Genomic DNA, 70,314 nt, shown 5'->3' on the forward strand with positions numbered 1-70,314 from the left:
ACACCTGGGTACTGGTACTTTGTTCTACTCTGCAGTCAAGGTGGAAAGCAACTGTTTCAGTACCATCCTTATTCCGATATCCCAATGAACACAGGGACAGGACCCAGTGCCTGGTCCAGAGTGGGTGATGAGTAGATTCGATTTTGTACGATAACTGTTAGCCCGGATTGAATGAAGCAACGCAGTGACTTAAGGAGCTTGGAATGCCATCACTGAGCAGCTGAAACCTTTGTGAGGTTTGGGTTTGAGTCACTGTAAATGACTGTACGCTGTGGCAGGGAATATCCCACAACAGTGGCTGTACCCTGTGTGTGACTGACTGGGTGGCTGGGATCCTGCCCAAGTCGCTCGATTCAGCCATCTCCGGGGAAGAGCTTGAGGAAGAAGCAGGAGATAGTTCGCCAAGATGGCAGCTGTGGGGAAGGCAGCTTGTCCTTGGGCTGTACCTCTAGTAACCAAGGAGGGGGAGCAGCGGTGGGGAGGGGCTGGGGGCGGGATGCCGCTTGCCAGTCGCTGGGGTTTGCTTTGCGCCGACACCCGACACAGCTCACCAGACGTCCTGGCACCGCCTTTCACTACGCCCACCGCGGCACTGGCGGGAACCCGGTCGGCTCCGGGGGCGGGCCCTGCAAGGCCAGCCAATGGCGCTCAAGGGGCGTGGCCAGGCAACCAGCCCGGCGGAAGAGTCAAGATTGAGCTGCCGAAGCCCACCCGGAGCCTGGGAGTTGGAACCCCTTACCAAGATGCTCATTTCCTCCCTGAGCCCCCAGAACGGCACCTGGACAGAGACATTCTCTCTGCTCCTGGCTCTTGGCGTTGCCCTCTACTTGGGCTACTACTGGGCATGTGTGCCCCAGGTGGGTGCGAGTCCAGCTCTGGACAGCGGGTTTGGGGTGTCCGGGTGTAGGGGAGCAGCCTCCAGCAGTTGGGTCTTACGCTCGGAGATAAGTTTGCTCTTACCACGTAATGAATAGAGAGCCTGTTCTTTGCCTCCTTAGATTTTCTGGATCTCCCCATGCCTGCTGAAGCCATTCGTGCACCGGAAGGGTGCTGCCCCCTATAATGGGGACGGACATTTGGGAAAAGGCAGCGTGGAAGGCATCCTCAAGTGTCAGAGGCATGCACTCTCTGCTTGTCTTTCTGGCGCTCTAGCTGAGTTTCTCAATAGCTGCACTGGATGGTGGAAGCAGAGGCCTCCACCAGCTTAGCGGGGCCTGCTTCCCTTGAGGGCCGGCGGAGGTTCCCCCCAGCTCAAGCCGAGGGACAACCCTGCCTGCCTTTGCGCAGTCAGCCCTGTTTTAAGGTTTAGAGTCTCCACATGTAGTGTGATGAGAAAGTGTCAAGAGGCTGGGTTTAATGGATTTGGAGACGTTCTCACTGAAATGTAAACTAAAATCATAATATCCAGGAAAAGCTAAATCTTTTGATCTTAAAGTCTGTACCAGATAGGTGAGTCTAATAAGAAGCCTACTGATTCAAATCCTTAAAGACCTATAAGGACCTGTGACACTTGAGCCTGCAGCTCCAGCCTCTGGCGGACTTAGGACTTGAGCTCCAGGATTCCTGGCCAGCCTGGGAATACAGCAAGACTCTGTAGTCTCCCCCTCCTCCTCCTCCTCCTCCTCCTCCTCCTCCTCCTCCTCCTCCTCCTCTTCCCCCTCCTCCCCCTCCTCCCCCTCCTCCTCCTCCCTTCTTCTTTTGCAGTACTGGGGATGGAACCCAAGGGCATTCTACCATAAGTTCCCAGCCCTATTTTTTTAATTTTTTATTTTGAAACAGGGTGTCACTGAGTTGCAAAGGGCCTAAGTAGCTAAGGCTCTCTGTGAACTGCCATCCTCCTATCTCAGCCTCCCAAATGTTGGGATTGCAAGTGTGTGCCACCACGCCCAGTTTAAGACTCTCTCTTTAAAAAAAAAAAAAAAAAGGTTTGGGCTGGGGGTGTAGCTTTGGGTGGTAGAATGTGTGCTTACCATGCATGAAGCCTTGGGTTCATCCTCACCACCAAAAAAAAAAAAGTCTTCCTTAATAAAAAAAAAATTAAAAAAAAACCCTCTAAACCTAACAATGCTCTTTCAACTACATCAGATTTGGAAACTCAGCCATTTCAGCCCAGACCGGTCCTCAACTAAATGTATTCTTTGCTTCAACCAGCCACACAGAGGTCAGAGCCCCTGCCTCTTCATACTCAGCCTTTTCTTGACTTCCAAATACTGGCTAAAATGAGGGGAAAGTACCATCTGGAGGCCCTGAGGATGTGGCACTTGGGCTGTCCAGCATGGTGATGGATTAATATTTATGCACAGCAGCTCATGGCATATTACTAATTCTCAGGAGTAAGTCAAGAACCACTTTTTTTTTTTTTAGTTAAGTGAAGCTAACTCACATAAGTTAAACCTGTGAACTAATTTATTAGCCTTGTTCTGCACTGAGCTTTCTGATCAAGGGCTTAATAAATGTATAGCAAATAAAGCCTTGGCGATCAAGAGGCAATATAGTGCAGCAGCAAAGGGCACAGCTCCGGGGTCAGACACACCTAGATTTGAATCTATGGCTGACACAAACTAGCTGTGGCTTCTTGACCTCTGACAAGTTACTTAGTACTCTAACCTATTCATAAACTGGGTCTAACCTATTATCATAAACTGGGTGTGGTGGTACATGCCTGTAATCCTAGAACCTGGGAAGGCTAAAACAGGAGGATTGGAGGTTTGAGGGCAGATTTAGCAATTTAAATAGCGGGGCGTGGTGGTGCCCGCTTGTAATCCTGGTACTTGGAAGCTGAGACAGGAGGATTGCAGGCTTGAGGACAGCCTCAGCAAGTAGTCAGACTTTTAGCTGGCAAAACCCTGTTTCAAAGTAAAAATAAAATAGGGCCGGGCGTGGTGGCGCACGCTTGTAATCCCTGTGCTTGGGAGGCAGAGGCAGGAGGATCGAGGCCAGCCATGCTGGCTTAAGAGACCCTGTTTCAAAAATACAGAAAATAGGTCTGGGAGTGTAGCCCAGAGGTAGAAGGGCTTCCAGGAACCCCAGTACCACCAAAAAAAAAAAAAAAAAAACAGTAAAAATAAAATAGGGTTGGGGTGTGGCTTGGAGGAGGATATTGTCCCTGGGCTCAACCCCTAATACCACTAAATAAATAAATTGATGGATAGATAGATAGGGCTGGAGATAGCTTAGAGGTTCAATCCCCAGTAACGAAAAGAAAAAATAATAACCTTTGTTTACACAGAGGAATCACAAGACCTATCTCCTAGAACTGTTTTGACCACCAGAAGATAAAATCTTGAAAAGTACTTAGCACAATGCCTGGAATATAATGAACACTCAACACATTTTACCTACAAGTATTAGTGGTGATGTCATAATTATGAATTCTCTCTTGCCTCTTACTGAGACTTTGGGTAGACTGACTAACCTGAGAATCGTAACTTCTTCACGTATATCTTATCTCGAAAGGTCTTGCTTAGCCTAGTGCCTACCTATACCACACGGTTCATTGCTCTCATTCTAGAGAGTAAGGGGCAGGGTCCAAGTCACATCTCCCAACAGTCACATTATCAACGAGGCCTTTCAGGTTTATTGCGTGCCCATCCCCTTTTGAGTATCAGGGTAATAAGGTAGGAATCTGACCAAGTTCTTCAGAAATGCAATTTTCCTTCTTGAGCCCGAGTCGTCTTGCCTCGCCCTGCATGTTCTGTGAGCTAGGGCCACTCATTCAACTGAGGTCTATCCAGAACCAAGCAGAGAAATTCAGTCGGGGCTCTAAGCCCACTGACTTCATCTGTGACTCCATCACTGTGCCTTAGTCCCTGGATGACATGAAAGAAAAAGAAAGAAGAATCTTTTCACATTAGGACTGTTCCTTCCTGTGAAGCATGGTTGAAAGAGAAGGGGCCCAAGTACCAGAAAATGAGGTGGCCTGGTAGAAGGCCCTTCAGCAGTGAGCGCAGACACTAGGGAGAAGTGGGAACACGCAGGCGAGGGGGTAGTAACAGCAGGAGCCAGAGCCGGCCTCAGGAAGATGGTGGGGTGGGCAACTGACAGCAAGGCAGGGGCTGCAGGTTGAATGGTGCTATCTTCAGCCCCTGCCCAGCCCCCGACCCTTCCTGCAGGGGATCAGCTGGGCGCTGTTCATTGTATGTTACCCACGTCTCCTAGATGGGCGGGGGGCAGGTATAGGCTGGGCGAGTGAATCGGCACTCAGTCAGCTACAGCAGCTCTCAGCGCAGGGCAGGTGATACTTCAGAACTGGCGTTTGGAGGGGTTGGGTGGGAGCAGTTCTGGGCATTCTACCTCTGTGCTATACCCCCAATTCTTTTTAATTAATTACTGATCTATTTTTCTGGTGCTGGGGATTAAACCCAGGGGCATTCTACCTCTGAGCTATATCCTCGGCCTTATTTTCTTTGGAAATAGCATCTTGCTATGTTGCTGGGAGCCTCATTAAGCGGATGAGGCAGGCCTTGAACCTGTGACCCTCTTGTCTCAGCCTCCCGAGTACTGAGATTACAGGTGTGCACCCTCTCGCCTGGCTGGAGTCCTTAGGGGCTCCAGCTGACTATTATCAGAGATGACTTGGCCATTCCTGACTTAGCTGTGTTGGGTATCTCCTCCTGACAAAGCAATGTCTTCCAGACTGGTCTCTGGGGATAGAGGTCACTCACCTGGTGTTGGGTGCCTCACTGGTTTGTGACAAAAACCAGGGGAGTGAGGCAGATTGTGCTGTGGTTACAGCGGCCTCGCCTGGTGTCTGGGTCCCAGTTTCTGGCCTTCCTGGAGCAACACTGTCCAGTTACTGTGGAGACTTTCTACCCCACACTGTGGTGTTTTGAGGGACGGCTACAAACCATCCTTCGAGTCCTCCTGCAGTCTCAGCCCCTAGTCCCTTACCGGAGGTAAGAAGGGACAGAATGGGGTGAACATGAAGTGGCTTTGCTAGGGGAAACTGATCTCTTTTGAAGTGAAGGTAGTATTTGCCTCATCTACCTCAGTGTGTTGAGGTTACAATGAGATGGGGTATATGGAAGAGCTAACTGCCTAGCCACAGGTAATATTCAATCTTGTGTCCCCATTCCACCTCGGTCAGCCTTGTTTTACATAAAGCATGCCTTCAATACCGATGGGAACTTGTGGGATTTGTGGGCAAGACGGGATGAATCTTTAATGTATGTCAAATTCCCAACAGTATCTTTGTGTGCCATCTCTCCCAAACCAGTGAAGTCCTCCAAACCCCAGACGGAGGCCAGATCCTGCTGGACTGGGCTGAGCAGCCCCAGAGCGGTCACTACGATGACCCCGCCACTCAGCCTATTGTGTTGCTACTTCCTGGCATCAGTGGCAACAGCAAGGTGTCCTATATCCTGCACCTGGTTGGCCAAGCCTTGAGGGATGGCTACAGGTAAGGATGGGCACCGCCCAGAGAGTAGGGGTGCTTGAGAACTTGGACAGGAGAAATCAACTCTACCCTTACATGGGACCCTGGGAAGAGTCTTTGGGCAGGGGTCTTTCTTAAGACAAGCAAAAGGGGAAGAGCCTCTGGGGAGGCTCCTGTTAACTTACCTGTGTGTGCCCAGGGCTGTCGTGTTTAATAACCGGGGCTGCCGTGGGGAAGAACTGCTGGTGAGTACCCTCCTTCCTCAGTAGCTCTGCACCTGCTCCCTTTAAAGCTCCTTGGCCCTGGGGCTCTACCTGTGTACCTCCCCTGCCCCACCTTCTCACCCCTTCCGGTTTGCTCTCTGCTGGCAAGGGCCTCTCTCCCTGTCCAATGAACTGTTTGCCCTCAGACCCACAGGGCTTATTGTGCCAGCAATACTGAAGACCTAGAGACAGTCGTGAACCACATAAAGCGCCGCTATGCCCAAGCTCCACTGCTGGCCGTGGGCATCTCTTTTGGAGGGTAAGGTTGCCTGGGTGTAACCTAGAGGCCTAGTCTTCCTTTCTTTCTCTACCCCAGTTCACTTGTGTAAGCCTCCTTTCATGGCCCGTCATCCTATCCCGTAGGATATTGGTGCTGAACTATTTGGCAAGGACCGGGAAGGCCGCAGGGCTGGTGGCAGGACTGACGTTCTCCGTATGCTGGGATGCCTTTGAGACCTCCTACTCCCTGGAGACCCCCCTCAACTCCCTGCTCTTCAACCAGCCCCTCACTGCTGAGCTCTGCCGGTTTGTGAACAGGTAGGGAAAGTCTTCACAAGCTGGAGGGGCAGAAGACAGGGTAGGATGGCTACGTGCCAGGCCCTCCCAGTGCTCAGCCATTAATCTGGGCTTTCTCATGCATGAAATAATATGATCGGCTATGGGCTTTGGGTCAGAGGGAGGAGTCAAGAAAAATCCTGATGTACTCTTTTCCAGAAATAGAAGAGTGATTGAAAAGGTGGTGGATGTAGACTTTGTGCTGAAGGTATAATCTTTTCACCATCCCCTGCCCCAACCATCCGTCTTCCACTACCTTCCTATTCTGTTATCACCTCAGTCCATCCTACCTCCACCACACAGGCCCGCACGATCCGCCAGCTTGACGAGCGCTACACGTCGGTGGCCTTTGGGTACCGAGACTGTGCTGCCTACTACCAAGCATCAAGCCCAAGAACCAAGGTAGATGCCATCCAGACCCCTGTGCTCTGCCTCAATGCGGCAGACGACCCCTTCTCCCCAGACCATGGTGAGTAGCCTGAACCAGGAAGCCTTGGTCCCTGGAACTGGACCATGAGGTTCAAGTGGAGAGAGCCCGGGTTCTCGCTGGAGGCCAGGTCCTGACCACCTCTCTCACTCCCTCCCAGCCTTTCCCCTGCAGGCAGCCCAACACTCTTCCCATGTTGCGCTGCTCATCACAACCCGGGGGGGCCACATTGGCTTCCTGGAGGGGCTGCTGCCTTGGCAGCACTGCTACATGAGCCGCCTCTTCCATCAGTACGCCAGAGCCATCTTCCAGCACCCGGCGGAGCTGACTGACCTCGGGACGCTTTCACCTTCCGGGGATGGAAAGAGCTAACAAAGTACCATTGCGGGTCTCAGTTCAGTCTTCTCTTGTTTATTAAATATCAACTCTTACTGCCTAGTGGTTTGAGGTTCATTTCCCTTTGCTCAAGACTGGGGTGGACCGCCCAGGAGCTTACTGCATGTCCAGCAGGCTTGGTGCTACCCACCTGAACCCACAGATTACTACCTGAGTCTTCTTTTTGTCCCTTCCTGCCCTAACAGCAAGTGCCAGGCCAGTCCTTATCCCAGCAAAAGACCAAGGGCTTCATCTGAAGGCTGTGAGGGGAGGAAGAGAAACTGATCGTTTCTGCAGGAAGGACGGCCGTTCCTCCAGGCTCTGGGCGTCTTCACGTTTCTGGAGAAGGACAAGCTCAACTCCGGAGCCTCTGGGAGGCAGAAGGAAGGAGGCAGGTAGTGTGGCCTGGGTGTCAGACACCACTGTCCCAGGTGGTACCAGAGGTGATGACGCAGGGCTCCCAGGACCCAGAGTCACACAGGGCCACAGCCGAGCTTTAACTGAGGACAAGCAGTGCCGTCCATCTCAGAGGAGGCAGCATGCGCTGCGGACCCGAGTGGAGTGCGTATTGGGAGTCCAAGCCTCCACTCAGCTCTGGAAGGTCGCAGTGTCCTGGCCCCTTGTTCCCAGGGGGCAACGGAGGCTAAAGAAAACCTGGGAAGGCACTCTGGAGCAGCAGGATGGTCACAACAATAAGTCCGACACAGAGCAGGAGCAGCAGCCACACAGGAACGCTCCCTGCAGGTGGGGTAAGGGAGAATGAGTGTGCCATGGGGCTCCGCAGCCTGGAGACCAGGACCCTCAACCTATCCCTTTCAAGGAGGGGCAGATGGAAGGCCACAAATAGCAGCCCATTATCCAGGGGAGTTTTTGCTACAACTGAAATTAGGGTGGTACCCCCACCCCAATGACTCACGCCGTGAGGGCAGCAGGTGCAGCTGGCAACGACTGTCCACAGCCACAGAGAACAGGGCAGTTTCGTGGGATCCGAGGAGCTCCGGACCACGGCCCTTCTCAGGTAGAAAGGCCACGTCTGTCACCACAATGCCATGGGCCTCTTTTACGTAATAGAGGCACTGAGGGCAGGAAGAAAACTAGTGAGGAAAGACCTAGTTGAAAACCTTCCCTCTGGGAAACACGCTCCCCACCCCACAGGCCTTCCCCAACGTGCTGGGCCAGATTCCCTCCTGCACACGCAGGGTGGGGCGGGGACCTCCACAATTACCTGGAGAGAGAAAGCTATGTAGATGGCAACAGAGCCAGTGACCGTGCCCAGGCCCAGGAAGGTGCCCGATTCACTGCAACAGACAACAAAGTGCTCGCCGTCCTTGAGGCCTATGCGGCAGCCTTCATTCCCAGCAGTGGTCCTCAGGGACTGGGGCAGGACTCCTGCCCCGCTCCCCCAGGCACCCGCTACCCAACCAAACCAGGGCTGTCGCACACCTGACACTGAGGCAGGAGATGACTTCGTGGCCACAGGGCCGGGTCCGAAGGGGCAAGAAGGTAGAGCCATCCCAGGCTGTGAGGTAGCAGGGTGGAGGCTGGCGCAGGCGCTTGTGGGGGATCTGCACTGTGAAGAGTCGCAGCCCAGCAGGCTGGTCTGGAACCTGCCCAAACCTGGGGGCCAAGAGAGGCACTGCTTAGCTCCTGGGGCCTGCCCACCCCTCCCTCGAGGTTTGTTCCCTCCTGCACCCCAGGCAGGCCCAGGGTAATTCCTGACAAAGCCACGGTCCTCCCCAGCCCCCCACCCCACCCCCTTTTCCAATTTTCCCCACCACAGCTGGGCTGTGACTCTTTAGCCACCCTTCAGGGGCTTCACACCTGCAGGCTTGATAGCGGTAAGGTGTGCTAGAAAAGGTGGGTCCATTCTCTTGCCAGTGCAGCTGTATCACTAGCTGATCCTTCTGCCACACGGACGCCTTAAGGTCCCAGCCCACAGTTACCAACTAGTCAGGAATAAAGATTCCAAAGATGGACAGTTAGGGAATCTACTTACTGTGCAAGCAGCCTAAGCGCCTCTGTTCTCCTTCCTGCAACCCCTTCCTACACTCCACCTCACCTTGCCATCGGGTGCTATCGCCAGGTCTTCAATCTCCCCTTCATGGGCTTTGAACTCCAGGACTTTCTCCAAGCTGGGTACCTGCAGCCAAGCCGCCACCATGATTAGGCCAAGCACGCAGCAAGAGCACCAGGATCCCCACCCCTCCTCTCTAAAAGCCACTCACACGTTCCCCAGAACTCATGTTCAGAGTCTCACTTTTTTTTTTTTTTTGCAGTACTGGGGATGGAACCCAGGGCATTCTACCTCTGAGCTACACCCCCAGCCCTATCTTTTAGTCTTTATTTTGAAACAGGGTCTCAGTGAGTTGCAAAGGGCCTCACTAAGTAGCTGAGGCTGTCTGCGAACTACGATTCTCCCGTCTCAGCTTCCCGAATGCTGGGATTACAAGTGTGCGCCACCACGTCCAGCCCGATCATCACAATTTGGTCTTATTGTAACTGACATTCATATCCTATGATCCCACAAATCCACACCTTCCAGACACGAACGAAGCCATCCGTCCCTCCAGTGGCAAGCAGGGTCTTATCGTGGTTGAAACACACAACTTTCTGCAGAGGATCAGGGCCAAAGTCTGTCTGCACCGCCTGCAAATTCTCTACCTTGAGCTCTACCCCCTCACGCTGAGTTTCAGCTCCTGTTTTCTTCTCTGCGGGTGCTGCTCCCTTCCTCTGTCGAGGCCCCTGCTCCTTGGAACCTGTAACACCAACAGCTTGCTAGGATCCAGACTTCTACAGTAGGTGGCACTGGTCCCTCTCCATGTGGCAGGGGTACATACAGGTTCTAGCTGATACCATGACCCCACTTCTGGTCCCACTTGGTTAGAGACCAAGAAGAGTGCAACTAAACTCATTTGACCCTTTTCCCAAAGCTCCTCACCTGCCTTCTCTGCCTTGCTGCCTTTCCGCTGATGGGCCTGGAAGTGCAGGAGCTGACAGTGGGCATCCTGCCCTGCAGCAAGGATGTCACCAGCCAGTGCCAAGTTCATGGTAGCCCGTGTCTCTGTGTCATGGGAGTGCAGCAGGGAGGCGCTCAGGCGCCCGTTAATTTGTTCTAGCTGCAGAAAGTGCTGTGGGAGAGGGAACCAGGACGAGCAAAGTTCAGGGGCGCCCGGAAAGCAGGTGAAGGCAAACTTAATCACCTCCTAAATCCAATGCCTTATACCTTTGCTTACTGCACCTCCTAGTTCCCGGAGCTTTGCCAAGCCGTTTATCTCTTATTTAGGCCTCCCCAATCTGTACAGCAAGCAGGGTTGGGGTTATTACCAGTTTACAGATTAACGGGATGAAGCTCAGAAAACTAGGCTCAAGTACTAAGGCAGCGCCCGCTGCTGCTGGGCCACAGGCAGACAAGACTATACGCAGCCCCGGGTGAGACCCGTGCAGCTGAAGGCAGATCCAGCTCGTTCCTGCCTTCGCTGCGAGCGTGCAGATTTCTTCCTACCTTGGGAGTCTCTCAACCGCCTGGTGAGTAATTCTCTGAAATCCGCACGGGACGCCCGGTGTACCGGGTTTTCCCACCGGAAATGTGCAAGGCCCGAAACTGGGGTCCGGTCCACCCCGGCGACCCCAGGCCACCCCGCAATCGCCCCCGTGGCCTCGCGTACTCACCACGCCATTCTTTATGCCGGTCTTGGCGGCGCCTCCTCCGCCGGCAGCGATGAGCAGCCCCGAGCTGGCGTCGACCTGAAGCGCGTACAACGGGAACGGGGCCCGGTACAGCTCGGGGACCCGGCGCCGGCCCATCCCGCCCGGCTCGCGTTCACGGCCAGCCCCGCGGCGCCCAGGACATGCCGCGCCCCGGCCTCGGCCCCTGCCCCGGCCGCTGCAGAACTCGCCCGCCGCCGCCCCGAGGCCCGCCGACCCCTTCCCCTTTCGCCCCGCGGCGCAGACACAACTCCAAGCACCCGCGGTATCCGCGCTCGCGTCCGGCTCGCAGTGCGCAGGCGCGCCCGCCCGCGGCTCCCTCTGCGCAGGCGCGGGACGCCGGCCGCGTCAGCACAAGCGGGCCTTGGGACCCCGGAACCGGCGGCGCGGCGGGGCATCCGGGTCTCCGGAACCCGGGGCCGCCATCATTGTGCGGGGCGGGGCGGGGCGGGGCGGGCGAGGGAGTGGGCCTGGACGAGGTTACTGAAGGCCAATAAGCCTTTAATAAAGAAATCCTCCACCTCCCCAACTCAGACCCTGCTTCCATAATAAAGAGGGCTGAGGGTGTAGCTCAGATGTAGAATGCCCCTGGGTTCAATCCCCTGAGCCAGGGAGAAAGAAGTCCTTGAATTAGGGCCGCTCTCACTTCAGGAGTAATACAGTTTGTTCGCTCACACAAGTGGTTCATTTAACAGTCTCTACATTTTACACCAGAAAGGAAGAGATTTGTCCAAGGTCACACTCCAGAAACCACCTGTGGCTCTTGCCTCTTGTGTGTGTGTGTGTGTGTGTGTGCGGCTGGGTATTGAAGCCAGGGGCATTTTACCTCTGAGCTACACCCCCAGCCCTATTTTATTTTTTTTATTTTGAAACAGTGTCTCACTAAGTTGCGAGGGACCTAGTTGCTGAGGCTCCTCCTGTCTCAGCCTCCCAAATACTGGGATTACAGGTGTGCGCCTCCACCCCAGTAGGCTCCGCCTCTTAACAGAGGCAGCATAGCATAGACTTCAACAGGAACCTGGCTTCAAAACCCAGCAGATTCACTGACTCCTGGTGTAGGAAACCACTCTCCACGTAATAACACAACACCTCTCCTCTGGTTTGGCAGTCAGCTGTGATTTTTGGTAGCTTCACACTCCCACTTCTGCAAACCCAGCTTCATGGGTGGCAGCTCTTCCCCTCTGAGACTCAGGAGGCAACTTGGCTCTTGGACTGCCTGTGAATGACCTGCTGGGAACACTCTTCCCTGCAGGGAGACAAAGGCTGCCCCATTGTCTCAATCTAAGGTGCCTCCAGAGGAATGGGTCTGGTGGCTTAATTTTTAGGGATTCCAGTATTTCTTCCACAGAGCTGAATTAAATGTGCAAAGGGCCTGACTGAGGCCTTGTTCATCTCAGGTTCTGGGACCTTGTGGGTCCTTTGCCCTCCTGGAACACAGAGCACCTATTTCCTTGGCACTTCTATTTCCTTTGTTTATGGAGGGACTCAGGTACTGAGGATTGAACCTAGGTGTATTCTACCTCTGAGCACACCCCTGCCCTATTTTCTTTTGAACTAGGGTGTCACTGTGGTACACCTCTGTAATCCCAGTACTTGGGAGGATGAGACAGGAAGATCACAGGTTTGAAACCAGCCTCATCAACTTAGTGAGACTCTGTTTCTAAACAAAACAAAATAAGGCCGGGGGTGTAGCTCAGAGGTAGAATGCTCCTGAGTTCAATCGTCAGTGTTACGGTTTGAGATTATATGGTTTTGGGGAAACTGTCCCTGAGGACCCGTGTTAGGGTTCCGGACACAATTTCCCTCAAAATACACACACAAAAAAAACCAAAAACAGAAAAACCATGGGTTCTTGTCCTGAGCTAAGGGTAAATACACATTAGCCCGGACTCTTGCTGAAGTTTTAAAGAAGTTTATTAAAAGAAAGAAATACAGAAGACAGGTAAAGCCCCATGCCATTCAGAAATGGCATGGGAGAGGGGCAATTCGAGTGAATTCACCAAAGATACAATATGTGGACCCGGCTTTTTTATACACATGACCTCCATCTTGTTCACGTAATTCTGATGTAGTAAAAATCCTGTAAGGTTCCTCCCCTTATTTTCCTGCTAAGGTGGAGCCCAGGTGTCCTTTCTGCCTAGGTCACTTTTCACAAAGATCATGATCAAAGGTCAGGTCGACCCCCTCCTCCCATTCTAGCTAGCTTATCTAATTATTATGTAGATCTGTCTTTAGGCAGAGAAAGTCCTAGTTCCCCTCTCCTATGGACTTGCTAATTACTTTTAGTTAAGTCAATCTAAGTTTCAATAGCTGTTTGCTTCCTGACGGAAGCCAAGTCTTTCTCTCTCCAGGTCTGCCATTTTGACACAATTATTTTTGAACTATATTAATAATCAAAGCTTTCTCAAATCTTCCTAAACCATTTCCAATACTAGTACAGTCAGTACCACACACAAAAGAGAAAAAAAAAAAGAAAAAAAGAAGGAAAGAAAGAAAGAAAGAAAGGGAAAAGAAATAGGGTCTCACTAACAACTTGCAAAGGACCTCACCAAGTTGCTGAGGCTGACTACTAATCTGTGATCCTCCTGTCTCAGCCTCCCAAGTACTGAGATTACAGGGTAATGCACTCTCCCCGGCATTTCTGTTTCCTTTGCTGGGGACTGGCACCCCTGTAGCTACAGCTATTCATTCTGTGGGCGCAGGACACAAAGGCAAGCTTCTCAGGGTCAGTCACACTTTATTAAGTACACTGAAGGCTGAATGGGGCCTTTGGTCCTCTTCAGCCAGGAGAGAGCAGACTCCACAAGGGGTTCCCTGGGTTCAGGGTCGGAGAACACACCTGACCTCCGGCCAGCCAGCCTTTCAGGGTATCTCGGGGGCTCCCTGAAGTCTGAGGCCTGGCAGGGAGGGTGGGGTTTGGAGAGGGCGCTCCAGGGAGTCTCCTTGGCTCTGGAACTAGGCTGGTGACTTTTGGAGAAAAGGCTCTGGAGTAGCAGGCCTCTTTGGAGAAGGCCTGGGCTTCCGGAAGGCAGTGGCCTGTTTTGGTGCCGGTGGAGACCTTGAACCTTGAATGAAGCTTGGTGACCTGAGGCTCCCAGCCGGGGTGGCTGTGCCTCGTGCTGGATTTCCTAGCCCCCGAGCTGCTGGGGTCTGGGCTGCCTGCGCTTGACACCCACAACCCCGAGCCCGAGAGTCCCCGCCTGGAGGCCTTGCTTCCTTCCCCCTTCTTTCTGGCAACAGATGCAACGCCCTCGCCTGGCCCCGAGGCAGGCGGAGCCCGAAACCGATGCCTATGCGGAGAGGCCCAGAATCCTGGCCCTGCACGCAAGGCAGGAGTTGGGGGAAAGCAAGCAGCTGGGGTCCAGTCTTGTACCTGGGGGTGGGACAAGAGGGACCGCGGAGCCGGAGGCACACCAGGCATATGGGATACTCCACGACCGGAGCCTGGCCGGTGGTGCCTAGCCACAGGCGCTGCAGAAGCAGGAGCCGCAGGTCGTGGGCAATACGGCGGTGCCCCAGATGCAGCACCAGGGCCTGGGCCAGGGCCCCCGGGTCCCTGAACTCTGCAGGGTCCTTGTCGCTTGCCACGCATCCCCCCACGGCCCCCGAGGACCCAGAGTCCTTGCACTGAGGCCAGTGCCTTGTCTGCCTCTTAGAGCGGGCCCCTCGAGAAGGGAGGCTGGGGCTGGGCGAGGTGAGGGTGGAGCTGGGCAGGTCTTCCAGGCGGGAAGGAGACTGGCAGCCTGAGCGGGAAGACTTCCGCGGCAGGGACGGAGAGGACGAGAATGTCAGAGGAGAAGAGGGGCACTGCTGGGGGATGGAGGGAGAGGAAGACCGTGGAAGGGAGATGGAGGGGTAGATCTGGCGAAAGAATGTGGGGGAGCTTTGGGAGGAGAGCGAGTAAGGATACAGGGCAAAGTCAGAATTTGAGTCAGAAGAAAACAAAGGATCAGGGGAGTGGGGATACGGAAAAGGGGAGAAGGGGAGGTAGGGCTGCCTGGAAGAGAAGAAAGGTGGGTGGGGGGAGAGCGGATGCAGGCTGGGGGGAGAGGGGTCCACCAGCTGTGAGAGGCCCTGAGGGGGGCGCCCAGGGGGCACTGTCTTTTGTAGCAGCACCTGGTCCTTGTTTTGAGGCAACATTGCCTTGAATCCGGAAGGGAATGGGGAGCCGAGACCAAGGATGGAGACCTAGCAGAGTCAGGACCAGGATCTCCGGAGCTAGCTGTGGCTGAGAATCAAGGCTGCCTCCGTGCGCAGTGTGGCTCCAGCCTGGTGTTGCCGTGGGCCTTGGCTGCAGGCCAAGGACACGCCGCCTTCCGCACTGGGGTCTGGAGTCGCTCAGGTGGGTCCCGGGTCTAAGCTTGGCTTCTCACTTCTGTGGATTCAGCCATTGATGAGGGATAAGTGGGGATGGCAAATCATAGCTGCCTCTTGGGAGCCGAGGGGCAGCAATGACTATCTGGATGGGGTAGGGAGGAAGACAGAGCCCAGCAGACCTGCAGATAGAGACAGAGCCCAAGATATGGGGAGGACTCGACCATTTCTGGCTTTGCCTCAGGTGCCCAGGTCTAGGCTGAACTCACCAAGACCCTTAATGCCTGTCACATTTAGAGTCAGAAGAGCTGGCAAAAATGCTCTAGGAAGGTGAGAAGCTGAGAGGAGAGGAGGGGGTGGGAGGGTGGTGTCAGAGGAGGGGGCTTTGGGAATGGGGTCTGAGATGGGAACAGGAATGAGGAGTGTCCTGGTGCTCCGAGTTCTTACCAATGAGGACTCCTCTGGGATGTTTCACAAGGTACTTCAGCAAAGAAGGAACCTGGGAAAGAGAGGAGCAGTCACCAAAGGGTGAGTCCTCCTCCTCTGCCCCTTAGCATCTGTCACCCTGAACTCACTGGGACCCAGACTTCTGTGTGCGGGTTGCCCTCAGTCCTCCTGCAGCCAGGCAGAGGTCTTCTGTTTTACAGGTTTTTGTCCTCCGACTCCTGACTCAAAGACGCTGCAAGCATTCTGGTTTCCTACCAGTGTGATTCTCCTGGTCCTGTCGCCCCTGATGCTGATGTCCTTGAGGTCAGCCTGGCCCTGGCCAAGATGGCTTATCCCGCCCAGCAGCAGTGGGGCCAGCTGGTAAAAGCCTCTGGTACACTGGGACTCTAAGGGGCGGCACGGCCGCCCCCTGCGGGAGCTGGGGGCCCCATTCCTTGGAAGCGCTTCTCCCTGGGTCAGCTGCCGCTGTCACAGAGGCCAGATGCTGACGTCATAGAACCTTCTCCCCAGGGCTCTGGGCTCTGTGCGATCACACCAAGGCTGGTCCTAAACAAAACCAAAGCAAGCAAAATTGTCCTGTGTGCTCTGTCCCCCCAAACACTATAGACAATAGCATATAATGAGACAATTATATAATATTAACTTCACTCAGACTACCCAGAGAAGAGGATACAATGTACTTGACAATTCCCATAGATCTTCAATGTCTATATTTAGAATTCTAGATGACTTTTTCTAGTATCACCTTTTCCATTGGACCTCATGCTCTAAGGACTAGGATACAGCGGGGCTCAAACGCTTTCCGTCACTCCCCACTTCGCCATCCGTTCGTTGTTCAGAGAGCTCTCCTTTCAACCTCCCTTTGCCAGCCCCACCGCCTTCAGATATACTTATGTTTTTTTTATTTTTTTATTCTTATTTTTTTGTGATGCTGGGGCTTGAACTTAGGAACTTCTACCTCCAAACTACATCCCCAGCCCAATTTTTTTTTGTTTTTGTTTTTTGTTTTTTGGTTTTTTTGGTGGTGGTACTGGGGTTCCTGGAAACCCTTCTACCTCCGGGCTACACTCCCAGACCCATTTTTATATTTTTATTTGGAAACAGGGTCTCTTAAGCCAGCAAGACTGACTTCGAACCTGCGTGATCCTCCTGTCTCAGCCTCCCAAGCATGGGATTACAAGTGTGTGCCACCACGCCCGGCTATTCTTTATTTTAAAACAGGGTCTCTAAGTTGCAGAGGGCCTCACTGAGTAGCTTAGGCTGGTCGTGAATCCAGATCCTCCTGTTTCAGCCTCCTAAATACTGTAATAAAGTAGTATTTGTTTCAGCCTCCTAAGTACTGTAATAAAATAGTATTTATCTATTTGTGGTACTGGGGATGGAACCCAGGGGCATTCTACCTCCAAGCTATACCCCCAGCCCTATTTTTTATTTTTTATTTTGAAACAGGTTCTCACTGAGTTGCAAAGGGCCTCACTAAGTAGCTGAGGCTGTCCACGAACCGTGATCCTCCGGTCTCAGCCTCCCAAATGCTGGGATTACAATTGTGCACACCCGACTTATGTTTTAATAACTATTTTCTTAACACCTTTATTAAGATGTAATTCGCATGCCATACAATCCACCCATTTAACACATCCAATTCAATGTATTGTATATTAACAGGGTTGTACAACCATCTCCATGATCTAATTTAGAACATTTTTAGTTTTTCCCCAAAAGAAAAAAATTCCATATTTATTAGCAGTCACACCATTCTTTACTCCCCACAGGCCCTGGAAATCACACATCTACTTTCTGTCTCTCTATGAATGTATGTATTCTAGACATTTAATATAAGTGGCCATTACTTTTATTATTATTTATTTATTTATTTATTTAGGTTCTAGGGATGGAATCCAGGGGCATTCTTCCTCCAAGTTACACCCTGGTCCTATTTTTTAGTCTCTTTTATTTATTTTGTATTTATTTTTTTGGTGGTACTGGGGTGGAACCCAGACTTTCTACCTCTGGGCTACACTCCCAGACCTATTTTATACTTTATTTGGAAACAGGGTCTCACTAAGTTGCTGAGAGCCTCACTAAGTAGCTGAGGCTGACTTCGAACCCGTGTGATCCTCCTGTCTCAGTCTCCCAAGCGCGGGGATTACAAGTGTGTGCCACCACGCTTGGCAGTCTTTTTTATTTTTTGGAACAGGCACTCACGGAGTTGCAAAGGGCTCACTAAGTAGCTGAGGCTGTCCGTGACCCACGATCCTCCGACTGCTGGGATTACAAGCGTGCGCCGCCACGCCCAGCTATTTTTATTTTTTTTTAGCACTAGGGATTGAACCCAGAATGTTCTACTTTTGAGCTACACCTCCAGCCCTTTTTATTTTTTATTTTGAAACAGGGTCTAAGTTGCTGAAGTTGGCCTCAAACCTGCGACCCTCCTGTCTCCGTCTCCTGGGATTCAGGAGTGGACCACCACATCCAGCTTAAAAATGCTCTTTCCAGCCGGCTGTGGTGGCGCACGCTTGTAATCCCCGCGCTTGGGAGGCGGAGACAGGAGGATCGCGCAGGTTCGAAGCCAGCCGCGCTGGCGTAAGAGACCCTGTTTCAAAAATATAAAATATGTCTGGGAGTGTAGCCCGGAGGTAGAAGGGCTTCCAGGAACCCCAGTACCACCAAAAAAAAAAAAAAAAAAAAATGCCCTTTCCAGGCAACAGGAAGAGGTCGAGCTATAGAAAGGGCCCTATAGTGAAGCAATTAAGGTGACCAATCAGAGGGTATGGAATAGGGGAGGATGGAGCCTCTTTAAAAAGCAGGAGGTAGCCGGGCGTGGTGGCGCACACTTGTAATCCTCGCGCTTGGGAGGCGGAGACAGGAGGATCGCGCAGATTCGAAGCCAGCCGCGCTGGCGTAAGAGACCCTGTTTCAAAAATATAAAATATGTCTGGGAGTGTAGCCCGGAGGTAGAAGGGCTTCCAGGAACCCCAGTACCACCAAAAAAAAAAAAAAAAATCAGGAGGTACATAAACATATGTATCAAAGTTAATCACCAAATAAGCATGGGAGGGAGGGGGCGGGAATGGGATGGGGGCTGGAGGAGGGCTAATTGGATGATGTGTGCTTGTATATCCTCTCAAGTCTTGTACTCCAATGTGATGTATGATTACAATGCACCAATAAAAATAAATTGTTATAACCCAACTTAAGCGAGGCATGAGAGACCCGAGAGCCTGGGGAAATTTCCAATAAGAAGCCTTTATTAACGCCAACAGCAGTACCCTCAGTCCAAAATCTGCCGGGAAGAGAGGCTTTTAAAGGGAAAAAAACCACATGCAGGTAGATCGGGATGAGCCAGAGCAAGCAAGCCATCTTACAGAAGCAGAACTGGTGGTTATCTATCTTATTTGGCAAGAGCTTAATGTCTCAACCTTGAGCAACACAATTTACTTTTGTACAGTGGGGAAGAAAGGGAGGAGGTGAGCCCGGTATGGTGGCACATGCTTGTAATCCCAGCACTCGGGAGGCTGAGACCAGAGGATCGCGGTTCGCGGACAGCCTCAGCTACTTAGGCCCTTCGCAACTCAGTGAGACCTTGTTTCAAAATAAAGAATAAAAAAAAAATAGGGCAGGGGGTGTAGCTTGGAGGTCAAATGCCCCTGGATTCCATCCCCAGACCCACAAAAAAAAAGGGGGGGGGAGGCAGTAAGTGAACCAGTGCAAGGTGTCTGACAGAAACAAAATGGTGTTCCTTTGGTTCTTACGTTCCCCACTGGTTTTACTGACTCTAAAGCAAATCTTTGGTTTCTGTGGTGTTCTCGTCCTCTTTTAAGACGGCCAAACTAGTGTATTGGGTGTGTGTGTGTGTGTGTGTGTGTGTGTGTGTGTGTGTGGTACTGGGGGTGGAACCCAGAGGCATTCTACCTCCGGGCTATACTCCCAGACCCATTTTATATTTAATTGGAAACAGGGTCTCACTAAGTTGCTGAGAGCCTCACTAAGTAGCTGAGGCTGGCTTCGAACCTGTGCGATCCTCCTGCCTCAGCCTCCCAAGTGTGGGGATTACAAGCATGCGCCACCACGCCCGGCTAGTGTATTGGGTTTTTTAACATCATCATTTTTACTGTCTGTATTCGTTGTACATATCTACTGAACCAATTCATTAAGCAGGGGGCTGTGAGTAAGGCCAGGAGCAGAAGAACTAATGGGCCACTCATGGCACTAATTCAGGTGGTGACCCAAGGTGACCCCGGAATGACTGCTATAAAAGCAACAGGTTTCTCCGAGAGCCCCTTGTTTGAGGAACAGGAGGTCTAGTCCCCTCCTGTTCTGAAGAACCATCTCAGCCAAGGAGTTTAGGCAGTCCTCTAGTTGGCGCATGCTGGACTCTATGTCTGCCAGTTTTTGTTTGTTTTTGTCAATCTGTTTACTAAGAGTTTTGAAATTTATATCCTTTAGTTTTTAGTAGTGAGACCGAGATGCAAGGAGTTAGTCCTGATACACAAGCAAACCATATTCCCTGGGGTCAATGAGAAGGGTGTTTTCTGGGCCCCCAGGCTGAATTACCTTCAGACAAGACTCATGGAAGGGGAAGTCCTATAGCTTAGAAGACTCTGACTTAAAACATAGTCCCTGTCCCTGTAAATCACCCAGAGTGAGTTCTGGGTTGTTACCCTGGTGACAACGGTTACTATGAGTCAGTTTTCTGGCTGAGTGGTTACTGCAGCCTCTGAGAGGCTGGCTCCCATGCCCACGTAGGAAGGGGGCTCAAGGTTGGAGCCTTAAGGGTAGGGACTGGGGCTGGAGGTCTTTGAACAGGAAGTAGGAAGGGCATGTTAGATTAGGTCTGACCTTGGGGAAAAGGAACTTTAGTTTTATCTTCGTTGGTTGTTTTGTCTTCTGGACAATCCACCTATCCTGTTGGTCCTCGTATTTCTGGTCCAGAGCGGGCTTGACGTGTGTCCAATGGATCCAGATGGGCTTTTCAGCTTCTTTTAGCAATGTGGTGCTGTCAGGGCCATGGCCCAAGGGCCAGTCCACCGAGGCTTGACTTTTGGACGAACACTGGATCTCCTGGCTAAAGGGTGCAGAGTGGGGAGGCAGAGAAGTTTCGGTAGGTGCTCGAGCACCAGCCATGGAAGTTTTCTTTTGTTTTGTTTGTTTTGTGATACCGAGGAACCCAGGGGCTTTTCTACCTCCAGGCTATACTCCCAGACCTATTTTTTATATTTTATTTGGAAACAGGGTCTCATTAAGTTGCTGAGAGCCTCACTAAGTAGCTGAGGCTGGCTTCGAACCTGTGTGATCCTCCTGTCTCAGCCTCCCAAGCGCTAGGATTACAAGCGTGCACCACCATGTCTGGCACCACGGAAGTTTTTAGTCTCTGACCAGAGTCACTGTAAGGCCTGTAAAGAACTGATTAAATTATGGTTAACATTAAAATAGTCATTTCTCAACTTGGGCAGAATGGGAGGAGGTCTGCCAAAGATAACTTTTCTTCCTTTCTTTCTTTCTTTCTTTCTTTCTTTCTTTCTTTCTTTCTTTCTTTCTTTTTCTTTTCCTTTTTTTTTTTTTCGGTACTAGGGATGGAACCCAGGGGCATTCTACCTTTGAGCTACACCCCCAGCCCTGTTTTTTATTATTTACTTTGAAACAGGGTCTCACTGACTTGCAGAGGGCCTCAGTAATTAGCTGAGGCTGGCCGCAAACCCAGATCCTCCAGTGTCAGCCTCCTAAAGTCTGGGATGACAAGTGTGCACCACCAAGCCCACCTGAAAGATAATTTTAAAGGAAGTGTTTTCCTACACATAGGGAGTGCACCTTACACAGAAGAGAGCACAGGCGAGGAGTTTTGTCCAACATTTGCCAGTCTCCAGAGCCAATTCAGTGAGAGCCTCTTTCAGGGTCCTGTTTATCCTTTCTACCTGTTTTTGTCTCCTGGGATTCTTCCAGGGTTTTTTTTTTTGTTGTTTGTTTTTTTTTTGGTGGTACTAGGGGTGGAACCCAGAGGCTTTCTACGTCTGGGCTATACTCCCAGACCTTTTTTTATATTTTATTTGGAAACAGGGTCTCACTAAGTTGCTGAGAGCCTCACTAAGTAGCTGAGGCTGGCTTCGAACCCGTGCGATCCTCCTGTCTCAGCCTCCCAAGCGCGAGGATTACAAGCGTGCGCCACCACGCCCGGCTCTTCCAGGGTTTTTAAAGCAGTCGTGCTTGGGGCCGGTAACGTTGCTCTCCAGTAACAGAGTCACAGAGTCTAGGGCTGAAGTAGTGAGGAATTCTACTCTCTAGGTATCAAGGAGGAGAGTCTGTTAGTGAGTCAGATGGGTATCCGAGATCCATCGGTCTGGGGGAGACCGTGTCTCCCCCCAGTCTCTACGGCATATGGACCAATTATTTGGAGCTCTTGGCCCATAGCCAATTTTGAGGCCTCTTCAACCTACAGGGCAGTGGTGGCCATGGCCCTCAGACAGGCCATCCTGTCTCTTGGAGAGGTATGCAACCGGCCGCTTCCAGGGTCCCAGGTTTTGGGTAAGGACTCCTTCTGCAATCCCTCACCTTTTATCAATATACAGTTGGAAGGGTTTTTCAAGGTCCAGGAAGGCTAGAGCCAGTGCCTGGTTAAGGCCTTTTTTTTGAGGGATAAGAGCCTCATTTTTTATCTTAGTCCAAATTATTTTCTCTCCCTTTTCTTTGGTGATCTCATTCAGTGGCTTGGCTATTTCTACAAACCCTGAAATCCATAGTCGGCAGTAGCCAGCTGTCCCCAGGAACTCGCGAACTTGTCTCTTGGTAGTGGCTGGGGATTCTGTAGGATGGCTTGAATGTGGCCAGCTGAGAGCTTCTGGACCCTCTCTTCTAGGAGGTATCTCAAGTGGGTGACCTTAGAGCCGCAGATTTGAGTCTTTTTAGCAGGAACTCTCTAACCCAGCTCCTGTAGGGTCTTTAATAAGTACGGGGTGGTCTGATAACATTTAGACTCAGTTTGGGCGGCTAGGAGTAAGTCATATACATACTATAACAGTGCAGTCTCTGGGTGGTTATGTCTGAAAACCTGTAAGTCCTGGCTGAGAGCCTCATAGAACAGGGTTGGTGAGTTCTTGAATCCCCGAGGCAGCCGCGTCCAAGGCGCGTTGTCCTGAAAATCCCCCTTCTGGGTCAGTCTGTTCAAAAGCAAACAGGGGTTGACTCATCTCAGCCAAGGGTAAACTGAAGAACACACCTTTCAGTTTCAAAGCGCTGTAGACAAAATGGCGAGGCGTCAGGAGGCTGGAGAGTGTAAGGGTTAGGCACAGCAGGGTGGAGAGTTTCAACTCCCTTGTTTACTTTTCTCAGGTCCTGGACAGGCTGGTAGTCATCGGTGCCTGGATTTGGGGCGAGCAGCACAGGAGTGTTTCAGGGGGATTTGCAAGGAGTTAAGATACCAAACTCAAGAAGTTGGTTAATGTGTTTAGTTATTTCCTCAGGCCCTGAGGTTAACTGGATACTGTTGTACCCCATTGGAAAAGTGTTGCTAACCAGTTGTATTACAGTCTAAGTCAGGACTGAAAAAGTAGCTCCCTTATCTATCAGAAAGTCAACAGGTGTGCCCCCAGCTTACTGAATGCTGGGATTACAAGCATGCGCCACCACACCTGGCTAAATGCCATTTCCCAAGTACCAGGCATGGTGGTGTACACTCGTAATCCTAGAATTTGGAAGGCTGAGACAAGAGAATCACAGGTTTGAGGCCAGCCTTATCAACTAGGCAAAGGTCTCCATAACTTAAGTGAGACCCTATTTCCAATTAAAGAATAAAATAGGGCCGGTGGTATAGCTCAGAGGTAGAATAATTTGAGCTATTTCTTCTTTTTTAAATATAAAATTTTTTTTGGTGGTTCTGGGGTTCCTGGAAGCCCTTCTACCTCCAGGCTACACTCCCAGACCTATTTTTTTTTTTAATATATTTTTTTTTGGAAACAGAGTCTCTTAAACCAGCGCGGCTGGCTTCGAATCTGCGCGATCCTCCTGTCTCCGCCTCCCAAGCTCAGGGATTACAAACGTGCGCCACCACGCCCGGCTAAATATAAATATTTTAATCTACAATGTTTTCTTCTTTTTCACTGCATCTGATAAGTTCTGGTATGATGTGTTTTTATTTTCATCCATCTCAAAATATTTTCTAATTTCCCTCGTAATATCTTAACTTAGATTATTGATTATTTAAAGGTGTGTTGTTTATTTTCTGTATACATGTAAATTCCCCAAATTTGGTTCTCCTTTGTTTTCTAATTTAATGCTCTGTTGATTGAACACACTTCATATGATTTCAATCCTTTTTAATCTACTGAAACTTGCTTTGTGGCCTAACATTGCTCTATTCTAGACAATGTTTCATCTGCACTTAGATTGGATATTGTGTTGTTGAACAGAGTGTTCTTTGATGTCTATAAAGTTTAGTTGGTTTATATTGTTGCTCAAGTATTTTATCTCCTTATTGATTTTTTTTTTGTCTATTATTTGGATACTGCGTGTATGGTGCTAGGGATTGACCAGGAGCATTCTACCTCTGATCACACCCGAGACCTATTTTATTTTTTATTTGGAAACAAGGTCTCCCTAAACTGCTGAAAGCCTCACTAAGTTGCTGAGGCTGGCTTCAAATCCTCCTGTCTCAGCCTCCCAAGTACTAGGATTATAGATGTGTGCCACCATGCTTGGTTTGAATACTATATTTTTGAAGAGAGGGTACTGGGTGTTGAACTTGGGGGCATTCTACCCACAGCTCCATTTTATTTTTATTTTGAAACAGGGTCTTGCTACTTACTAGGTTGATGAAAGTCTCATTACTTGCTGTGTCCTGCAATCCTCCTGTCACAGCCTCCCAAGTTTACAAGTGTGTACCACCATGCCTGGCTTGCACACTACGGTTTTAAGATAAGCTAGATAAGGCACGAGCTTGCGCTGACAAACAACACTGACTCTCCAGTTTTTAGTGAGGCTGTCCATGATTAGCGTCCTCAGGACTCTCTCCCCCTCAGGAATAATGCTTGCTTAGAGAGGTGCCAAAGGACGTGAGAGTCAAGGTCATTAAATACAAATTCTTAATACTACCATTTCTCCATTCTATAGTTAATCTGAATTCAGACTGTCCCAGAGAAGACCAATGTCAAGATTTGCTCTCAGGACTTCCGGGAAGATGGCGACTGAGAAAAGCGGGGCTTAAGAGCCCCGCTAACAACCAATCTCCATTGCCACAAAATCAGCGCCTTTCATAGCCAGAAAATACCATCACCAGAGAAACAAAAAAAATCACCAGGCTCCAGAGAGAAAGCGGACTGAGAACAGAGCTCAGAGCCACAGAGATACACCGGCCTCACGCCCGAGGACGCGGCAGCAGTGCCATACTGCCGGCGGCAGCGGCGACTTCACCGGATGGCTACAGCAAGCCGAGGTGAGCCGCTGCGGAACAGCCAGGTGGGATCTTCCGGTGCAGGGAGCATCTAAAGCTCCCAGTGGCTGAGCTCAGCACACGCTGCAGGGATTCAGAGTGGAACTCAAAACCAAGAAGAAATACGCCAGCCTCACGGCCGAGGGCGTAGCAGCGGCGCCATATTGCCACCGGCGGCAGCAGCAGAGAATTCACCGAATCCAGTACAGCTACATCTGCGTACTCAAGAACAGTGAGCCAAATTGTGGGCCACAGAGGAGAAATCCCAGTACTGTACTCCCTGGGACTTGACCCAGTGGGGGAGTGGCGGTGGCAGAGATATCACACCATAGGAGAACGTGCAACCTGGCACCCCCCACAGTCTAAAGCAGCCTCTATCGACTCTCTGGGTCGGAGACTCTGCGATACAACCCAGTAAAGGAGTAGTGGGGTCTGAGATACCACAGACTCGAGATCCAGAGCACCTTAAGTGAAGTCATAGTGACCCAAGGGAAGAACCCAGAGAAGGCACAAACTTCCAAAATCATGGGAAAGAGGAATAATACTGGAGCAATGAATGCCCACAACCCCACAACATCAGAACCCGATAAAACAGAAAATCAGAGATTTCTAGAAGATCAAATCAGGAAAATAACTGTAGAAATAATAGATGTGCTTCGAAAAGAACTCAGAGAGAGCCAAAAAGAGATAAAGGATGCAATTAATGAAGTAAAAGCCTAAATTCAAAGCACAAACAACCGATTAGACCACATGGAGAACAGAATCTCGCTCTTAGAAGATGATCATTCCAAAAATGAACGCATAGTTTCTAATCTAGAAAAAAATATCCAACAGCAGGAATCTGATATTGAAGAAATATGGGCCCATTTTAAGAGAGCTAACCTAAGAATAATTGGAATAGAGGAGGGAAAAGAAAGTGAAACCAAAGGGATCAACAATCTCTTCAAGGAAGTAATAGCAGAAAATTTTCCAAACATAGAACAAGAGGTTGATACACAGGTCCAGGAAACTTATAGAACTCCCTTTAGACAGGATCGGAGAAGAGGATCCCCACGCCACATAATTGTCAAAATGACCAATGTGGAAGCCAAGCAGAGAATCTTAAAGGCAACAAAAGCAAAGGGCCAAGTGACATTCAGAGGCAAACCAATTAGAATCACTCCAGACTTCCCAAACCAAGTCATGAGAGCCAGAAGGGCTTGGAGTAACATATTCCAAACTCTGAAAGAAAACAACTTCCAGCCAAAAATTTCCTACCCGGCAAAACTTTCTATCAAATTAGATGGAGAAATAAGCTTCCATGACAAACAGAAACTGAAGGAATTTATGTCTTCAAAATCAGCACTAGAGAAAATACTCAAAGAGATTAACTACAAAGAAGAAATAGGTAACACACACCAGAACCAGAGAAACAAGATTTTCCATCCAACAGACAACTAAGATTGGTTATCTGTGGAGATTCATTATTTATGTTAGTCTTTTACCTATCTCTAAATGGTATTGTTTGCCTTTATTGTTGTTAATTTTTAGGATTTCTAGTTGGAATATTAATATACCTTCAGATATAGCATTTGGAAATATTTTATCCCATTCTATCAGTAACTTTTAACTCTGTTTACATTGTCTTTGGATATACAATATCTTTTTTATTTTTTAGGGAGTTTATATACTCTTCTGTTGCCTGTGCCATTGAAATCATATCCAAGAAATCACTGCCAATTTCAATGTTGTGAGGTTTTATGACCCAGATTTTCTCCTAAAAGTTTATAGTCTTAAGATTTATATTTAAGTCTTTTATCTATTTTGAGTTAATATTTGTATATGGGATTAGGTAAGAGTCCAACTTTATTCTTTTCCATGTAATTATTATGTTTCAACAATATTTAGTTAGAAGATTATTATTTCCACCACCAAATGTTCGTGGAAACCTTGTCAAAAATAACTTGACAATATGGGGAAGAATTTAGCTCTAGGCTTTTATTTAACTCCAATGGTTTATATATCTGCCTTTAGAATAGTACTACACTGTTTCAATTATTGTAGCTTTATATGGTTTGAAATCAGAAAATATATATCTTCTAGCTTTGTTCTTTTTCAAGATCATTTTGGGTATCTAGAGTCCATATTCCATATTAGGATAGATTTTTTTCTGAAAAATAAATATATAAATATATGATAGTTTCACCTAAAAAATAGAAAAAAATATTCTCTGGTAAGAAAGAAAGTAAAAAGAAATATTGAAATGTTATCTTTAAGTCATCAAAAACTTGGTATCAGACAAATGAAACTGTTATGTGAGATTATCATTTTTAATTTTGGATAAATTGCTATAATACTAGATGTCAACCACTAAGCCAAGCATGGGAGGGAGAGATGGGGAGAGAATGGGGTGGGGATTGGGTGGGGGCTGACTGGGCGATGTGTGCATGTATGTCTACAAAAGTTTGTACCCCACTATGATGTATGAATACAGTGCACAAATTAAAAAAAAAAAAAGATTTGCTCTCAACAGAAATATATGTAAGTGAGAGATGATAGAGCCTTCCAATGATCATCCTATGGTGCCTGAGTTAAAGGAGGCTTTGGTCATTAAAGCCTGATATCAGCCGGGCGTGGTGGCGCACGCTTGTAATCCCCGCGCTTGGGAGGCTGAGACAGGAGGATCGCACGGGTTCGAAGCCAGCCTCAGCTACTTAGTGAGGCTCTCAGCAACTTAGTGAGACCCTGTTTTCAAATAAAATATAAAATAGGTCTGGGAGTATAGCCCAGAGGTAGAAAACCCCCTGTGTACCACCCCCAGTACCACCAAAAAAAAAAAAAAAAAGCCTTATGTCTATCTTTCTTTCTTTGTTTTTTTTTTTTTTTGTTTGTTTGTGTTTTTTTTTTGTTACTGGAGATTAAACTTTGAACCCAGGGACATTCTACCTTGGACCTACACTCCCAGTCTTGTTTTATTTTTTTTAATTTTGAAAGAGTTGTCTTGCTTAAATTGCTGAGGCTGGCCTTGAACCTGTGAGCCTCTTGTGTCAGCCTTCCAAGGACTGGGATTACAGGTGTGCACTAGCACACCTGGATCTTTTGAACTTTTGACACAGTAAAAAATTGTGTGTAGGGGTGGGGGTGCGTGCGCACATGCACATGTTCTACGGGTTTTTCTTTTTTTATTCCAGGGCAATTCATCATAATAAAATTAAGAATTAGGAATAGGCCAGAGTTACAGCTTGTATAAAATGGGAGCAGGGCACGTATGGAAGGTAGGATAGGCAAACTTTCAGCCATATCGGGTTTAGGAAGGAGGGAATGTGGCAGTGGGGACCCTGAACCTCAGGACTTGCTATGCCAGGACCAAGACAGTCCCAGATTAACCGAGACAATCGGCCACCATAAAACTTGACTTCCTTTGGAAAGCATTCATATTCTAGAAATATGAGAACCTCAACTTGAGTTCTAGCAACTGATTAAACCTGTGGAGGGGGTCATGGGGCCACTGATGTTCAGTGTTCAAAAGTACAGATGGCCTGGGATTTGAAACTAGCGTCGAACGTGGGCTTAGTCTAGCGGGACCGGGCCCCTTTCATGTATGATCTGATGCAAATGTGCGCTCACGTGTACTCCTGGTGGAGAATGATCACTCCACCGGGGGTGGAGTCAGAATTTAACTGAAGGCTGGCGTCTGAAGACTTAAAGAAGCTGCCAGAGAACACCCCACATTCAGATTCGGAAATGTCCAGCAGAGCACAGTCTCTCACTACCCTGATGTGAAATGTCTAGGCTAAGCCCAGGCACACTGGCCGCTCCTTTCCTCATTCTGTATTATTTACCGTGAGTGTAGTAAAGCTTTGCTGACCGGGTGAAGGGGAGTTTGCTCTGCCTTTGGGCCAAGGTTGTAAGTGTGAGGTTATCTCACCAATTGCTTCCATCATACAGAGATGTTATCTACTGCGTGCTGTCTCACCCCTCTCCCAGGCTCAAGAACAGGGTGTTCTATTTCTTTTAAATGCTGTATAGCGAGCTCTCCACACACGCCTGCAAATGATTGTTAAGAGAATGCACAGATGGGTTGATAGGAAAGAATTTGACCTTTGTCACTTTTTATTCCAGTCCTGAGGAGTTGCACATTGTAATACTGAGGAGGGTAAGAGAGAAGGCGTTACCTGAAGAATTACTCTATTCTTGCAGAAGTCATGATTATAGAGAGGTGCCAAACTGGGCGTGGAGGTACACACTTAAAATCCCTGTACTTGGGAGGCTGAGATAAGAGGATCACAGGTTCACAGACAGCCTCAGCAGCGTAGCGAGGCCCTTTGACATCTAGTGAGGCCCTGTTTTAAAATTTATTTTGAAATAAAATAGGGCTGAGGATATAGCTCAGAGATAGGATGCCTCTGGGTTCACTCCCCAGAGCAAAGAAAGAAAGAAAGAAAGAAAGAAAGAAAGAAAGAAAGAAAGAAAGAAAGAAAGAAAGGAAGGGCTGGGGGTGTAGCTCACAGGTATAATTCCCCTGGGTTCAATTCCAGTAAAGTGCGCTCTCTCGCTCTCTCTCTCTCTCTCTCATGGCAGACAACAACAGAAACATAAATATTTAATAGAAAAAACAAGTGAATTCTAGAATTTCAAACCAGTAAGTTTCTATTTGCTTGTCAACAGAATTTTCTACTGGATTTTTAAATAGCATGTGTAAACTCTTGGGTGGGAAACAAGTGATCACAATGGCCACAGTGAATTCAAGTACAATCATCACCTGTAGAGAACGCCCAGCCTTCTGGATGTGGCACATGTGCTGAGTCATTAGGGAAGGCAGTTGTCTTCGGCTGCTAAGACTGGGTTGTTTAGAAAGACCAGAAAGTTATTTCCTACACTTCTGGATGTTGGCAGGTCCAAGGTCAAGGCGCACTCATCTGCAAAGGGCTTTCTTGTTTTGTTATTCCATGATAAAGGCAAAAGGGCAACAGAGCAATGAAAGAGAAAGAGAGAAAGGGAAGGAGGAAGAGAAAGAGAGAGAGAGAGAGCGTCCCCACATACCCACAAGAAAGGCTTGCTTTTATAACAAACCCAGGATAATGGCATTAATCCATTTGTGAGGACAAAGTCCTCATGACCTAATCACTACTTAAAAGTCCCAACTCACCATGCTGTTGCGTTGGAGAATGGATCTCCAACACATCAGCTTTGGAGGACACATTCAAGGCACAGCAGCAGTTGTGAACCTTCTAGCTCATTAGAAATGTGCTCTCTCTAAGCCAAGCACGGTGGAGCACGCTTGTAATCACAGCATTGGGAGGCTGAGACAGGAGGATCATGGTTCACAGACAGCCTCAGCTACTAAGTGAGGCCCTTTGCAACTCAGTGAGACCCTGTTTCAAAATAAAGAATAAAAAATTGGGCTGGGGATGTAGCTCGGAGGTAGAATGCCCCTGGGTTCCATCTCCAGTGCTGCAAAAAAAAAAAAAAGAGAAAGAAAGAAAGAAAAAAAGAAAGAAAGAAAGAAAGAAAGAAAGAAAGACAAGCAAAAAGAAAAGAAAAAGAAAAAATTAGGTCGGGGTATAACTTGGAGGTAAAATGCCTCTAGGTTCAATCCCCAGTACCTCCCCAAAAAAGAAAGAAAGAAATATGAAAAATGTATTAACAGAGTTCCACCTTTCCCAAATAGTATAAGTATTCTCACCTTTGCTTCCATGACTTTATTTTTCTTAACTCTTCCAAAGTTGACAGGCACTTTCAAACCAGCTACTATAAAAGACTTGCTATATGGGAATTTAAATTTGCATACTTGTGCCATGATCACAGTGAGTTGCTTTGGCAGTTTAGAATGGAATTTAACTTATCCCTGAGCGCTGTAGGCCCCTAAACTCGTAAGGTCTCCTTTACTACTTACCCTATAAAGTTTTTCACATTACTTTTCTTTCTTTCTTTGTAAATGACTTGTTAGCCAGAGTGTGAGCACTGTGAAGTCTGACTGTGAGGCCAGAGGAGGCCAAGGACAAAGGGCCTTCAGGAAGGTGAGAAAATGGCTCTAACCATCCTCCTGCCCCCTCCCCCACAAATGTACCTGTCCTGGCCCGCTGTTAAGTCCACCAATCAGAGACATACATGACTGTTTTGCTCTCTCTCCCTCCTAACACCCCATAGAGCCCCTAGTCTGTAAAGAAGAGGGCTCCTGACTCTTGTGGACTCTCTCTCTAGGTCAGGTCCCCTTCCAGGCTTCACTTCAATTAAAGAGCCTGTTCTGCTCCGTGGAGCCATGTTCTATCCTTATATTTCCTAACACTAAGGAGTACAATCATTGTGTGTATTTTTATCTTATCTTTTGCCAGAGTATCTTGATGTGGCCAGTGGATTACCTCTGATAAAGCTTACCTTCATCAAAGGGACTTCCACTTAAACAGTGTCTGAGGGCTTACTGTACCAAACATAGGTGACAACGCCTGAGAGGGTGGATCCAGGTTCTGGGGTGCAGATGACACTAGCTGGCATCACCTCCTCTCACGCCTCTGGGACAGTCAGTCCCCCCAGAGACTTGCCATCCTTACCATAATGGGGCCTAATGATACACGGCAGAAATGAGCCCAGAAAAGGGAAGCCTGCCTATTGCTGCCAGAAGCCATGGTGGGAGCCAAGAGGCCCAATTTCTAGGAGTCGGTTACCTATGTCACAGTCCCGTGAGGTAGATATACCTGGCCATCCTTAGAAGAGAATGCGTGACAGTGGATTCATGCTTTCACCCCTCTGCTGCCTGCACTTTCAGGACCAATGTGGCGGATGTGTCCTAAACCCATGCCCTAAGCCGGGTATGGTGGTGCATGCCTGTAATCCCAGCACTTGGGAGGCCAAGACCTAGGTTGGTGCCAGCCTCAGGAAACTAGCAAGGCCCTCCTCAACTTAGCAAGACCCAAAAGAATAAAATAGAGCTGGGGGTGTAGCTCAGAGGTAGACTGTCCCTAGGTTCCATCCTAGTACCACAAAATAGATAAATAAATAATAAACCCATGCCCGAGAGGTTGACGACAAAGCCCAGGGCTGAGACTTTCCCATAGCTGTCCACGCATGCCCATCCAGGTGGCGCTCTGCCAGCAGAGACAGCCAGGCACAGCATAGACCTGAGCTGTGCCCAGAGAGGATGCTCGGCACAAGGAGCCCTTCAAGATAAGTTCACCATCTTACCAGCCTCCTCTGCTGCTTAGAATGGCCCTTGTATGAGAGGTTGGAATGCTACAAGTTCCTGACCTTCAGGCATGAGGACTGCCCCACCCCATCGGTCTCACCCTGTCCTGGTTGGTTTGGGGCTTTGTAGACAGTTTTCCGCTGGTAAATTTTCCTTTCTGCTCTGGCATCCCTGCTGTGGACGCCACCTGATGTGAAAGGCTGGGAAGCCCCGGGTTCACCTCCTGCAGCCTGCAGTCCTGCCAAGGTGGGGGAGCGCTCTGAAGGTGTCTGGCCACTTAGCCTTGGGAACGAACTTGGGCACAAGAAGATTTCTTTCTGTGCAGCTGCAGATGCGCCTTTAATGTTTTTACTTTCGTCCTATATTGTGTCCCACCAGGCTCAGCAAAGTTGGAACCAGATCTCCCTCTTTGCCTGATAGGTAAATTCCTGTAGAGGAAGACAGGCCAAAGCCGTTTCCATCTGTTAAGGGCTTTCAGCACTTCCCCTATAAGTCTGTACTATGCACTGACCTGATTTCATTTCCTATAGGCTCAGAGTGGGAGCTTTTGGAAGAGGCCTGCCTTCGCTTTCTGAGAAAGAGAAGCTGAAGGCTATGAGAACTTTCCAGTCATTCCAGGGGCCTCTGCTCATCTCATAGGATGGTTAGAAAGCAAGAAACCCTGAATGGCGCAGTCAGACCCACAGGGCTGCTGCAGTTTTCTGTGGGTGGCCAGTTTTTAAAATTGGTTTGAGGGTCTTGGCATGGCACCCCTGTCGACCATTTGCTCACAAAGAGATTGACACCTGAGCCTTTGGAGTAGTTTTTGCTCTATCCAAATGACAGACTTCTGTCCTGAAATCATGGTGGGTGTTTCCCCCCAAATTAGAGAGATCTTTGCAGTTTTGAAGCCAGCCTCAGCAACTTAGTGAGGCTCTCAGCAACTTAGTGAGACTCTGTTTCCAAATAATTAAGAATTTAGGGCTGGGGGTGTAGCTTATAAGTAGAATCCTGGGGGTTCCATCCCCAGCACCATAAAAAAGAAAATAAAAAGATTAGAGCAATCCTTCTGGGCAAAGTGGTACATGCTACATGCCTTTAACCCTAGTACTTGAGAGGTTGAGACGGGGGATCACAGGTTCAAGGCCAGCCTCAACAACTTAGCAATATCCTCAGCAATTTAGTGAGAACCTGTTTCAAAATAAAAAGTAAAAAATAAAAAGTAAAATGGGCTAGGAGTGTAGCTTGGAGGTAAGAAGGCCCCTGAGTTCAATCCCCAGCATCACAAAAACAGACTGTGGAATGAGGAACGATGGAGTCGGCTGCACGCAGAGGTCGTAACTTGGAGACAGTCTCCCTCCTAGCTATCAGGAGGTACCGTGTGGTCCTTGCCTTCAGAGACCCCATGCCCAGCCTGGGGCAGACACGTGACATAGAACAGCAAAGGGCCAGGGGAGGCCGCCCACGTCCAGCTGAGTGCCTGGGTTTTCATCCCACCCACCACTGACTAGACATGTCATCTAGCAAGTTATTTCACCTCTCAAAACTTCAGTTTCTCCACCTCTAAAATGAATCACTTTTTATAGGGTTGCTCTGAGATATAAATAAAATGATACATGTAAGGTGCTGAGCATGGTGCCTGGTGTGTAGTGATTGTGAACACTGAATTGTTAGGGAACTAGCTAGGTGTGGTTGTCCCATTAGACAGGGGACCAGGCTTGGTGGGATCTGAAGTCCTCACATGTGAAGGGCGGAGCCCCAAAGGATGGGCAGCGTTCCCCTGGCAGAGCTGGAGGAAGGCATTTTAGAGCACAGAAAGGCAGAAGGGAAGCGAGTGGTGGTGCACACTTGTGATCTCAGTACTTGGGAGGCTGAGACAGGAGAATTGCAGGTTCAAAGCCAGCCTCAGCAATTCAGTAAGGTCCTCCACAACTTAGTGAGACCCTGTTTCAAAAAAAAAAAAAAAAAAAAGGTCGGGCATGGTGGCACACGCTTGTAATCCCTGCGCTTGGGAGGCAGAGACAGGAGGATCGCGCAGGTTTGTATAAAATAGGTCTAGGATTGTAGCCCTGAGGTAGAAGGGTTTCCAGGAACCCCAGGACCAACCACCAAAAAAAAAAAAAAAAAAGGTAAAATAGAGCTGAGGACATAGCTCAGTAGAAAGTCCCTGGGTTCAGTCCCCAGTGTCGTCCCCCCCCCCCACACACACACACGTAAAAGGGAAAGTACTGGGTTGGAAACTGGAGGCATGCTTTATGGAGGGGCGACTAGTACTGTGGCCAGAAGATCACCTCAATGGCCAGAAGAGAAAAGGCCTTTCTGGGATGCATGTAGGTAGTCTTCCAATACAGAGGACAGAGGCCCAGGGCCCCTTCATGGACTTGGTCCCCAAAGCCGAAGCTGCCACAGCACTACTCTCGGGGTCAGCCGCGGCCCGGAAGGGCGCTCCCTTCCCACCCACCCTCCGGCCTCCCTGGGTGCGGGCCTCCTCCCAGGGCCTGGCCACTCCCCGCATCCAGCGCCCCCACCCTCAGCCGGGTGGACAGGCGGGCGGAGGCTTCTCGCGGGGGCTGTGCCGGGTGGGCAGCTTTCCCAGAGCAAGGAGAGAAGCAGGGCTGAGTCGGCGCCAGCTTCCTCAGATGCAGACATTGCCGGCGGATGGCCAGCCTGCCCCAGCCGGTGTGAGCCCAAGGGCCCCTTCAGGCACTGGGCTCCTGCTCTGGGGTCTGCAGCCCGTGACCTCAGGGTAGTAGCATGTCACAGGGAGAGGCCAGAGGGACACCAGCCATGCCAGGAGTGGGCCATGGCCGGGCTAAGGCCAGAGCACGGTTGCTGCTGGGCACTGACGGGAAGAAGAGCCGCCTTAGCAGGACAAAGCAGGACCTGTGGGGAGAACCCAGCTGGACTGCACCAAGATGGCGCAGAGCTGCCCTTAGCCCTCCAGGGGCCAGGGCTGGGAGCCCGGCTCATGTCAGGGTAAGGAAATCTGGCCCAGCGGAGGGAGCTGGGAGGCAGAGGTTGGAGGGCGAGAAGCCACTCTGAGGGCAGAGCCGGGCTCAGTATTAGTGTTCCTGCCCGAGAGCAGGGGCATGGGCCCCTGACACCCCACAGGGCCGCACTGGCAGAGGCTGGGATGAATCAGAGCACTGCTGCAAGCTGGCCCTTCCCACTTCCCACGAGGACACTGAGGCTGGAGGAGGGCTTGAGAATTGCCCAAGGTTCCCAGGCAGCAGCAGCAGCAGCAGCAGGGCTGGGGCCTGGCTAGGTCAAGCATGGGCCCTGCCAAGCAGGGTGTGTCTCTGTGCTCCCTGTGGGCCCGAGGGCACCCCGCTAAGCTGGATTAGAAGACAGAGGTGGGGTGTTAGTGGAGCAGTAGAAACCAGGACCCTCAGTTCTGAGCCAGGCTTTGCGGGCATACTGCCATCTGAACCTAGCATAGGCCTTCCCCGGCTATAAAACAGGTAAGGGCTCAGAGCCACAAAGGCGAGCTGGGGTCTCTCTGAAGTCTCTATTCAGCACTCCTGGCACTAGAACACTCCTAGAAGTCAGGGTCGGCAGGGGGCCTGGCTCTCACGCACTCATGGGGCCCCTGCAGGGTGAGGCCAGTCCTGAGAACGCAGCGAGGGAGCGGAGCCGGGTGAGAACGCTGCGCCAGGCCTTCCTGGCCCTGCAGGCCGCCCTGCCGGCCGTGCCACCCGACACCAAGCTCTCCAAGTTGGATGTGTTGGTGCTGGCCACCAGCTACATCGCCCACCTCACCCGCATGCTCGGCCAGGAGCTGCCCAGCCCCGCCTGGCCGCCCTTCCTGCGTGGACTCCGCTACTTGCACCCTCTCAAGGTAGGTGAGGGGCCCAGGGACTTGGGTGGGGAGATCTTAATGCCCAGGGCCTTGGGGTGGGGGGTGCTGGATCGGGCCTCTGCCCTGCCTGAGCAGAACCGACCCTGGGGTCAGTTTTCTGGCTTTCTCAGAAGGAGAAAGAGTCTAGGCTGGCTCTTGGGACGGGGCTGACCCTGTGTCCCTCTGGGGTGGTGCGTAGAAATGGTTTCATGGGGACTTGGTTCCAACAAGAGGAGGGAAAGACTCTGGGGTTCTCAATATCAGGCAGAGAAGGGGAACAGTTTCAGGAGTGAGGGCCGGGGAATTAAACAGCACCCAGGGGAGTTCTGGACCTCCAGAGACTTCAGCCCCTTGCACAGTGACTGTCTGGCTGTCCTGCTGCAGGAAGACCCACCCTCAGCAACCGGGTGGGGGCTTCCAGCATGCGCCACTGGCCAGACTGTCACCTCGCTGGCCCGAACCTCAGCTTGATTACGGGTAAGATGGGAGCTAGCAGGAGCCTGCCCTGCCGGGTACACAAATGGGACGATGAATGAGAAATCTAATCAACAGTAACCTGCGGTGTCGGCTAGCGGGACTTGGGCGCTGAAGCTATCCCAGGAGCTGGGCTAAGCGCCGTAGTGCATTTCTGTCTCTTGACCCAACAAGGGACAACAGGAAGATTATGATGAGGAAACCGAAGCAGAAGCAGAGAGGTCAAGCGACTGGGTGCACTTGGAGTCCGGGGCGCCTGACTCGCAGCCACTGAGCTGGCCACGTGGTCCTGGAATAGCCGTAAGGGGCAGCTGAAGAGTTTCTGTGTGATGAAGGAAGGGCTATCTCCCCTCCCAGCAGTTACGAGATCAGGTTTTTTTTTTTTAATGAAAATACTTTCTACTCTCTCCCCTTAAATATCATAGTTCTGAAATATCTTGAAATGAGATTCCCCCCCCCCCCTTTCTTGCACTTACGGCTAAAATGTAAGAATCCGAGCTAACTGGGGCAAGAGGTGGCACGTGGTGCAGGGTCCTGGAGGGACGCCGCGGGGTTCTCAGCTGCAAATGGTGACAGGCGAAAGCCTGGCACTAGCTGATGACTGGTAAGCATGGTGGAGAGAGAACAAAGTGGGGCCTGGTTAGGTCTAGAGCGCTGGCAGACTGCTGGAGAGGGGATGGTTAGCCCCCTCTAATCAACCCCCTCAGCCCCAGGGGCAGGGGCTGCTGGGAAAATTCTCTAGGACCTCTTGACTCCTGCTGGAAGGAGGGATACTCCTCGGAGGGGCCCAGCTGGGAGGGAGTTTTCCCTGGCTCCATTGCTTGGTCCATTGCCCGGCCTCAGCCCAGGGCACCTGACCTCCCTCCCATCCTCGTCTCCCAACTGAAGCCTGCTCCTCCTGAACCTCTAAGCCAGGCTTAGGGTACCCGGAGGACCTGTGGGGCTCCTCGTGGTGGTGAGACCTCTGTTGTCGGTGCTGTGCTGGCTGGGGCGGGCCGGCGTGAGGCAGAGGAGCCAGGGAAGGCGAGCTTCGGGCACCAAGGATTCTGGACCGTGAAGAGCTGCAGTATCTTCACTCACCGCCCGTCCCGTGTCTTGCAGAAGTGGCCCATGCGATCTCGTCTCTATGCCGGAGGCCTGGGATGCTCTGGTGTCGACTCCACCGCAGCCATTGCCGCCTGCCAAAGAAGCAGAGATGCAGAGGTGGGGTCCCAAGTCTCTGGAGAGGCAGATGTCTTCCTTCCCGCCAGGCCACTCTCACCAGCTCTTGGAGATAAATGACCATCACATTCATCCCATCTCCCAGACTGTGACTCTTGCTCAGGGACCTGGATTTGCTAACAGTCCCTACCTGTTTTCTCAGCCATCGGATTTGACTCAGGCTCAGCTTCCAAGTTCTGCCATTCAGACCCGGTGAAGCAGCCGGCGCCTGCTGCGCAGGGCAGAGATCCTCGCTGTCGGCACCCTGGCGGGGACTTCTCAGGGGCTCTTCTGGGGCAGCTACGTGGAAGGGGAGAGGAAGGGGTTTGACTGGGTTCAAAGTTAAGCAAATCACTAATCCCCTTTTATCCACCAAGGCTCCTACAAATCCTCTGCACAGAGGGAGAGCACAGACATCACTGTGCAGGTGCAGTGGGTGGGGCTAGGATGGCAGCAGCCCCGGGTGCTGATGGGAAAGTCATGGGACCCCATAGGCTCTTGATAGCTGGAAATGTGAACAGATCTGGGCTAGAGACAGGTAGCCAGAGGAGAAACTGAAGAAAGGAATATATGTTTTTATTGCACCATGAGATGCTTACCCAATGTCAAAGAGTCAGCGAGGAATTTAGCATTCTTGTCTCTGAGTTTGCGGCCTCTCCAGCTGCCCCTCGTCATTAAATCTTCTCCTTCTCTGGGCCCTGCACCCTTCTGCTCTTTTTTTTTTTTTTTTTTTTTTTGACATGAGTTATAGCTGCAGGTTAAGGCATAAAACTTGCATTGCTTACATTCCAGCTCCCAGAGAAAGCACTAGCTAGTCCCGGCTATAGTTCAAGAAGATCTTACCCCAGAGGCAGCTCTGCCTTAACAAACCTGGCAGTCATTTAAGGCCCTGCCTGTGAAGGACATTGATAGACTCAATTACATTCTCAAAGGAGTGTTTATCTTTTCTGGGGGGATATCATCCCGGTCTTCTCTTTCCATTATGTTAGAAACCTTACCTCAAGGGAAAACAAGACAGACCCAGGGGTTCAGCGGGCGGGTTCCCTGTGTAGCTGATGCCTGAGGTTTCATGGGCACTGAATCAATCAATCTGGAAATTAGCTCCCAAGGCCAGCTTATCCCCGCAGGCACGGCCCTCCCAGGCACTCCCTAAGACCTGTAAGGAGGTGCCAGAAATGTGATAGAGCTTTAATGGAATTCATCGCTGGCCCTGAAGAAGTAATTTGAAGGCTAATCACAGAGTGTACACACACCGAGGTGAACTTTCCAGATCACGTGTAGTTTCAAAACTGCCACCTGAAGTCCAGGCAGGCGAGGAGCCGCCTTTTTGTTAAATTTCAGCACCCAAGGCAGACTAGGTTCCAACGGAGTGATGGCCAGACCAAGCTGTCAATGTCACCGTGGGTGTAAAGCAGGTCTGGGCAGGCTGGGAGGGGCTGGGGCTGACTCAGCGAGCTGGCGTGGAGGTAGGAAAGGAGACACAGAACGTCCCAGCCTGCGCTGCCTGGGATGTGGGAGAGCAGCTGGCCCATGGCTGGGAGCCATGGGAGAAGGCCTCGCCAAGGCCGAACTCGTAAATCAGCCCGAAACCGTGAGGGACCCTGCAGAGCTTGTCCAGAGCTGCTTCTAGGCAGCTGGACGGGGCTGGGCAGGAGCAGAGACCAGGTGTGGGAGGCTGCGAGCAGTGCTCTTCAGAAGACCATAAAAGTCCGGCTTGTGTGTTCTATTTTTAAAGCCAGATAGCAGCATCTTCCTGGAGGAGTTGGAGGGTGGTAAGCAGAGGTGTAGATGAATCTCGTCCTGCTGACCGGCACATGGTCTCTTTCTGGCCATGGCTTTTGGGGTGTGATGGGGGTCCCTTAAGAGCCCCGAGCTTCTCCTGATAATGGAGTAGACTTTGGAGCCTGCCTTGCCCCCCACCCTGCTCAGACTCAAGCCTTTGCTGCAACACCTCAGACCCTAGGGGCGACCACATCACCCTGGTGGACAAAGGAGGGTGAGGAGGAGGTTGGAGGAGGGCCAGGCCTATCAGGGCATATTTTTAATACTGCCCAGGCTCTTTCCAGGCAGAGTGGTTTTCCTTAGTGCCCAGGACAGCCATGCAGGGCCCAGGGGCATCTCCTCCAGCTGGAGAGCGTGCAGTGTGTGGAGGCCCAGGGGGTGGCTGGGCCTCACCCTCCCTGGCAAGCACGGGGCTGCCCTTGAGAAGTGTCTGCTGGAGCCTGGGATCCATGGACCAACCAGCATCGGGAGTGACCCCCTTGTCACAGGCTGCAGCAGGTGAGAATGGCTGGAGGCCGCAGAGGCTGCTAAGGTCTGGGCTCAGAAGATTTTCTTCCTTAGGAACAAAGGTGTGCAGCAAAGAAGTCCCACGTTAACAGGAGGATACGTGACATGAAGGTGGCCTGGGTTGGGAGTCGGAGAGAGAGCTGCTCCCCAGAAGACCTGGGGAACTCCATGTGCATGAGATTCCAGGCAGGAAGAGGCAGGGGGGCGAGGAGAGCTCCCTACTGGATGTGCACAACCCTTATAAGCAGCAGGAGAGTAGGGCAAAGGCCTGTACAGGGCCGTGGAGGGCAGAGCTGGCCCAGCAATAGCTAGGGTGGGGACTGCAGGTTCACCAAGCTAGGAACGAGCATAAGATCCAGTGGCTTTCTGTGAGAAATCTCTTCTCTCCCTCTTAAAGGAGCCTGGCTAGGATGAATTAGACAGCTCCACCCTTTCCCTTTTGTGGCACGAGCATGCGGGCTTATTCTACTCTGTTCCAGAGTAGGCAAGTCAGGGCCAGTGGGCCAGATCCAGCCCTGCCCCCCTTATCTTTGTAAATAAAGTTTTATTGGCACACAGCCACACCTACTTGTTTAAGTATTATTTATGGCTGTCTTTCTGATACTAAGACAGAGATGAATACTGAAAGGCCTAAAATATTTACTCTGGACTTCACAGGAAGATTGCTGACCACAGCTCTACCAGGTGAAGCAAAGGCACTGGGGGCATTCAAAGTGTGGTCTGGGCATGGTCTAAGTGGCCAAAACGATTAAGATGCTATTTGCTGTCTTGTACTTTTTTCTATCACAGTGTAGTGCTCTAAGAAGGACGGTGGCATGAAGTGAAGATCAGCCATTAGGCCTGAAGCGTGGGTGCAGGCAATCCTCCACTTACAGTGAGGTTGCATCCAGACTAAAGCAGTTGTAAATGAAGATACACTAGCCAACAGACATCATAGCTGAGTAAGGCACACACTGTGGGGTAACCGCTGTTTGCTTTCTCAACCACATGGCTGGCTGGGAGATGTGGGTCAATGCCACTGCCAGTCATCACCAGAGAGCATGGTGCCTGCTACCACAACCAAGGAAAAGACCCAAATTCAAAATTCCAAGTATGGAGCCGGGCGTGGTGGCGCACCCTTGTAATCCCTGCACTTGAGAGGCGGAGGAGACAGGAGGAGCATGCTGGTTTGAAGCCAGCCTCAGCTGGCTTAAGAGACCCCGTTTCCAAATAAAAATATATTTTAAAAAATAGGTCTGGGAGTGTAGCCCGGAGGTAGAAGGGTTTCCAGCAACCCCAGTACCACCAAAAAAAAAAAAAAAAAAAAAAAAAAAAAAAAAAAAATTCCAACTATGGTTCCTATAGAATGTGCGTTGCTTTTCCAACATCATTTAGACAAACCGTTTAAGCCAGGCGCCTTCTATGATCTAAAGGGATTGTATCAGGAATACATTCAAAGGGCGTGGGAAGCCAGGCATGATGCTGCACACCTGTAATTCCAGTACTTGGAAGGCTGAGACAAGAGAAATCCAAGTCAGACTGAGACCAGGCTCAAACTTACTGAGATTCTCAGAAGCATAGTGAGACTCTGTTTCAAAATTGTTTATTGCTCTGAGATAGAATGCCCCTGGATTCAATTCCCAGTACAGAGAGAGAGAGAGAGAGAGAGAGAGAGAGAGAGAAGAGGAGAGGAGAGAGGAGAGAGAGAGAAAAGAAAAAGAAGAAAAAGGAGGAGGAGGAGGAGAAGGAGGAGATAAAAACAGAAAGAAAAGGCTTTGGAATGTACTTCACTGGTAGATTGCTTGCCTAGCATGTGCAAGGCCCTGGGTTCAACCTCCAGTGCTATAAAAATAAAAATAAAAAAAAAGAAAAGGAAGAGGAGGAATTAGAGAAGAGGCAGAAGAGGAGGAGGAGGAAGAAGAGGAGGAGGAGGAAAGAAAAAAAGTTTCCTTTAGAATGTATTAAAAATTGAGTGGTTTGGTGGCGCACGCTTGTAATCCCCGCGCTTGGGAGGCTGAGACAGGAGGATCGCGCAGGTTTGAAGTCAGCCTCAGCTACTTAGTGAGGCTCTCAGCAACTTAGTAAGACCCTGTTTCCAAATAAAATATACAATAGGTATGGGAGGGTAGCCCAAAGGTCAAAAGCCCCTGGGTTCCATCCCCAGTTCCATGCGTGCGCGCGCGCATGCGCGCGCGCACACACACACACACACACACACACACACACACACACACACAAATAATGTATTAAAATCACCACTGAGCAATAAGAGATTTGCAATCAAATAATAAACAGGCTAGAAACTTAATCAAACACTTTTTTTTTTTTTTGGTGGTACTAGGGGCGGAACCCAGAGGCTTTCTACCTCCGGGCTATACTCCTAGACATTATATATATATATATATATATATATATATATATATATATATATATATATATATATATATATATGTTGTATTTGGAAACAGGGTCTCGCTAAGTTGCTGAAAGCCTCACTAAGTAGCCGAGGCTGGCTTCGAACCTACGTGATCCTCCTGTCTCAGCCTCCCAAGCGCGGGGATTACAAGCGTGCGCCACCACGCCCGGCTTAATCAAACACCTTTCTAAAAATGATACCCAAATGGTGAGAGATGTTCAACATTGTTAATGGTTGAAAAAAATACAAACTGAAGTCATGACACCTCAACACAACCACCAGAATGGCTAATATCTGTATCTATTAAATCCAGTAAGTGCACTTTTAGGTATACACCCTCCAAAAGAGTGCACAAGTCATCAAAAATATTTACATGGCAGCCAGAGGAGGTGGCGCACGCTTGGAATCTCCGCGCTTGGGAGGCGGAGACAGGAGGACCGCGCAGGTTCGAAGCCAGCCTCGCTGGCTTAGGAGACCCTGTTTCCAAATAAAAATATAAAAAATAGGTGTCTGGGAGTGTAGCCTGGAGGTAGAAGGGTTTACAGGAACTCCAGTACCACAAAAATATATTTACATGGATATTTAAAACAGTATTAGTTGTAATAGCCCCAAACTGGACACCTGTGTGCTTTCCCATGGCCTCTGGGTTGGGATTCCGCAACTGTGGCTTTGCCAGCAGGAACCTTATCACGATCCATCAATAGAGGGCGCTAGAGGAAGCCCACGAGACGGAAGAATGCGGCTGGCTTCCAGAGCCCGTGTCAGGGTGGTGACAGCTCTTTACCCCGCGCCTGTGCTTGGCTCAAGTGTGCTTTTATTCTCAAAACCAGCGTTAATCGGGCCCCTTAACAGAAGCCTGCACCAGCTGTTAACAGCATGCCTGCTGCTGAAGTCGGGTGCCACCTTCTCAGGGCTCCTCCAAGCTCTTAGGTTCCAGTAACTCTCACCTCATCCCCTTAGCCTCACCCCTCAGGTGGCACCCCTTCCTTCAGGTGCCACCTCGAATCTCCTGGGCATTTCACCTTCGCCTTTCCAGTCCTTATAACCAATTCTTTCTGTTAAAATAATTGGTGTGGTTGCTGGGTGTGGTGGCGCACTCTTGTAATCCCAGTACTTGGGAGGCTGAGACAGGAGGACTGCAGGTGTGAGGTCAGTTTCAGAAACTTAGAAAAGCTCTCAGCAATTGAGTGAGACCTTCTTTCAAAATAAAACAGGAGCCGGGTGTGGTGGAACATGCTTGTAATCCCTGCATTTGGGAGGCTGAGACAGGAGGATCGGAGTTTGCAGACAGCTTCAGCTACTTAGTGAGGCCCTTTGCAACTCAGTGAGACTCTCTTTCAAAATAAAGAATAAAAAATAGGGCTGGGGGTGTAGCTTGGAGGTAGAATGCCCCTGGTCCATCCCCAGTACCGCAAAAAATTAATTAGTTAATTAATTAAATAGGGCTGAGGGTGCAGCCCAGAGGCAGAATTGCTCATGGGTACCATCCCTAGTAACACACACACACACACACACACACACACACAACTGGTGAGATTTTGATGGTCCTAAATGGACCCTGATACATCAACCAAGGTGAGATTCTGTGGGCATCTGACCAGGAATATATTGAATATTACTCCTTCTACCCTTTTTTATGATATTAGGAATTGAACTCAAGGGTATTCTACCACTAAGCCTATCTCCAGCCCTATTTTTTTTTTTTGAAACAAGATATTGCTAAGTTACTGCACACTGGCCTCAAACCTGCAACTCTCCTGTCTCAGCCTCCCAAGTACTAAGGTTACAGGCCTGTACCTCAGTATTACCCTTCCACCTTTTTTGTGGTACTAGGGATTGAACCCCAAGGCATTCTACAATCCCAGACCTTTTTTTTTTTTTTTTTTTTTGGTGGTACTGGGGTTCCTGGAAGCCCTTCTACCTCTGGGCTACACTCCCAGACCTATTTTTATATTTTTATTTAGAAACAGGGTCTCCTAAGCCAGCGCGCGCGGCTGGCTTCGAACCTGCGCGATCCTCCTGTCTCCGCCTCCCAAGCGCGGGGATGACAAGCGTGCGCCACCACGCCCGGCTCCAGACCTTTTTTTTTATTTTTCGTTTTAAAACAGGGGCTTGCTAGGTTGCTGAGAGTCTAAGTTGCTGAAGCTGGTCTCAAACCTGCTATCTTCCTGTCTCAGCTTCCTAAATACTGGGATTACAGGCATGTGCCACCACACCTGGCTCATTCTCCTTTTAAACAAGGAAACCGAGGGCTGCAAAAAGTTGCAGAACCGCACAGCCTTGCTTGGTTGATTGTCTAGGTGTCTTGTCATGGTCATAGAAATAAACCAGGGCTACAGGGAGCAGAGCTTTGTGGATGTGACTTTGTGGGAATGTCCACAAGGACAACTAGGGTCATACCAATGTTCATGAACACTATCTAACTGGACTGGTTTTTTTTTTTTTTTTTTTTTTTCATTTCCTTTGAAGGTGCATGGAAAGATGGCATCTTTCCTAAGGTCTTCATGATCCTCCTACATTGTTTTAGTAACAGAATTGAGAACATCCAGAGGCACCTTGCCCTTACTTACAGCCACCATTGTGTATGTGTGTTTAGTAAGATCACTTGTAAGGGTTGATTCTTTAACCAGATTGCAAACATGTGCAGAGATTGCCTCAACAAATGAACAAGAAAGCTGTGCAATTTGCAGGCAAAGGTTTTGAAATTTGCAAGGAAAATTATATACTATGAGATCTTCTTGGGGGTGAGGCAAAGGGTGGACTAGGTTTATAATAATTCATAAGGGTTGGTATATATATAATTTTCCTAACCCAGTTAAGTATAGCCTCCACCATTTAAATTCGTGTCTAAATAAAGCAGAACACAAACTGCTTATTTTAAAATCTATTTTTATTTACACGGAGAGCCAAAATATTCTCTTAAGACTTTCCTAATACAGAAATTCTAGATTGGGCCAATATTTCTGTTCAGCCAGAGACACTAAACAGGGCAAAAGTGGATGGACACTGCCTGAATTCGCTTCAGATGCCACGTTTCATTGTGCCGCTTGGATTCTGTGAGTTTTCTGGTTTAAAAAAGAAAGCAGGCTTATTTAGCTTCACTAAGGCATTCAGAAATCACCTTCAGGCTGGGCACAGTGATGCATGCCTGTAATCCCAGTGTTTGGGAGGCTGAAATAGGAGGATCACAGGCTCAGGGCCAGCCTCAGCAATTTAGCAAGACTCTGTTTCAAAATTAAAAAGAGTATGAGCCGTGTGTGGTGGTGCATGGTCATAATCCCAGCATTTGGGAGGCTGAGACAGGAGGATCCGGGTTCACAGCCAGCCTCAGCTACTTAGTGAGGCCCTTTGCAACTCAGTGAGACCTTGTTTCAAAATAAAGAATAAAAAGTAGGGCTGAAGGTGTAGCTCAGAGGTAGAATGCCCCTGGGTTCCATCCCCAGTACCAAAAGAAAAAATAAAAAGGGTTTGGAGTATAGCTCAGAGACAGAATACCCCTTGGTTCAATCCCCAGTACCAAAAGAGAGAGAGAGAGAGGGAGGGAGGGAGGGAGAGAGGGAGAGAGAGGGAGAGAGAGAGAGAGAGAGAGAGAGAGAGAGAGAGAGAGAGAGATTGCGTTCAGGCTGGAGCTTGGTGGCATCTATCTTAGGGCAGAGTGGCCCTTGTTAGCCAGAATACCAACTTGTTCAATGAATCTTCTTTGTGGTGTCAAATGTATTCAGCAAGCTGGGAAGGGTGGCACACGCTTGTAATCCCAGTACTTGGAAAACAGAGTCAGGAGGACCGCAGGTGCAAGGCCAGCCTCAGCAATTTAGTGAGACTCTATTTCAAAATAAGAGAATAAAATAGGCCTGGCAGTTTAGCTCGGAGATAGAATGACCCTGTGTTCCTCAGTACCACACACACACACACACACACACACACACACGCGCGCGCACACACTCAGCAGCAGGCACTTACACCTGAGGCAGTGGTATATGCAGTCACCTCCAGATACTGACTGAATGTCTCCAGGGTTCCTAGCAGCGTGGCCTCAATGTCATTTCCCTCTCAGGAAAATCTAGTTTTCCTTTTTTTTTTTTTCTTTCCTTTAAAGACTTGTGTGGGTTTCTCTGACATAATGCTATACAGAACTCCATCTTACTAAGAGCTAAATTAGCCTTCCATCTTTGGAGATTAACAGATATGCCAGAAAACTGGGAGTTAAAAAGTAGACCAGAGCCAGGCATGGTGGCATATGCCTGTAAACCCAGTCTTGGGAGCTGAGATGGGAGGATCGCAGGTTCTCGGCCAGCCTCAGCAAGTCAGTGAGGCCCTCCGCAACTTCAGGGGACCAAAGCCGAACATTGTGGCGCACAATACTCCCAGTACTTGGGAGGCTGAGACAGGAGGATCGCAGGTTCAAGACCAGCCTCAGCAATTTAGAAAGACCTTGTTTCAAAATTTAAAATTAAAAAAAAAAAAAAAAAAGGCTGAGGGGTGTAGTTCAGAAGTAGAATGCCCCTGGGTTCAAACCCAGTACCAAAAAAAAAAAAAAAAAAGTAGGCCCATCTTCAAGGCTATGAAGTTAAGATAACACACCAGGAGACAAGAGGTTGGAAGGCTGAGGTTTAGTCTATGTGGTCAGCAAATGTACCGGGAAGCCAGGACCAAGGAAAACAAAGCAATTGACCCAGACATGGATCAGCTCCACCAGGACAGAACAATCGCTTGACCTGCCCAGGAACAATATTTGTCTGCTCTAAAACAATATCGGCCTGCTCAGAAACAATATTAGTCTGCTCAGAAATAATTTCAGAGGTTTCCTCCCAATGGTGAATGGCAAGTTCATGTATAGCTGCTACAGTGATTGTACTTCATGACCATAGTAAAATCACACCTGGGACAAAGACCCAAGATGATAGACAGACACGTGTCCGTGAAGGGGCGTGCGGAGGAAGAACAACAGTGCAGAGGAAATCCCACCCGTGGGTTCAATGACAGGTAGGCCTGGCCCTGGCCTGCTGAGAGCACTCTAAGAGCTGGGGGGGGGGGGGCTGTAATCCTAGTACTTGGGAGAATGACACAGGAAGTTCGCAGGTTCAAGGCCAGCCTCAGCAGCTCAGTGAGGTCCTCCAAAATTAGTGAGGCCCTGTTTCCAAGTAAAAAATAAAATAGGGCTTTGTGGTAGCTCAGAGGTAGAATGCTACTGAGTTCAATCTTCCAAAAACAAAAAGAAGAGATGGAGGAGGAGGAGGATTATAAGGCTACAGTTTTCTTTTTTTCTTTTCTTTTTTTTTTTTTCTTTTTTTTTTTTTTCCGGAACCCAGTAGCATTCGACCTCCGAGCTATACCCTCTGCCCTATTTTTTATTCTTTATTTTGAAACAGGGTCTCATTAAATTGCGGAGGGCCTCACTAAGTAGCTGAGGCTGTCTGCGAACCACAATCCTCCAGTCTCAGCCTTCCAAATGCTGGGATTACAAGCATGCGCCACCATACCAGGCTAAGGCTATACTTTCCTGACCTTTGAGTCAGCAAGAGATTTCTGTCTCCCACGAGTTGCCTCCCTTGTGTCCCAGACTAAGAATAAAAAGCCTTGTTCCTGTGCGTGTGTGTGTGTGTGTGTGTGTGTGTGTGTGTGTGTGTGTGTGTGTGTTGAGGGGTGGGCACTGGGGATTGAACCCAAGGGTGTTCTACCTCTGAGCTACATTCCCAACCCTGTTTTATTTTTTAAAATTTGAAACAGAGTCTTGCTAAGCGGCTCTAAGGGCCTCACTAGATTGCTGAGGCTGGCCTCAAACCTTTGATCCTCCTGTCTCAGGCCACTGTGCCTTTATCGATTTTTCTGATGCAAGCACAAGAACCCATAGAGTTGGTAACATATCTATGCCTCTTATATCTGAAAGGGGGCTTCGGTCTCCCCCACATGCTAGGGTGTGGCTGAGGACCTGTTCTCCCAGGCAGGGCTTGGCTTGGTTTTCAGAGACAGTGGCTGGGCACCAGGTACTGCTCCTCAGTCAGCGGACTCCTTTAAAGACAAGCCAAAAATGTAGGGATGGGCAGGGCTGGCCTGAATGCGCATTTAACCCCTGGCCCTGCCGGGCGTGGTGGTGCACACTTGTAATCCCCACTCTTGGGAGGCTGAGACAGGAGGATCACACAGGTTTGAAGCCACCCTCAGCTACTTTGTGAGGCTCTCAGCAACTTAGTGAGACCCTGTTTCCAAATACAATAGAAAATAGGTCTGGGAGTATAGCCCGGAGATAGAAAGCCCCTGGGTTCCATCCCCAGTACCACCAACATAAAGAAATAAAAATAAAATAACCTGGCCCTTCCCAACGCCTTCACACGAGGCACAAAACAACCAAAGTGAGCATTCTAACAGTGCCCCAGGCTACACCTTCTCAGAAGCCAGGGACAGAGGCAAGACCACGTGGGATTTTCTTCTTTATAGCCCTGGACATAACCACAGGATCACAGTGAAGACAAGGCTTCCTTTCCTGGAATCTGGGACAAAGACTGTAAACTCGAATTAGAGATTCTTTCTGAAGGAACTCACCTGGCAGGCCTTACTGCATCCTCTTGGAGAGGAAAGCAAGCCTGCCCACCAGGTGTGTGTCTTGGAAGGGTCATCCCATGCTAAACGGTAACATCAGTTCTGCACGGGCCCGGGGAGGCCTCCTCCCCTGCCCTCTCCCAGCCAGTGGAGGCCCGGCGGCAATTAATTAGGGAAAAAATGGGCAACTAATTTCAGGTGTGTCACCCTGGTCTGAGGCCCAGGCAGCCTGCTCTGAATAGAAACAGCCGACCATCGCTAAGTTAAAGAAAAGGACAATCCATTTACGTGATTCAACACTCTGAAGAAGGAAAACTAAGCCAAACAACTGATTCCAAATGAAGTAGAGTGACAGAAATCAACTTTTAACAATAACAACAACAAAAACAGTACAAGCAACTGACACCCTAAGAAGACTCCTCCCGGCACCCAGCCCTCCTGTTCTTCTAGACATAATACCCCAACACCACCTCCCCACTGGCACCGGTGGTGGGGAGAGCTAATACACCCAGGTTTAGGCCCTTGATTCAGTTTACCCCGAGGGAACTCCAACCTGGGCTGGGGAGGACGTGGAGTGAACAGGTGCCCATATTATTCCTTGTTGCTGCTTTTCGTCCAGTTTCAAAAGCACCAGCAGTGTGTGAGTGTGAGTGTGCGCGCGTGTGCGTGTGTGAGAGCACGAGTGTGAGTGTGTGTGTGAGTGTGAGAGTGCAAATGAGTGTGTGTGAGAGTGTGAGTGTGTGAGAGCGTGTGTGAGTGAGTGTGTGCGCGTGTGTGGGTGGGTGTGAGTGTGAGTGTTGTGAGTGTGCGTGTGTGTGTGCACGTGTGTGTTGCTGGAGATGGAACCCAGGGCCTCACACATGCTGGTAACTGCTACCACTGAGGCTCGTCCCCAGCCAGTCCCAACAGCTCTGAAGTCTGTATCATCTGATTCATCCCGTCTCCCTTCCTTGGCGGTGGCGCCTACTGATCCCTGAGTCATTCTCCATCTTTCACTGGAGACTTAGCTCATGGCCGGCTTCCTCCCTTCCTATTTAGTCAGCATTTCTTAGTGTCAACATCCAAACGGATGGTTCGTTCATCCATGATCTTGGCATCTCCACTCCTGACCTCCCGAAATGCAATTTCCTACTGTCCCACCTCAGCCCCCCCACCTATGGCCACGCCTTCGACCTCGTCATCACCCACAGCTGACCATCTCCAGAATCCCTTTCTCAAACAATGTGACCCCGACCCCTGGTCCGCCCATCTGACTGAGGCCAGCGCTCGCAGGCCAGAGCTTCCTCCATCTTACTGAGACCTCTGAGTCATTTACCTTCTTTTGTTTTACTATCTTCCCTCTTGTCCTTACTTCCTCCATCGGTCTCGGAGCCCATGTTCACTCTTGTAGTGGCTCCCTTAAAAATATCCTTATCCACTCCCTCTCCGGCTCCACTGTTTTTGCTCCACCAATCCCGACCCGCACAATCGTCCCTTTCCACACCTTACCTGGGTCCACAGGGCTAGAGATGAGCCCATGACTGCTGCCAGCCTCCCCGCAAGCTCCCAACTGAATCTCAAAGAGGTGCTCACCACTCCGTGGCCGTCTTCTCTGCTACGTTTTCTTTCCTACGTTCTAACACATTTATTTCTCGTCCTCTTTGTTTCTCCTCTGAACCTCTCCGTTTTCCTTCCGTACATTCTTCATGGAGAAAACAAAGCCCATCAGGCAGGATTTCCACATCTTCTAACATGTCCCGGCACACCGTGGGCTCTCCAGCTTGGGCGCCCCTGCTCAGCGGATGGAGTGCCCCTCCCCCAGAGCCGGGCCTCCAAGGGCCCCTTCTGAAAGGCCGCGCTCCCAGAGCCATTCCTTCTGCTCATTGTATCCTTAGATTTCTCTCACCACTGGGTAATTCCTTCCCTTTGGTATCAGCTTAGAAACACTTTCTAGAATGTTAGCTCCTATGTGTGTGTTTGGGAAGGGGTACTGCGGATTGAACCCAGGGGTATTCTGCCTCTGAGTTGTACCCCCAGCTCTTTCCATTTATTTTTTTATTTTTTTATTTTTTTGCAGGTCTGGGGATGGACCCCAGGGGCATTCGACCTCCAAGCTACACTCCCTGCCCTATTTTTTTATTCTTTTTAATTTGAAACAGGGTCTCACTAAGTTGCAGAGGGCCTCACTAAGTAGCTGAGGCTGTCTGTGAACCGCGATCCTCAGGTCTCAGCCTCCTGAATGCTGGAATTACAAGCATGCGCCACCACGCCCGGCTCTATTTTTTATTTTGAAACAAGGTCTTGCTAACTTGCTGAGGCTCGAATCTGCAATCCTTCTGTCTTAGCCTCCCAAGTACTAAATTACAGGTGTGTGCCACCATACCAGGTACTAGCTCCCATTAAAAAAAAGCAAAGAAAGGCCGGGCGCCGTGGGCACGCTTGTAATCCCCGTGCTTGGGAGCCTGAGACAGGAGGATCACGCAGGTTCGAAGCCAGCCTCAGCTACTTGAGGCTCTCAGCTACTTAGTGAGACCCTGTTTCCAAATAAAATATAAAATGGGTCTGGGAGTATAGCCAGAGGTAGAAAGCCTCCAGGTTCCACTCCCAGCACCACCAAAAAAAAAAAAAAAAAGCAAAGAGAAAAAAAACCACCTTGGCTTCATAGTCCCAACTAGTTACCCAGTATTTCTCTGGCCCACTACAATAGAAAAATGTGTTAAAATGTGCTCCCGCCCCCTCCCCATTTATTTATGTTTTTGCTGTTTCCTTTGGGTGCTGGGGATTGAACCCAGGTCCTTGAGCTTACCAAGCATGTGCTCTACCACAGAGCGCGCCCTGGTCCCCGGAAGTGCTACCATTGCTGTCTCGATGTCTTCCTACTCAGTCCGTCCTGGTGCCCCCATACCCACCTCACTCCAAATCCGCATCAGTGCCCTCATCCAACAAATCCTTTCCTCCTTTCACCAAATCTTGTGTTGGTTTCTGTGGTCCCGTATTACTGTCTTCATCTTCAGCATCATTTGCTCCTGACCACGCCATCTTTCTTGAAACGCTTCCATTCTTTTTTTTTTTTTTTTTTTTTTTTTTTTTTTTGTGGTCTGGAGATGGAACCCAGAGGCGTTTGACCTCTGAGCTACACCCCCTGCCCTATTTGCGGGTCTGGGGATGGAACCCAGGGGCATTCAACCTCCAAACGACACCCCCTGCTCTATTTTTTATTCTTTATTTTGAAACAGGGTCTCACTAAATTGCAGTGCACCACCACGCCCGGTTCACTTCCATTCTTTAGGTCACCTAACTAGCCGTTGCTTTGAGGCTTCTTGGTCTTTTCCAGGCTCCTCCTCCTCCTCTGTTCTACTTCTAAATGTGAAAATAACATGGAGAAAATGAGGAAGATGAAAGTCACTATTGGTAAAGCCAAACGGCAGATGGCAAACTATATATACCACAGTGTTTTCGGCTCAGGTCATGAATGTGGGATAATCTCCCTAGTATTCAAAGAACTCCTAGAAATCAACCAAAAAAGACAAATAACCCAGTAGAAAAATCAGGAATATAAACAAATGTCAAGAAAGGGATAAAGATGGACATTTCGCCAGGCATGGTGGCGCATGCTTGTAATCCCCGCGCTTGGGAGCCTGAGACAGGAGGATCACGCAGGTTTGAAGCCAGCCTCAGCTACTTAAGTGAGGCTCTCAGCAACTTAGTGAGAACCTGTTTCCAAAAAATATATATAAAAAGGTCTGAGAGTGCAGCCCGGAGGTAGAAAGCCTCTGGGTTCCACCCCCAGCATCCCCCCCCCCAAAAAAAAGATGGACATTTCACAATACAAAGAGAGAGGCCAAAGCTGGGAATGGTGGTACACACCTGTGATCCCAGCACTTGGGAGGCTGAAACAGGAGAATCGCAGGTGAGAGGCCAGCCTCAGCAACAAAAACTAGTGAGAACCTATTTTAAAATAAAAAATAAAAAATAGGGTTGGGAAGGTAGCTTGGAGGTAGAGACCCTGGGATTCAATTCCCAGTGGCGCGCGCGCGCGCACACACACACACACACACACACAGAAAAAATAAATAAATAGAATATGCTGGGTGTGGTGGCACACACTTGTAATCTCAGTGCTTGGGAGGCTGAGACAGGAAGATCGCACAGGTTCTAAGCCAGCCTCAGCTGAGTGAGGCTCTCAGCAACTTAGTGAGATCCTGTTTCCAAATAAAGTACAAAATAGGTCTGGGAGTATAGCCCGGAGGTAGAAAAGCCCCTGGGTTCCACCTCCAATACCACCACCAAAAAAAAAAAGAATAGAGCTGGGGTTGTAGCTCAGAAGTAGGATGCCTCTGGGTTCAATCCCCAGCAACTCCCCCCTTAAAAAGCATTATATATGATAAAAAGTAAAGCAGCTACAATATACATATATATACAAAACTTTCGAGCCAGGCGTGCTTGGGAGGCTGAGACAGGAGGATCGCACAGGTTCGAAGCCAGCCTCGGCTACTTAGTGAGACCCTGTTTCCAAATAAAATATAAAAATAGGTCTGGGAGTATAGCCCGGAGGTAGAAAGCCTCGGGGTTCCACCCCTAGTCCCACCAAAAAAAAAAAAAACTTTCAAAATTCACGCATATGACAGCTGAGTCCTACGTGTACAGTTGCAACATGTCGTGTGTGTCCAAGTCCTGGCATGACTGTCTATTTTAGAGAAACACTAATTGGAAGAGAAACTTTTTTTTTTTAACATCGAAAGGGTGTTCAAAGACTATTCAAAATGCCAGAAAAAACAATCTGGTGCAATGGTTGTTTGGCAACCCTTGTTCAGGAAGTTACAACACGTTTCCAAATATTTTGCTGATGGGACTCATCTGGCAGCAGAGTGACAGTGAGTTTATCTTCTGGGGCGTGTGAACATGGCGGCTGTGAATGACCTGAGGCCGAGCAGGGGTGGGTGGGATTAAAGCGAAAATGTTCTCAGTAAACATTTCCGGCCCTAGAATGCAACATCCTTTCCCCGCCAGGAGAAATTTGTCCTGAGAGAAGCTTACTAGGTAGCAGAAATAGAGATAATACAACAGAGCTCAATAGCAGAGAGAACAAGGAAAAGAGGCTCAGAAGAGGGACAAATAGAAAGAATCCAGTCTCAAAAGCAGAGAGAAAACCTTGAAGGAGATGAGAAGACGGCGGGCGTGGTGGCACGCTTGTAATCCCAGCATTCAAGAGGCTGAGACCGGAGGATCCGGTTCACAGCCAGCCTCAGCTACTTAGTGAGGCCCTTTGCAATTCAGTAGGACCCTGTTTCAAAATAAAGAATAAAAAAAAAAAATAGGGTTAGGGAGTGTAGCTCAGAGGTAGAATGTCCCTGGATCCCATCCCCAGTACTGAAAAAAAAAATTAAAAACTTATTCTGAGCCAGGTGCAGTGCCTGTGATGTCAATGCCTGAGAGGCTGAGACAGGAGGATCAGTTTCACGGCTAATTTTAACAACTTAGTGAGACCCTGTTTCAAAATAAAAAATAGAACAGCCAGGCACGGTGGCGCACGCTTGTAATCCCAGCATTTGGGAAGCTAAGAAAGGAGGATCAGCCAGGCGTGGTGGCACACGCTTGTGATCCCAGCATTCAGGAGGCTGAGACCAGAGGATCGTGGTTTGCAGACAGCCCTCTGCAACTCAGTGAGACCCGGTTTCAAAATAAAGAATAAAAAATAGGGCAGTGGGTGTAGCCCGGAGGTCGAATGCCCCTGGGTTCCATCCCCAGACCCGCAAAAAAAAAAAAAAAGAATAAAGTTTTGATAACTCTTTCCTGTGTTTTGCTACGCTAATCAAGTGTGTGTGTGTGTGTGTGTGTGTGTGTGTGTGTGTGTTTTACTGGGGAGATTGAACTCAGGGGCGTTTACCTCTGAGCTATACTCTCTAGCTCTATTTTATTTGTATTTAGAAACAGGGTCTCCCTAGTTTGATGAGGGTCTCACTACTTGCTGAGACTGTCCTTGAACCTGCAATCCTCCTGTCTCAGCCTCCCAAGTCCTGGGCGTTAGCCACCATGCTCATATTTTATTTTGTATCTTGAAATAAGGCCTTGCTAAGTTGCTGAGGCTGTCTTGGAATTTACAATCCTCCTGTCTCAGCCTCCCAAGCGCTGGGATTATAGGCATGAGCCACCATGCCCAGCTTTTATTTTGTATTTTGAAATAAGGCCTTGCTAAATTGCTGAGGCTGTCTTGGAATTTACAATCCTCCTGTCTCAGCCTCCCAAGCACTGGGATTATAGGCATGAGCCACCATGCCCAGCTTTTATTTTGTATTCTGAAATAAGGCCTTGCTAAGTTGCTGAGGCTGTCTTGTAATTTACAATCCTCCTGTCTCAGCCTCCCAAGCACTGGGATTATAGGCATGAGCCACCATGCCCAGCTTTTATTTTGTATTTTGAAATAAGGCCTTGCTAAATTGCTGAGGCTGGCTTGGAACCTACAGTCTTCCTGTGTCAGCCTCCCAAGCGCTGGGATTTCAGCTCTGTGCCGCCACGCCCAGCTACCACCCAGCCCTCCGCATGCGCGCGGTCTTTTCCCCAAATTGCGCTGAATCTTCAAGTCTTATTCTCACTTCTCCCTTCTCTTCAACATGGTTTTGTGGTCATTTTATTTATTTACTCTTATTATAGTGGGACTTAGGGATAAAACAGATAAATACATATCCAATCTTTCACAAACTCTAATTTAGTCTACAACATAAATATAGTTTAGAAAAAGGATACGATTTCCTCCTTAGTAGATATAAAAGTTTATCTCTGAGCCAGGTCCTCTGGCCATCCTCAGAACATACTAGACATGGTCCCAGTGAGGACCTCTATCAGATCTCTCTCTCTCTCTGAAGTGACACATTGATAAAAGCTGTGTCGGCTGGGCATAGAGGTGCACGCTTGTCATCCCAGTACTCGGGAGGCTGAGACAGGGGGATCACACGTTTGAAGCCAATCTCAGAAAAAAATTTTTTAAAAAAAGGCTAGATTGTAGCTCAGAGGTAGAATACCCCTGGGTTTCATCCCCCGTACCCTCCTACCCCCCCAAAAAAAGACCTGTGTCATGTGGTTTCAATCTGGCAGCCAGATTTCCCAGTGCTCCCTGGGCTGCAGGCCACAGTTCACAGGATCCCACAAACAAGTGGTTTTACCCAGGAGCCGTGGGAGTGGGGACAGCTCATAGCAGCGGTTAGCTGTGCCTGGGCAAAGGAGCTGTGGGCTTGTGTGTATCCATGACTGGCATCCCAGTATTCACACTTATAATCAGGATCCAAAGTGCCTTTTCATTACTTACAGCATAATCACCCCCTGATATAAAAATCATAAAAATAGTGTTGAAGCCAGGCATGGTGGTATGTCCCTATAATCCTAGTTCTTTGGAGGCTAAGACAGAAGGATCACAGATTCAAGGCCAGCCTCAGCAACTTAGCAAGACTCTGTTTTCAAATAAAAAATATAACCAGGCCTGGTGTGGTGGCACATGCTTGTAATCCCAGGATTTGGGAAGCTTCTTGAGAAAAGAGAATCCAGGTTCGTGGCCAGCCTGAGCTACTTAGTAAGGCCCTTTGCAACTCAGTGAGACCCTGTTTCAAAATAAAAAATATTTTAAAAAATAGGGCTGGAGGTGTCACTCAGAAGCAGAATGCCCTTGGGTCATCCCCAGTACTGCAAAAATAAATAAATAAATAAATAAATAAATAAATAAATAAATAAAATCTGTCTGGGAGTGGAGCTCGGAACCCTGGTTTGGTTTGTTTGTTTGTTTGTTTGTTTGTTTGTGGTACTGGGGGTGGAACTCAGAGGCTTTCTACCTCCAGGCTATACTCCCAGACCTATTTCATACTTTATTTGGAAACAGGGTCTCACTAAGTTGCTGAGAGCCTCACTAAGTAGCTGAGGCTGGCTTCAAACCTGTGTGATCCTCCTGTCTCAGCCTCCACCATGCCCGCTTAACCCTGCGTTTAATCCCTAGCAACACACACACACGCACACACGCACGCACACACACACACACACACACACACACACGGTCAAAATGGCATTCACCTTCTCACCTTCATAGGACATATTCCCATTACCCCTCACGTTTCTGGGCACCTTGAGCTCCATCCCAAGTGTTCTTTGAACAGGAGCAGTACTCAAATAATTAAGCCCTCTCCAGGGAGAAGGCCCCAGGGCTCGGAGCAGCTGCAGGCTCCCCTCTTATTTGGGCACTGTGGCAAAGCTGAAGAACTTCGGCAGTGGTTTTTGAAACTTGTGATCACAGGAATATAAACTACAGATTGTAACATGCCCCACACATATCTCATGTTTTGAAAACTCTGTCATTGTTCATCTTGGCCAGCGGACCCTGAGAATCTTGGTTCTATTCTGTAATATAAACATGTGATCTTGGATCTCCCACTGCGCCTCTCTCCCTCTTCTCCCTCTCTCTCTCTCTCTCTCTCTCTCTCTCTCTCCCTCTCTCTCTCTCCCTCTCCCTCTCTCCCTCTCCTGGCCATCTTTTTGCTTATGTGGATACTATGGACATTGTAAACCAGAGCTTTCTGGTTTTGTTTTTTGGTGCTGGGGGTTGAACCTAGGGATGTTCTACCTTTGAGCTACCTCCCTGCACCTATTTTATTTTTATTTTGAAAGAGTCTCACTAGGTTGTTGAGAGTCTCACTATTTTCTGAGTCTGTCCTTGAACCTACGATCCTCCTGTTTCAGCCTCCCAAGTACTCAGATTACAAGCGTGCGCCACCACGCCCAGCTGAACCAGAGGTTCCTTGAAGGACACTGTACAAGCCTTATTGCAACAAGAAGGCAGACAGTGTTGATTGCTACTTTTAGGCTTGACAACCTTCTCGCTCACAGAACTCTGTCAAGTAGGGGCTGGCAAAGAACTCGGCAGAGGGAAGTGTCCCCTAGGAGGGTGGCCAGCTTTAGCAATAAAAATACAATATTCCCAGTTAAAAGGGAATTTCAGGTAAACTCTCAGTAGGTAGCCCTAGTCCTCAGCACTGAGGACCAGCTATGGTGAAGCCAGGTGTGGAAGCCCTCTCCACAGCCAGCGAGACTCACCGAGGATGCAGCCCCAGACAACCGGAACTGAGGAGGAACATGCAGGGGTTTCTGGGAAAGATTTTCCTCCCTGATTAAAAACAAGGAAAAGGTTTTCACATGTTTTATGGAATTGTTCACATGGTTTGAAATAATAAAATGTAGAAAGAAAAAAAAAAAAAAAAAAACAAGGAAAAGGAGGTGGGATCAGTACAGTGCCGGAATTTGTCTGTGCTCCGGCCTTCCGTGACCTCAAGGGAAGATGTGAGGCTGGGATCACCTAGTCACCAGGAAGGAAAAGTCATGAGCCAGAGATGAGCCAGAGATCCGACATGGCAGGACTTCAGAACGAGGCAGATCTGTGGTTCACTTCCCCAGATGTTCCCACCTAGGAAGTAACAATGTCCTTGTGGAGCCGGGCTTGGTGGCACATGCCTGCAATCCTGATACTTGGGAGACTGAGAAGGAGGATCGCAGGTTTGAGGACAGCCTCGACAATTTAACAAGACCCTGTTTCAAGTTTTAAAATAAAAAGGGTTGGTCTGTCGGGCGTGGTGGCGCACGCTTGTAATCCCCGCGCTTGGGAGGCAGAGACAGGAGGATCGCACAGGTTCGGAGTGTAGCCTGGAGGTAGAAGGGCTTCCAGGAAGCCCAGTACCACCAAAAAAAAAAAAAAAAACATAAAAAATAATAAAATAAAAAAAGGGTTGGAAGTCTAACTCAGAGATAGAATACACCTGAATTCAATATTCAATCCCCAGTGTCAAAAAAAGAAGAGAGAGAGGAAGGAAGGAAGGAAGGAAGGAAGGAAGGAAGGAAGGAAGGACGGACTAGCTTGGAGACCCAAGCTGCCACACAGGAAGCATAGCCCCGCGGGCCAGTTTTGTGGGGGACAGATGGATGCGCTTCACAACTGTGGGTGTGAAAGGCAGCCTTCAGCTGAGAAGCCGGGGCAGTGACCCTGAAGCATCGATGGCGTCTGTGCTGTCACTTTTGATCAGAATGTGGATCACACCCACTGTGTGTTGGTTTTATTTCTAAACATTCTAAGTGAATAAAGGTATCAAGTGTTTAGTAGCACAATTTCAATGTGTGGCTAGCGTTTTTATTCCTAAGTGTCCTGGATGGGTTACGTATGCACACAGTCTAGGAGGGATTCAGACCAGCAAGTCTCCCTTGTCCTCCTCTAGAAGCAATATGGTTACTGGTGTCTAATGTTTCCTTCCAGAGTTTTGCAGACATGGATGAGTGTGTACACGTGACAGCTCCATTTTTCTTTTTCTTTATTATGTGTGTGTGTGTGTGTGTGTGTGTGTGTGTGTGTGTGTGTGGTACTGGAGAGTAAACTCAGGGGCATTCTACCTCTGATCTATACCCCCAGCCCTTTTTTCTTAATTGGAAACAAGGTCTTTCTGAAAACGTCACTAAGTTGTTAAGTTTGTCCTCCATCCTATGATCCTCCTGTCTCAGCCTCCCAAGTACTGAAACTATAGACTTCCTCTGTGTGTGTGTGTGTGTGTGTGTGTGTGTGTGTGTGTGTGTGTTACTGGGGACTGAACTCAGAGGCATTCTACCTCTGAGCTACACTCAACCCTATTTTTCAAATTTTTATTTTGATACAGGGTCTCCCTAAGTTGCTAAGGTCCTCACTAAATTGCTGAGGCTGGCTTCGAATCTATGATCCTCCTGTTTCAGCCTCCAAAATACTGGGATTATAAGCATACACCACAGCACCCAGCTGTGTGTGTGTGTGTGTGTGTGTGTGTGTGTGTGTGTGTGTGGTACTGGGGGTGGAACCCAGGGGCTTTCTACCTCCAGGCTATACTCCCAGACCTTTTTTATATTTTATTTGGAAACAGGGTCTCACTAAGTTGCTGAGAGCCTCACTAAGTAGCTGAGGCTGGCTTAGAACCTTTTCGATCCTCCTGTCTCAGCCTTCCAGGTGTGGGGATTACAAGTGTGTGCCACCACGCCTGACTTTTTTTTTTTTTAATGTGGCAGGATCAAACCCAGGGCCGATACATGCTAAGCAAGCTCTCTGCCATTGATCCACATCCCCAACTCTACAGCTCTACTTTTAATACAAATGAGAGAATATAAGACACATTGGGCTGGGCATAGTGGTGCACACCTGTAATCCCAGTACTTTTGGGAGGCTAAGTCAGGAGGATCGTAAATTCATGGCCAGCCTCACTACTTAGTGAGGCCCTCCGCAACTTAGTGAGACCCTGTTTCAAAATAAAGAATAAAAAATAGGGCAGGGGCTGTAGCTCGAAGGTCGAATGCCCCTGGGTTCCATCCCCAGTACCACAAAAATTTAAAAGAAATGTTTTAAAGTAAAATGGGGCTGGGAGTATAGCTCAGCAATACAATGCCCCTGGGTTCAATTCCTAGTTACCACACACACACACACACACACACACACACACACACACACACATCTGGGAGCTCCTCCCACATCATTGTTGTAAACCATGTTTTTCTGTGGAAGGGGTGCACAGTGTTGATGTGTGGTGTGCCGTGACAGATTAGCCCATCTCCTCCTGACAGGCAGTGCACTGTGTATCAGTCCTGTCTCTGGGCTGGCCAGACTTGGAAGACTTCCAGCTTCGGTAGGAAAACTCACTCTCTAATTTCCTTTGAAGCTCCACTGACCAGCTGCACCCAGGCCAGTCTCCAATCAGAAGTGGACCCCATTTTGCCACAGGATGCAGTCAGGCTTGTGGCTTTGGAGGCAGCAGGGGTTACAGAAGGCGAGTCCCTGCGGTAGAAGAGACGTTGGTGGCACTAGCGCCAGGGCCAGCTGCGATTACAGTGAAGTTCTTGGTTGGCAGTGCGGATGGCCGCGTGTAGTTCTTGGCCCCAGCATGATGCTCTGGGCGTTTTACTCATCTGGCTATTTCTGGATGTGGTTTGTGGCTTTATTTATGAGCATTCGCATCCAGCCTATTATCCAGCCCTTCCAACAATTATCTTTATAATAAACAACTTTCAACTCGCCAACTAGAGTCGCATCTTCTGCTTGTAACCAACAGTTCAGTTCCAGACAGACATTTTGTTTTCCTTCTAAAGTTTTTTTTTGTTTGTTTTTTGTTTTTTTTGGTAGGGAAAAAAAAAACAACAACTGTAATCATTATCTTTCACATTCACTAGGATTAAAAAAAAAAAAAAAAAAAAAGGATGGACAGGAGCCAGACGTGGTGGTGCACGCTTATAATCCCAGCATTTGGGAGACTGACACAGGAGGATCGTGGTTCACAGACAACCTCAGCTACTTAGTGAGGCCCTTTGCAACTTAGTGAGACCCTGTTTCAAAATAAAAAGTAGGGCTGGGGATATAGCTTGGAGGTAGAATGCCCCTGGATTCCATCCCCAGTACAGCAAGAAGAAAGACAGAAAGAAGAAAGAAAGAAAGAAAGAAAGAAAGAAAGAAAGAAAGAAAGAAAGAGAGAGAGGGAGGGAGGGAGGGAGGGAGGGAGGGAGGGAAGAAAGAAAGAAAGAAAGAAAGAAAGAAAGGAAGGAAGGAAGGAAGGAAGGAAGGAAGGAAGGAAAAGAAATAAAGGGAGGGAGGAAAGAAAGAAAGAGAAAGAAAGAAAGAAAGAAAGAAAGAAAGAAAGAAAGAAAGAAAGAAAGAAGACAAAACATGGCAAAGATATGGAGCAGTAGAAACGCATGAGCATTGCTGGGAGAATGTCAAGTTTGTAGTCACTGGTAATTCCTCAAAAGGCTACACACAGAGCCACCATAGGACCTAATAATTCCACTCCTAAGTGAAATGGAAGTGTATTCACACAAAAACTTGTATGCAAGTATTTATTGTAGCATTATTTATATTAGGCTCAGAGTGGAAACAGCCCAGAGGCTCATCAGGTGGCGAAGGGATACACCGCGTGTTCTGCTCATACAGTGGGATGTTATTTGGCAATGTGAAGGAGAGCAGCACTGATGTGGGCTCCGGTGTGCGAGAGCCTCGAAAGCCTCCTATGTGGAAGAAGTCAGGACCACACAGCGTGACCTTCCATTTATATGACAGGTCAAGAAGAGCAAACCATAGTCGAGCCCCATGCTGAAGCAGTGTCACTGTGAAGTAGGCCCCTTTTGAAAATAAAAGCTCCAGCCTGGCGTGGTGGCGCACGCTTGTAATCCCCGCGCTTGGGAGGCGGAGACAGGAGGATCGCGCTGGTTCGGAGCCAGCCTCACTGGTTTAAGAGACTCTGTTTCCACATAAAAATGTTAAAAAATAGGTCTGGGAGTGTAGCCCGTGGGAGTGTATACCGGAGGTAGAAGGGCTTCCAGGAACCTCAGTACAACCAAAAAAAAAAGAAAAAAAAAGAAAGAAAAAGAAAAAAAAGAAAAGAAAAGAAAAGCTCCAAATGGTTTTAACTTCTGAACTTCCTCATACTGAGAATAAAAACTTCCTCCCCTGAGGACAGGCGCCAAGGAAGCTAAGCCCACAGGTTCTCTGGCCAACAGAATCTATGCATCAGACTTCCTGCCCTCTGCCCCACTCTGCCTCCTCTGCTCTTTAAAAGCCTGAGCCCCTAGAGATGGTGACGTGAGATGGAAAAGTCTCCCCATCTGCCTTCAAAGTTGGCTTTCAAAAAACCTATTTTTCACCGGGCGTGGTGGCGCACGCTTGTAATCCCCACGATTGGGAAGCGGAGACAGGAGGATTGCACAGGTTTGAAGCCAGCCGCTGGCTTAAGAGACCCTGTTTCAAAAATATAAAATAGGTCTGGGAGTGTAGCCCGGAGGTAGAAGGGCTTCCAGGAACCCCAGTACCACCAAACACACACACACACACACACACACACACACACACACACACACACACACACACACACAAAACAAAAAAACTATTTTCTACCAAGACCTTACTCCCAGATATCCAATAGAATACCTAGCCTCCTGCCTGCCCCTGCACCTTAGCAACTGGAGACAGCAGAGGAGCACCCCTGCCCTTCCAGCCATGGTCAGCCGAGGCCTAGAGGGGAGCCTGAAGGTGCCTCCTTGCCCCAGGGTGAGGAGGTGCCTTCCCAAGGTGTCAAGAGGGTGGAGTGGGGAAGTGTGTAGTGGGTGGAGTTGATGTTGACTGACTGATTAGAAGTATCTCGCATGAATGACAATGAAGTCAGAATGATTTTATGGAAAATTATTATTATTATTGAAACAAGACAGCAGAGGGGGCTGGGGAGGAAGGAGGTATTTCTCCTTGCTGTACTTCTACCAGCCTCTTGCTTTTATTGAGAGTTTTAACCAAAACATTGTAATCACAGAAGACAGCAAAGCCGTCATGGGTGAGTCAGGGAAAAACATCAAGGTAGTCACAGGTGAACTGGGGAATGAAAGGGTAAAATTCTGGGAAATAAGGAAGTTGTTAGGGTCTTTGCTTATCCGTCTCATTTGGTCCTTGGAGATTTCTCTGCATGCAGAAATCTCTACTTGGGTGGGCAGTTTGTGCCCCTCCCAAGCAGGGCCGAGGTGACCTCAAAGCTGATGACTAACAAGGTTCCCAGCAAACATGGACTTCTCCCACCCGATAACAGCAAGGTGATTACAATACATGTGCGACTGGCAGTCACGGGACTGAGGGGGAAACACGGCCAATTCTTGGCCGGTACGAAACTCACACCATCTGTGTGCAATTTGCTTTGGAGATGGGATTGCAGTTGGCTTCGGCCCCCTCCAGCATGCGCCGCCAGGATTAGGTGGAGGTTAGTCCCGCTCGCTACTGAGCTCCTGCATGTGGGAATGTAAGTTAAACGGGCTTCTTGCATCCGTTTGCAACTTAAAAGTTTTAATGCCTCTCTAAAGAACAAAGATGAGCACAGGCTAAGCATCATCATGATTTGGATGCTGGGGACCCCTTGTGGACAATTCAGACAGAGCGCTAGCGCTGGAATCGCCTGTCAGGATCCCATGGTGAACTCTCACAGAGGAGACTGAATGGAAAGCCGCTGGTGTCTGGACTCCATCACCCAGGAACAGTGGCTTCTACGCTGTTGTCATCCAGGACAATCAAGTTAAAGTATAAACTTTTTTGCAGGTCTGGGGATGGAACCCAGGGGCATTCGACCTCCGAGCTACACCCCCTGCCCTATTTTTTATTCTTTATTTTGAAACAGGGCTCACTAAGTTGCAGAGGGCCTCACTAAGTAGTAGCTGAGGCCGTCAGTGAACCGCGGTCCTCCTGTCTCAGCCTCCCGAATGCTGGGATTACAAGCGTGAGCCACCACGCCCGGCTAAATTAAAGGATAATCTTAATGCAATCCTAGCCATGACTTTACAGGATTTTAAAACTTGAATTTGAGAATTCTTATTCTCTTCCAGAAGAGATGTTGAAGGAAGCATAGCTCAGTAGTACAACACATCCTTAGCATGCTGGGAGCCCTCTGGCCCATCCCCAACCACCAGAGGAAGGGGCTCAATTGCAGCCAAAAAAATCAGAAAAGGATAATTGAGCGGGAATTTGTTCTCAGTATATGAAAATGTAAAACTAGCCATATAGAATATATAAAAAGGAAGCCAGCTGTGGTGGCGCACGCTTGTAATCTCAGCATTTGGGAGGCTGAGACCTGATGATCGCGGTCTCAGCTATTTAGTGAGGCCCTCTGCAACTCAGTGAGGCACTGTTTCAAAATAAAGAATTAAAAAATTGGGCAGGGGTGTAGCTTAGAGGTCGAATGCCTCGGGGTTCCATCCCCAGACCCGCAAAAAAAAAATATATATATATATATATATTATATATGTATATATATTATATATGTATAATATATATTATATATGTATAATATATATATGTATGTATAATATATATATATATAGGGTAGCCAGGCATGGTGGCACATGCTTGTTTGAGGCTGAGACAGGAGGATCCCAGGTGTGCAGCCAGCCTCAACAACTTAGTGAGGCTCTCCACAACTTAGGCAGACCCAGTTTCTTTTTTTTTGGGGGGGGTACTGGGGTTCCTGGAAGCCCTTCTACCTCTGGGATACACTCCCAGACCTATTTTTACATTTTTTTATTTGGAAACAGGGTCTCCTAAGCCAGCGCGCGAGGCTGGTTTCGAACCCGCACGATCCTACTGTCTCTGCCTCCCAAGCACGGGGATTAAGCGTGCGCCACCACGCCCGGCTTAGACCCAGTTTCAAAACAAAAATAAAATAGGGCTGAGGTGTATGTAGCTCAGAGATAGAAGCCCTTGGGTTTAATCCCCAGTACCACTAAATAAATAAATAAATAAATAAATAAATAAATAGTTGCTAAGGGTATCACTTAGTAATAGAACACACTGGGTTCAAACCCCAGTACAGCAAAAGAAAGACTATATATATATATATATATATATATATATATATATATATATATATATATGGAAAAGAATGGAAGAAAAAATTGCATTAAATCAAGGTCTAGAGCCAGCTGGCAATAGTGATGTGTACCTGTAAGTCCAGTACTTGGAAGACTGAGACAGGAGGATTGCAGATTCAAGGCCAGCCTCAGGATCTTAGTGCGACCCTCAGCAACCCAATAAGCCCTGTTTTAAAATAAAAAATAGATCCAAGCATGGTGGTGCATGCTTGTAATCCTAACATTTGGAAAAGAGGCTGAGACAGGAGGATCACGGTTCGAGGACAGCCTCAGCTACTTAGTGAGGCCCTTTGCAACTCAGTGAGACCCTGTATCAAAATAAAGAACAAAAAACTGGGCTAGGGGTATAGCTCAGAGGTAGAATGCCCCTGAGTTTCATTTCCGGTACTGCAAATAAATAACTAAATAATAGGGCTTGGGGTGTAGCTCAGAGAAAGAATGTCCCTGTTTTCAATTCTCAACAATACACATACACACACACACACACACACACACACACACACACACACACTTGTTGTCAGACTTCTGCATACATTCTGGACGTGTGTGTGTGTGTGTGTGTGTGTGTGTGTGTGTGTGTGGTCTTGGGAATGAAACCCAGGGCCTCTACCTCTAGGATACAACTCTGGCCTTTTTTTCTATTTTATTTTGAAACAGGGTCTCACTGAGTTGCAGAGGGCCTCACTAAGTAGCCGAAGCTGTCTGCAAACCGTGATCCTCCGGTCTCAGCCTCCCAAATGCTGGGATTACAAGCATGAGCCACCACGCCTGGCTAAGGCTGACAATAACTTCTTAAATTGACAAAGGATGCCAGGCATGGTGGGGCACACTTGTAATCCAGTACTCAGGAGGCTGAGATAGGACGATCGCAGGTGCTGAGACTCTCATCAACCTAGTGAGACTGTTTCAAAATAAAAATATAATAAGTCTGGGGTATAGCTTGGAGGTAGAATGCCCCTGGTTTCAATCCCCAGGACCACAGAAAAAAACTAACAAAGAACATGATCAAGAAGTTCACAGGAAAATATAAATTAAAAAGAAGAAGAAAAGAAGGAGAGGAAGGGAGGGAGAGAGGGAGAAAAAAGAAAAGAAAGCAAAAAAGGAAAGAAAAGTCACTCAAATTCAGTAGTAATCCAAGAAAAGCAAATTAAATGATTCTTTTACCCATCATATTTTCGGCATTTAAAAGATTGCTTGTTCACCAGGCGTGGTGGCGCATATTCGTAATCTCAGTACTTGAGAGGCTGGGACAGGAGGAGCGCAGGCCCGCGGCCAGCCTCAGCGAGACTCTCCACAACTTAGTGAGACCTTGCTCTAAAATAAAAAATAAAAAATAGGGCTGGGTGTGTAGCTCTGAGGTAGAATGTTTCTAGGTATCTTAGGTATAACGTTCAATCCTCAGCACTGCAAAAAAAAAAAAAAAAAAAGATTGCTTTTTGCAGCTGGGCATGGTGGCACACACCTATTAATTCCAGTCCTTGAGAGGCCAAGACAGAAGGATCACAAATTCAAGGCCCTCGGCAATTAAGTGAGAGCCCGTTTCAAAACAAAAAATAAAAATAAGGCTGGGGTGTATCTCAAAAGTAGAAGGCCTTTGTACTTATAAAAAAAAAAAAAGGGAGCGAATGTGGTGGTACACGCTTGTAATCCCAGTACTTTGGAGGCTGAGACAGGAGGATAGAAGGTTCATAGTCAGCCTCAGCTACTTAGTGACACTCTCTATAACTTAATGAGAGAGACCCTGTTTCAAAAACAAAGATTAAAAAATATGGCTGGGGGTATAGCTTGGAATTAGAATGCCCCTGGGTTCAATCTCCAGTAACACACACACACACACAAAAAAAAAAAAAAAAAAACCTTGGGAGGCTGAGTGAGACAGGGAAATCACAGGTTCAAGGCCAACCTCAGCAATTTAGTGAGACCCTGTATGAAGATTGTTAGATGGCCGGGCATGGTGGTGCAGTTTGTAATCCCAGTACTTGGGAGGCTGAGACCGGAGGATCATAGGTTCAGAACCAGCCTTGGCAATTGAGTGAGGCTCTCAGTAACCTACTGAGACTGTTTCAAAATAAGAAAAAACAAATCAGGCTGAAAGTGTAGCTCGGAGGTAGAATGCCTCTGGGCTCAATCCCCATTACAAAAAGGGGCAGGGGGAGGAGAATAGAAAAAAGGAAAAAGGAAAGAAAAGAAAAGAGGGGGGTGGTGGTGTTGGATGGCTGGCCAGAGCAAAAGCAACTCCATTTTATGAAGGTTTTCCACTTACTAGGAAAGTCCCCATATCTTGCTTACTGGAACTCCTCCTAATCTTGTTTGGTACAAATGGTAAAGGCCTTTTAGATAAGCCCCTCTCTGCCTTAAGAACTATGCACCAAAAATTGAACTTTCCTCCAAAGTAACCTATATAAAAACCCTTAGGCTGTAAGTGGACTCAGGCTCCATCCTTTACTGAAGACCCTCTCCACAGGTTTTACCTCAATAAATCTTGTTCTGCCCTAGAGCTGGCTCCCTTCCTCCTCCTACAACACACAAAATAAAAAGTATAAAATGTTAGAGCCAGGCGCGGTGGCACACACTTGAATCCCAGTACTTGGGAGGCTGAGACAGGAGGATCACAGGTTTGCAGCCAGCCTCAGCTACTTAGTGAGGCCTTCCACAACTTAATGAGAATCTGTTAAAAAAAAAAAAAAAAAAAGAATTAAAGTAGGGCTGGGAGCGGGGCGTGGTGGCGCATGCTTGTAATCCCAGCATTCAGGAGGCTGAGACAGGAGGATGGCGGTTCGCAGACAGCCTCCGCTACTTACTGAGGCCCTCCGCAACTCAGTGAGACCCTGTTTCAAAATAAAGAATAAAAATTAAGGCAGGGGGTGTAGCTCAGAGGTCTATAACCCTTACAGCCTAAGGGTTTTTATATAGGGGGTGTAGCTCAGAGGTACCCCAGACCTGCAGAAAAAAAGAAAGAAAGAAAGAAAGAAAGAAAGAGAGGGAGGGAGGGAGGGAGGGAGGAAGAAAGAAAGAAAGAAAGAAAGAAAGAAAGAAAGAAAGAAAGAAAGAAAGGGTACATGGTAATATCACTTATTAGCACAAATGAAAAAAATATTATTTGTGGTGCTAAGGATTGAACCCAAGTCCTCTCAAATGCTAGGCAAGTGATCTACCACTAAGGTATACTCCTTGCCTTTTTTTTTTTTTTGTGGTACTGGGGATGGAACCCAGGGGCATTCTACCTCTGAGCTACACCCCTAGCCCTATTTTTTGGTCTTTATTTTGAAACAGGGTCTCACTAAACTGCGGAGGGACTCACTAAGCAGGTGAAGCTAGATGCAAATCATAATTCTCCTGTCTCAGCCTCTCAAGTACTGAAATTACAAGCTTGTGCCACCATGCCCAGCTTATTCTTATTTTGAAACAAGATTTCATTAGGTTGATGAGAATCTCACTACTTGCTGAGGCTGTTCTTGAACTTGCCATCCTCTTGTCTCAGCCTTCCAAGTACTGGAGTTATGGGCATGCACCACCATGCCCAGCTAATTTTTTATTATTTATTTATTTATTTACTTATTTACTTATTTATTTTTGGTGGTACTGGGTATTTTTTTTTTTTTTTTTTTTTTTTTTTTGCAGGTCTGGGGATGGAACCCAGAGGCATTTGACCTCTGAGCTACACCCCCTGCCCTGTTTTTTTTTATTATTATTCTTTATTTTTTGCAGAGAGCATCACTAAGTAGCTGAGGCTGGCCCTGTTTTTTTTTTTTTTTTTATTCTTTATTTTTTGCAGAGAGCATCATTAAGTAGCTGAGGCTGTCCACAAACCGTGATCCTCCAGCCTCAGCCTCCTGAATGCTGGGATTACAAGCGTGAGCCACCACGCCCGGCTACCCAAGGGTATTTTACCTCTGAGATATACCCTCAGACCTATTTTATTCTTTTTTATTTGCAACAGGGTCTCACTAAATTGCTGAGACTGGCTTCAAATCTGTAATCCTCCTGTCTCAGCTTCTCAAGTACTGGGATTACAAATGTGTGCCACCACACCTGGTTAATTTTCAATGTGTGTGTGTGTGTGTGTGTGTGTGTTACCAGGGATGGAACCCAGGGACATTCTACCTCCAAGCTACACCCCCAGCCCTATTTTTTATTCTTTATTTTGAAACAGGGTCTCACTGAGTTGCAAAGGGCCTCACTAAGTAGCTGAGGCTGTCTGCAAACTGTGATCCTCCTGTCTCAGCCTCCCGAATGTTGTTTCAAAATAGGGATGGGGGTGTAGCTCGGAGATCGAATGCCCCTTGGTTCCATCCCCAGACCCTAAACAAACAAACAAACAAACAGGATACAATCACACCTTCAGACTGGCTGAAAATTCCTCCAAATCCAATTTGCATCCCTTGACTTCTTGGCGTGAGGGCAACAGCTAGTTATACTCATGCCACTTTTACACCAGCAGTGCCAATGTCCACAGAGCAAAAAAGCAAATCGTATCTTACTATTATTCTATACAAATTTTCTATGGCTTCAGTGGCTCCTGATAGGGTTTCGGGGGCCCCCGAGGGCTTCAAAGACCACACTTTGAGAACCAAACCAAGAGATATGCAAGAATGTTCACAGCAACATAATAACCCAAACTGGAGACAACCGAAGTCTATAAAAACTAGTAGTATGTCTTCATAGAAACTCTATGCAGCAAAAAATAAAAAATAAAAACAAATAAAAATAACGACGACCACACACACTAACAGGGCAGTTATCTATATATACAAGTTGGTCAAAAGGAGGCAAGTGAGGTGAGGAGAGCTGGCGCGGTGGTGCGGCCTGCGATCCCAGCACTGGGGAGGCTGAGACGGGAGGATCCAGGTTCGTGGCCACCCTCAGCTACTTAGTGAGGGCCTTTGCAACTCAGTGAGACCCTGTTCCAAAATAAAGAATAAAGGGGTATATCTTAGAGGTAGAATGCCTCTGTGTTCAATTCCCAGAACAAATAAATTATATAAAAAACCAGCCAGGTATTGTGGCACATACTTGTAATCCTACTACTTGGGAGGCTGAGACAGAAGGATCATAGGTTTGTGGCCAGCCTTGGCTACTTAGTGAGACACTCTGGAACTTAGACTGTTTCAAAAGAAAAAGGAAAAAAAGGCCGGGGATGCAGCTTGAAGGTAGAATGCCC

At 48.6% G+C, this 70,314-nt stretch overlaps 4 protein-coding genes across 8 annotated transcripts; 2 read left to right on the forward strand and 2 right to left on the reverse strand.

The window, feature by feature from the left end:
- Window positions 1-743: 743 nt before the first annotated feature.
- On the forward strand, window positions 744-6,991 carry ABHD1 (abhydrolase domain containing 1; the record flags this gene model as incomplete). The annotated part of the gene is made up of 9 exons (XM_080711218.1): window positions 744-857; window positions 4,735-4,895; window positions 5,216-5,398; window positions 5,574-5,619; window positions 5,784-5,896; window positions 6,001-6,174; window positions 6,352-6,400; window positions 6,496-6,661; window positions 6,780-6,991. The coding sequence occupies 9 exons, from the start codon at window positions 744-746 to the stop codon at window positions 6,989-6,991; spliced, it is 1,218 nt and encodes a 405-aa protein (XP_080567344.1).
- A 646-nt stretch (window positions 6,992-7,637) lies between these two features.
- Window positions 7,638-10,798, reverse strand: PREB (prolactin regulatory element binding; the record flags this gene model as incomplete). Of its 5 annotated transcripts, XM_080711591.1 has the most annotated exons (9): window positions 7,638-7,732; window positions 7,911-8,070; window positions 8,220-8,292; window positions 8,438-8,611; window positions 8,816-8,940; window positions 9,054-9,134; window positions 9,530-9,750; window positions 9,933-10,122; window positions 10,664-10,798. In XM_080711591.1, the coding sequence occupies 9 exons, from the start codon at window positions 10,796-10,798 to the stop codon at window positions 7,638-7,640; spliced, it is 1,254 nt and encodes a 417-aa protein (XP_080567717.1). The 5 variants fall into 5 exon arrangements, with proteins under 5 accessions (XP_080567717.1, XP_080567719.1, XP_080567718.1 ...); XM_080711593.1 differs by lacking the exon at window positions 8,438-8,611; XM_080711594.1 differs by lacking the exon at window positions 7,911-8,070 and having other exon boundaries at window positions 7,679-7,732.
- A 2,856-nt stretch (window positions 10,799-13,654) lies between these two features.
- Window positions 13,655-14,839, reverse strand: PRR30 (proline rich 30; the record flags this gene model as incomplete). Its single annotated transcript, XM_080711335.1, has 1 exon — window positions 13,655-14,839. One exon carries the CDS (start codon window positions 14,837-14,839, stop codon window positions 13,655-13,657), a length of 1,185 nt encoding a protein of 394 aa, XP_080567461.1.
- A 19,934-nt stretch (window positions 14,840-34,773) lies between these two features.
- On the forward strand, window positions 34,774-37,612 carry TCF23 (transcription factor 23; the record flags this gene model as incomplete). Its single annotated transcript, XM_080711062.1, has 3 exons — window positions 34,774-34,995; window positions 35,615-35,857; window positions 37,433-37,612. The coding sequence occupies 3 exons, from the start codon at window positions 34,774-34,776 to the stop codon at window positions 37,610-37,612; spliced, it is 645 nt and encodes a 214-aa protein (XP_080567188.1).
- Between the last annotated feature and the right edge of the window lie 32,702 nt (window positions 37,613-70,314).

The sequence above is a fragment of the Muscardinus avellanarius genome, assembly GCF_963383645.1.
Source record: "Muscardinus avellanarius genome assembly, chromosome: 15".
NCBI lineage: Eukaryota > Metazoa > Chordata > Mammalia > Rodentia > Gliridae > Muscardinus > Muscardinus avellanarius.